Raw genomic sequence first — 60,948 nt, 5'->3', positions numbered from 1 at the left:
AGTGAGCTATTAAACGCTAGCGTTTGTGCATAAACTAACCCCCTAAAGCTTAGTCTGGTTGGAACAGGACCATAGATCAATCATGGCGTCATTCACATACTTTAAAAAAAATCATGTATTTTCGGGTTAAAATTTGGGGTGTTACAAAGAAGATATGGCTCCACTTGAAAGAACATAGAATAATTTCTCTTATGTTATCCACCACTTGCAACCAATGAGAGAGTCTTTCCATAATGATAATAAATAAGGGGATGAAAGGTTACCTTGTCTTATACCCCAACTATACTATAAAATTTGTTCATCTCATGTCCATTAATGAGAATAGCAAAGCTGATCGATGTCCCATGTTAAAATGAGCATATCCCATCTAGGATGAAAACCAAAAAAAGATAAGAGATCTTTCCAAAAAAAACCCAATCCACCCAATCATAAGCTTTAATAAAATCGATTTTGAAAACAAAACTAGGACTTTTACTAGAACTCAATGAATCAATCATCTCATGGATGATTCTCCCCTTAAAAACTGTGAAAAATGATCGTACTATACGGTAAATTTAATGCATTTCTCAAAATGCCCTATAATTTTTAAAATTCACCAAATGTCCAATTTCTCAAGTTCCTACTTTTTTAGGACTGTTTTATCCTTGGAACGTGCGGATCTCTTGAGTTTCATGAGCTATGTCACAACTTTCTTCAGATCTCGCTAAATATCACTGAAAATGAATTTTGCTTGATATTTATGCAAAAATCATGAATTTCGCACACTACACTTGTGAAATTCGCTCCTCCTCACTTTCGTAAAATCCCCACGATTTTTGCAACTTTTACGATAATCGCTATAACTCTTGTGAAAACCCCTTACGTGCGAAAATTGTCAAGATTTTTGCATGTGATAGTTGCAAAGTCAACTTTTGATGCGAAATTCATGAAATGTTGTAGAATTCATGAAATTTCACATGATATCTACTTTAAGATATGCAAGATTTTGTTTTTACCATGTGAATTTTGTTGTATAAATAGGCAATTAGGGTGCAAACTTCATCAAGAGTTTCATGTTGGTAGTTGTGAAAGTCGACTATATGCGAATTTCTTCATTACGCATGTATACAAAACAATTTACAAGTATACATGTGAATTTTTTTATTACGTACAAAATTTCACATAAGATTACAGGTTGTACATTTTCCTAAAACATGGTACAAAACTACATATTGCAACACTTGTTGTCCAAATCAAAAGTTATTATTCCTTTTATTGTTGTCCAAATCATTTGCATGTATTCCAAATCAAAAGAACAAATTTTAAGAGAAAAAACAGACATGGTATATTGGCTGTAAACTTATGTATATCCTGAACACTTGTTTTACTGAAGAAAAGGTCCCCATGAAAGCTACATAAGCCATTACTAATACTTTATGCAAACATACAAATGCGTCATTTTTCCTTGTCTCTGTTTTTTCATTTGTGAAAGTTACCACAAAATCTTCAGGAGAGATCCATGAATCTTCAAGTGCAATTCCTAGTAAGCAAAACAATCATAAACATAATATATTCATATCACCAAGCTCCAACAAAATGATTGCATTATTGTATATGATGGTAAGCATGTATAAGCCAAATTATAATACTAAAACTCCTATGAAAGTTGGCATTGTAAACATGCAATTCAACCAAGAGAATGAAGAGCACTAAAAAGATCATAACATGAACAATAATCAAAACAATGTAACCATCAACGTATGCAACCAAAAGAACAAGAGCAAATTTTTACAACCATGATTGAACAAAATTACAACAAAAGGTCTCTCTTTACAACCAAATTACAATGCTTTATACAACCATTACTCAACAAAATAAGCCCATTTTCTGGAATCTCATCGTCCATCTATATAACCCTTAATGTTTACTCCCCAGGATTGTCCACAACTCAACTAACTTGTCCTCACCATCCGGCACTTTATCATCTGATGCCCTATCTTCATCCCCCTCAGCCCTCTTTTCCTATCCTCAACCCAAAGTTCTTTTATCTAAGCCCTCCTTTCCTTTCTCTCAACCATCTCTTTGGTCCACTGCAAATGAACCTTCTTCTTCTCATATTTATAGAATTTCATCAAATGCTTTATGTAAACAAATACATCTTCCTGAAAAAGGGTTATTAGTAAAACAACTAACAATAGCTTATATAAAAAAAACAACACAATTCATGCAACAACCTGCATGAAATTTATTTCTTAGCCTAAGCCCAAGTATCACATGTACATTAGGACAAATATCTCACAATCATAACTATAACAAGCATATACCAAGTCAAGAATATGTACATATACAAATTAAAAAAAATAATAAAAATAAAATAATTACCTATTTGTTTGCTTAGGAATATCTTGCATAATAGTGATCTTTCAGTCACGTTATAACCAAACTACCCTACAAAAAATGAGCTTGTAATACAATATTTAAACTAACAAATACTTGAGAAAAATGAACACTCTAAATGAATAAGTAATGTTATCATACAATATTTATGTTTTGAACAGAAAGCTCTATAGACCACAAGGAATTGTACAACATAAACACCTTTGCATTCATATCCATTACCTAAAGAACCCAATGATAATTGCCCTAGTTGACAGAAATCAAGACCTACAACATAAATGAAAGTTTATGGTTGTTGTGCAGTTGAAAATTTATGTTATATAAATGTAAACGTTAAGCATACTTTATCACATTCACATAATGGATATGACAACTGGTGGGTCTCCAAGCAATTGCGAGCTCCTTCGCGTTGTTTTAGCAATTGGAGCATTTGTTGAGAATTTTAATGTTTATTGATTGGTTTCTATTAGATGGTAGAAAAACAAAAAAAAAAACATTACTTTCGACTCAAAGAAATATGGGGTATAATAAATGGTCTTTGGCACTTTGTGTCCTGCTTGCTCTTGCTATATGTGGTACTTTTGGTCTCTCTATGAATCTTTCTAAGTATTGTTATCAAAATAAGTGATACATTAATGTTAGATTTAAATGAGTTTGTATACAAACATAACAACCAAACAACCAAACAACATATGATATACTCACTTCACTGACCAACAATGTTTATTTTCCAAACATAAAAACTTCACAATATTTTAGTTGTTGCATACCTACTTCATTCACATCACATTGGTTTCGTCACCAATTAAAATCGAATGTCAGCACATACATGCAAGTACCATTGGTTGTATATACACATAACTCGAGACGTTAATAATTATACCTCAGTTGCCTCAATTGTGTTCTTGCTTGGGGGTGGCGTTGGGGCCAGTGAACTGTGATTGTTGGACTTTTTTATGCTACGTCTATACATAACAGACATCACGAGATACCTAAGATATATTCAATAGATATAAGACATTAAAACAATTCATGAAAAAATAATATATAGCTAACAAAGAATCTATTCATTAAAAACCAATAGTTAAATGCTTTCTCAATGCATAAAACACTCATACATACTTTTATTAGTGCTTTTGCTAGTTGTGGTCAACCTCACCATATACACTGCACTTGTAAGGTACATCATCCTTATGTTTCATTTTCTTTCTCTTAACTTAAGTCGCGCTGCTTTACGTCCCACTTTTGGTGGATACACATGAACAATGGTCAGAGAAGCAACATGTGAGATGTTATCCGTAGTCGAAAAGAATGGATATGTACTATATGTAGCTCAATATGATTCAACTGTAAAGAACTTATCGTAGTAATCATCTAGTAGATTGCCCTCGTACAAAATGCATGAGATTGCATGTGAGCATGAAATCCCGCTAATCAGCTACTCTTCATAATAGTATGTCTGCTTCTTAAGATCAACACAGTAGCCATGAGATCGACAATGGGCTTCATATCGACATTAGAGGTAATGCACTACTTACACACGTAGTAGTTGTGCCTTTCTCTCGAACATCTAGCTTCTCTTTTACCTCAAGCACAACAATTCTCGACATCTTGTCCTTGCTAATCTTTTTTTCTCATAAAGTTTCATTAGCATAAGATGAAGCCTCTCAATAAGAGATACTAGGGGCTTGTCACGTATAAGGAGAATCCAAAGTTGTAGCTTTCTACTATATTAGAGGTTAAACACTCATACTTTCTTGCTGGAAAGTAACTGTTAGCCCAATGTTTCTCGACCACATAATTAGTCATACACTTGTATGTAACTTCATCTTAATCCTAGATCTTAGAGATAAAATAATTGTATTTTTCTCTCATGGCTGCTCAGGTTGCGCTCCACTAGAGTGCACTAAGTGATGAACAACATTTTTTAGAAAAGTTCTCCATCATGTGCTTTATACAAAATCCAATATAACATTTAAGCCATGTGTGACAACCAACATACTTTAGACTTTTATGTTTATGTGAGACAATTATCAACTCTACTTTTTTTTTGTATTTATCATCACCATAGAGTGATAATTCTTTCTTCAAAACCATAAAAATCATGCCCAAGAGTCCTTTGACTCCTTATCTACAACTACAAATGCTACATGAAACATGTCACCTCTAGGATCAATACTATGAGCTGACAACGATATACCCATGTATTTTTTTTTTTAAGAATATGTCATTTGACAAAAGAACTAGAAGGCATCTTTTCAAAAACCCATCGATGCCTAGACGGACGGATAAGAATAGGTACTTAAATCGATCTATCCGATTGGTCTTGATGAAGCATGGCGATCTTTGGTTAGCCATAATCAAATAATCGTAATAGGCTTGAAGCATCCTAATGAACTCTTCGAATGAACCATATATTACCTTCCTCGTCAATTCTCGTCTATGACATGCATATTTGTAACTAACCTTAATATCTTGTTTACGACTTATATAATTCATGATTTCTCTTAGAGTCATCTTCGGGTTATTGTACAAGCGTCTGTGAATAACACATGAAATCCACTTGGAAGACACTTTTTCTACTATTAGGTTGCCTACCGCTCCACCACATATATACTTCCTTTGATACATTTTCACTACAAAGAACAACACTCCGCATATCTTTGTGCAGTGGATCTTCTAGGGGCAATTAACTATAGCCTGCAGGTTCTTTCTCATGCATACGATAGTGACTCTATTACTACAACTCTTCATGAATTTCACTTTATAGTTATTCCTGATCACATGATCTCTCAAATACTCACGACAATGCTCAAGATCATTAAACCTTTTTACCGCAAGCAATTTTTCTATTGTTTGAGTCTATTGTTAGCCACTCATAATGTTTACAATCATTGAGTTTTTCGTTGCGCAACTGATTATATAACTTAGATGCCTCATCTTCAATAATTTTCAATTGCTCTTCATTAAATGAGAAACCATTGAATGAGAACTGAGGGTTTGGCTTCCCAAATACCATGCGTGCATCATTCTTAACTGCTATCATTTGTCCCAATGTTTCATCATTATCTTGGGCCTTGCCTATCATTTTTTATTCTTGTTTAGCCGACATGGTATATTCATCATTAGTATTATTATATGATTCTCCATTGTGGTTATCATCACTACTACCCCAAATGAACTGATGAGGTGCATAAATTAAATTAAAATTTATCATATCTATCGCTCCCTTTGCTTTTATGCATGTAACATTCCCACATTTTCAACTTTCAATATTAACAAAAGATATAACACCTTAAGCTCAAGTATAAATTAGAAAGTTCAACCACTTTTACCTAGATTTGCCATATGCATTGGAAGGCTAGGTGTCATCCAACTTACTGCGATGAAGATCACCAATACTGGTTTGCCTACGTGGTTCTACATCCTCTGCAGTAATCCTCCCATCGTTAACTATTTGAGACAATGATATGTTCTCCAAAGGAGTGAGCTCAATACATAAATGTGCTTGAAATATTTGCACATTATCCACAAGATTCTCATTATTCCATTTATCAACTGCTTCATGTACATCACTTAAGCATGTTTCTTGTACATAACTTCCGACGGATTCTTATGTAACTTTATAACCAACTTGTTTAACTTTGCAGGCAACCCTTTCTCGATTACCTTTACTAGCACCTATAGTTTTATAAGCAATTGCCATTGTCTAAAACATGTATCCATATATATTGGTCATCTACCTTTAGGGAACACTTATACCGAAAGATCATTGACTCTTCCTCACATCCGATTTTATGAGATATCAATGATACAAATTCCTTATAATTGCTGTTTTTAGAGATTAATATAAATCTCCAAAGATCTTGATCAGTGCTATAGTAGCATAACCCCACCCTTTCAGAAGCCATCAAAACTATCTACACCAGCGACATAAGTATTGGATCAATGAACAGATAGGGGTTTGCCTAACCCCAACTTGACTATAAGAAATAAATATATATTAACAGATATATATTTATGCAAAAAAAGCATAAACATAAGAACTTTCAAACGGTAAATCAGGTGCCAAATACTAAATAAAATATAGGGTTACATAAATAAAACATCCACAACAGGGAAAGATACATAATACATTTACAACAACAACCGAAAAAAGAAAAAGAAATATATCCACAACAACAAACAAAAATACAAGGATATTAATTGCTCATGTCTATAGAAAAATAAAATATCTTGCCAACGATGGTAATCAGCGAAATAAAGCGACAAAACTAATCGAAAAAGTCAATGAGCATCATATTGGAGCGAAAAAGCTTTTATAGGAAATACTGCAAAGATACAGGACAAAAGGGTTAGTGTTCTAGAGAGAAAAGGGTTATCGCTCTTTTCACAGTTTCTATATATATACAAAGAAATTCGCAAGGTAAAACAAAATATGACATCTCTTAGTGCATCTCTTAAAGTGGCTATCATGCAAAATTCCTTGAGTTTTGCAAACTTTTCATGAATTTTGCTTAGAAAGTAGACTTTTGCAACTACCAATGCAAAACTCTGGATGAAATTTATACCCTAATCGCTTATATATACAACAATTTGCACGATAAAATAAAATCTCACATCTCTTAAAGTTGATATTGTGCAAAATTTCATGAATTCCGTAACTTTTCATAAATTTTGCATCAAAAGTTGACTTTCACAACTATTATATGCAAAAATCTTGACAAATTTTGCACGTAAGGGATTTCGCAAGAGTTGTAGCTTCGTAACATGGCTACAAAAATAGTTAGGATTTTGCGAAATAGTGGAGGAGCGAATTTCACAGGTGTAGTGTGTGAAATTCTTGATTTTTGAATAAATATTATACGAAATTCATTTTTAGTGATATTTAACGAGATCGACATAGTGTCGTGATATAATGCGCAAAACTCAGAAGATCCACACTTTTTAAGGGTAAAATGGTCCTAAAAAAATCAAGAACTTGTAAAATTGGACATTTGGCAGATTTTGAAATTTATAAGGCATTTCAGGAAACACATCAAATTTATCATACAATAGTTATTTTTCTGTAAAAAAAAAAATGCCCTTTGGTTACGAGAAATTGACAGTTGGAGAACACCTCTCGTACACTTAACCAGTAATAGCTTCGTAAATAAAATTACAAGGACTAATAGGCCTAAAATCCTTCAATTTAGCCCCTTTCTTTTTGAGACAGTACATGAAATATGGGTTTTACTGGGGCACACTAAAGTTGCTTTTACTGGTACAGAAATGGACTGTGCCAGTGGAAAAGTAAATGGAGAGCCATTGAAAAGAGATTTTGCCGCTAGAAAAAATTTGGTTTCGCTGGCGCATCTGCAACTTGCGCCAGCAAAAATATCCCTTTCTGACCTGAGCCAGTAAATACCGCAATCTTTTAAAGCGTGGGAGTTTTTCCCTCTCAGTTTTTTTTTCATTTCCTTCTTTTTTCCAAACCCTAACCCAGCGTGTCTTCTCCCGGCCTCCCCTCTCGCGTCAGGCGTCTGCTCCTTCTGGGCACCCATTGCCTTCAGCCTGCCACCTCCCCGTTTCTGCCTCCTCGTCATCGAGCCCCCTCCTCATTTGTTGAAGAGCCTCTCTCGGGTTTTACTCCGCCCAAACTCTCCTTCTCGCCCCTACGATCCGGAGGGCTTCTTCATACAGGTAATGCTCCTCCTCCTCTTCCTGTGTTATGCTCCTCCCCCCAAATTAGAATCAATGTTTTACTTGCCCCATTTTTTACATGCAAGCGTACATGAGAAAATGAGCAGTGACACATTCGAGGTCCATTTAACTCATTTCTCATGTCATCACAAATCACATTGTTTACTTCGTGATTTGAAATCACATGATTTTTTGTTTTTTGAGAGAGAGAGGAGTCATATGATTTTGAATCACATGAGATGAAATGGTGTGATTTTGAATAAAATGAAATGCAAGCAGGGGCGTAGCTAGGGGGGGGGCAGGACTGGGCTGGCCCAGTCCTGCCTCCCCAAACAGTTAAATTTTTTTTTTTTTTTTTAAAAGCCCAGTCCTAGCCCTGCCCTGATTCCATATGAAATAGATTTTTATTCGTTTTTTAGCCCAGCCCAGTCCTACCCCAGCCCTACCCCAGCCCTGACTGCAGCAAATAGTTTGATTTGTCCATATGAAATAGATTTTTATTAATAATTGTAGCCATTTTTTATTTTATCTCAAAAATTTTTTTTTTCGGGGGCGCTGCCCCCGAACCCCCGACTATCACACAAATAAATTTTTTTTTCTACAACCCTGTTTGCCCCCCCCCCCCCCCCCCCCCTCACATGAATCCTAGCTACGCCCCTGAATGCAAGCAAACGTCCCCTCATTTCCTGGTTGATTGTCGATCGGTGGATCTTTTTTTTTCACAAACATGATTCATTACAGGGGTTGATTTTGTGTGTTCGAGCTGTATGTATTTATGCCTATTATTTAAATGTTCTATTGCTATCAAGTGTTGGTTTTGTAAGCTGCAAATTGCTTTTCCCGAATCTAATCAGCCTTTTCTTTGCCCTCTGGCAGCATAATTTTTTTGGAAATTGACCAGGGAAGTAGCCTTACTACATCAATCTGTTCAAAAGTGAAAGTGGAAATTTCTTTTCCACTGTAGCAAACTGTAATGTGTCATGTTTGGTTCAGCAGCTAGGAAAATTTTCACCAACTAGAGTTTTAGAGGATTTTCATGATTTGAACCACAACCTTCTTTTTTGGAAGACGTAGAATCTTTTTGTTAATTGCTAAAGGATTTTTTCTATTATTTTTCAGGTTTTACTGGTATAGATGACCCACAGGAGCCACCCTTGAATTGTGAAGTACGTACTACGTGGAGATAAATGCATATGCATATTGACGTGCATTTGATTAAGAAGGAATTGGGTACCTGGTGGCATGCACCCTTGGCAAAAGACTTGTGAGATGCCTCTTTGCATAGTGTTTTTTATGTTGCTTGAAGCCAAACATTGGGGATTTTGACATTTTATCTTAATCACTAATTGCAAAGTGGGTAGAGTCCATGTCTTCCCGGTGCTTCACCAGTTCATATGTGTAACTATCTATCTTGCACTATTTGAATAGATTGATTAAGATGTTGTAGCCATTTCTAAGTCTAAATTTCCTTTCCAAACCTTTAATTATGACAATGTTTCCCAATAAATTTGTGGACCAGTATGCTGCTTCATTTGTTGTGGTCTCAGTTAGTTTGTCTTTTCAATTCTTTAGCCTAGGGGATCTACACCTTTTCCTAACGTTTCTAATGTTGGTTCAGGGTCTCAAGTTGGCGCATCTTTTGTAATGTTGTGAACTTTGCAGACAAGTACATACCCTAGACCTGATTTTTGTATAAAGAGATGTATAAAGAGTGTTGAGGCTGATTTTTGTCACTGTAGTAATCTGATTTACTATGCAAGAATCGATCTTAATAGATTAGCAACACCAAACTGGTTTTTCTAATTTTGCAGAAAATATGTGTTTAAAACAAGTACATACCCTATACATGTGAATTTTGGTGTTCTGTTGCTATAGATGCTTGTTTTTAATAAGTTAGTTCATTATAACTGTCGATTCTTTCAATCTCTTTTTTTTCCTTCGGTCTATATATTGTCTTTCTTTATTTTTATTTTTCTGCAATGAGTTTCCCTGTTTCTAATGTGTATGTGATTTCGGTTTTGACTGATTTTTTTCTGAGATGGAAAATAAGAAGCCTGCTGCAAGCTTAGATAAAAAACATTGTGAAATAGGTATATCTGTTCCTTTTTCTTTTTATGTCCAGTTTTGTATCAAGATATTTGCTAATATATGCATGTCTGTTCTTGGCTGGATTTTTAGTGTTCTATTGTTGTAGATTATTAGCTTTTATAACTTGTTTATTTTTTTAAAATGATTTTAGTTCATTGTGGGTGTCGATGTGTGTGTGTGTGTGTTGAAGGTTTTATTGATGAAAACTACTGATAGATTTTCATTTTGTGATTACTTTTAAGGGGGGCATTTTGGGAAGAAAGTTGGTTTGTGCTTCCCTTGGTGGCAAGTGCTTTTGGAAAGGAGGAAGGAGAAAGAAAAGAGGTGAGGCTTATGCTTATTAGGTATTATTTAATAATATTAGTATATATTTGCCTTTATAATTTTTTATTTCTGTTTAATTCTAGGCACTACCATTGGATCAAACTCTGCTGGGAGCAGTTCTAAATCTGTCCCTAAAGAATTAGAGACCAGTGATTATGTTTACTTATGGTTTTCCTATTGAGAGCTTATATGACTAATATATTTGCTTGAGCCTACATTTTCAGAAGATTCTCCTATAGTTGAAGAGGAGGAATCTTCTCATGAGCAAGGCTTTAGTGGTGAGTTCAGTTTGAAAGTCTAGGAAAGCGAGATTCAAAGTTGCCCATGCAACACGAAACATCCTCTGCAATTGATTGCTTTGAGTTATGGCGTTTGAATATTTTATATGAGATTCTTCTTCTTCTTGTTCAGGTGTGATGAAATCTCTCTCATTTTTAGAGCTCAACATATTTCCTCAATTTTTGAATTCCTTCATTTACTAAAAGGGTGTATTATGATTGAGTTTCTGATTTGTGAGGTGAAGTTGACTTTATATTTTCCGGCTTATGTTTTATACTGTTTACCATTGTAAAACTCAATATTGTTCTATCCTGTATAATGTCCATTCTCTATGTTAAACCATATATGGTTTACGTTGGTATTTGATATAATATCATGCAATATGCTTTCATGACAATTGGCATGCATCATGTTATTTCTAGAATCCATGGAGAGGGAGAGATGCTTGGGATGATTTCTCCACATCTTTTAAGATGTGGAGCAGTGCCTATTTTTCCAAATGAGTGATGATTTCTCCACATCTTCAAAGGCAAGGACTTGAGAGCCATGTCTTTTAGATTAATTTTCTTGAGTTCTTTATGTGGCCTTGTGCTCTTTTTTGGATTTTGTTGAATGCAACATGCATTTTGTGTAGTATACACTTCCATGGTAGTTGCAGTAATATGCAATGGAAAGGAGAATTTATTTATATCTGAACATTGAGTTTTTGATGTTCTAAATTAAATTGATTGTCTATGATATTGGCTTCAGTTTTCAATTGACAAAAGGAGTATTCTGGCGGTTGGAGATATTACTGAGCTTGTACCTGATGAAGAGGCAGATGTTGCAATCCTTGAGGAACCTGAACATCTTACTTGGTATCATCACGACAGAAGATGGAAAACCAAATTCCGGTGAGTGATAGGGGTCTTCCACACCAATTATCTTGAATATGTGAAGAGAGAGAAAAATGGACATGTCCAAGCCTTTCTTTTGAAGTACATTAACAACTGGGTTACTCATATCTAGTGTCAGAGGGTATGTCTCTCTTGTTAGTTATTTGGATTCGGATTGGATCCATTTGGGCCCAGTTTGGATCCGGATCCATTTACCATAACTAACAGTTATGGACGTCAAATGTGCGTGATTTGAAGTAGCGATAAGTCCCACTGAGTCGTGGGCTTATCTGTAACTGTTAGTCAGTTACGGAAAATCATATGAGTATCCCTGTGTGGTTGAGGGCAGGGGACGTGAGAAGTGATTTTCCTAAAAGGTTTCTTATCTACAAGAAAAAGGGTCCCTGCTCTATTCTTCTTATCTTGTGCTATGACTCATCTAAGGCAGAGAAGAAACTAGAGGAGAAGGCTCTTCTACTCTACTCCAGACGTCCGAGCTCCATCATCTATCCATGGCAGGGACACAAGGTACATGTTTCTGTCCTCTGTTTTAGCACAATATATATGTACCATATTGTTTTAGCCTCTGGGGTCATTTTGACTCCAACAATTGGTATCAGAGCCAGGTTTCAATCCTGGGACCTCTGCAGCATGCCCCTCTATCTCTGTATAAAGGATGAACAGAGATAGGGAAACAAGTTGTTTTGCTAGCCCAGACAGCTCGATTCTGTTCTTGAAACATAATCGGGTTCTTTGATTCAATCAAGCCAACCTGGCTCTACATGCACATATGGGGTTATCCTGCAGAGGCTAAACTTTATAACCCTCACATAAAGACTTTTGACCCTAGGACAACTAGTGGTTTCTTTATTGGTTATCCAGAAAGGTCAAAGAGTTATAGGTTTTATTGTCCATCCCATACACCACATATAGTAGAAACGAATAAGGCAAGATTTCTAGAAAATGATTCTGTTGAGAAAGATGCATTATAAGACCTCAATTTTGAGGAATTTTGGGATAAAGATAATACCTCTGAAATAGATGATAGATTGCCTATCATTTTTCAACCAAATGTTGAACCGACAAGTGATGCACCCACTACAAAAGAACCATTAGTGGATAATACTAGAGAGGACATAAAGGAGGATCAGGAATCTCCACCTGTATGGAGATCCACTAGAGTTAGAAGATCTGCTATTCATCCGAATTATGTGGTGTATTTACAGGAGCCCATAAATATCATAGATGATGATCCCACGACATTTATAGAAGCTATTGAAAGTAAGCAATCCTCACTTTGGATTGAGGCCATGAAAGAAGAGCTAGACTCTATGGCCAAAAACAAAGTGTGGAACCTTGTTACATTACCTAAGGGAGTCAAACCCGTTGGGTGTAAATGGGTCTTTAAGACCAAAAGGAGCTCCAAAAGTAATGTTAATAAGTATAAAACAAGGTTTGTTGCAAAAGGTTTTACCTAAATGGAGGGCATTGACTATAGTGAGACATATTCGCCTGTCTTAACTAAAGAGTCAATACGGATTGTACTTGCCCTAGTAGCTCATTTAGATTTAGAGCTACACCAAATAGATGTAAAAACAACTTTCCTAAATGGTGAACTTGATGAGAAATTTTATATGGATCAACCTCAAGGTTTCTCTAAAGATGAGTCTGAACGTTTGGTTTGCAAATTAAATAAGTCATTATATGGACTTAAACATGCCTTCCGTCAATGGTACATTAAATTTACCGAAGTCATTCTGACTTTTGGATTTACAGAAAACATCGTTGACCGATGTGTGTTCCTCAAGACAAGTGGGAGTAAGTTCATAATCATGGTATTATATGTTGATGACATATTACTTGCAACAAACGATAAGGTCATGTTCACAGAAACCAAGGATTTTCTTTCCCTTCATTTTGAGATGAAAGACATGGGAGAGGTTGCTTTTGTTCTCGGCATAGAGATCCGTCGAGACAGAGCAAAAGGTGTCTTAGGCCTCTCTCAAAGAACCTATATAAATAAAATTCTCATAAAGTATGGGATGAAGAATTGTTCTCCTACTACGGCACCCATACTTAAAGGGGATAAAATGAGCCTCAAAGATTGTCCTCAAACTGAAGAAGACAAGGCACTCATGAACCAAATACCATATGCTTCAGTTGTTGGTAGCTTGCAATATGCGCAGACCTGCACCCGACCTGACATATCCTATGCAGTTGGAGTTCTTGGCAAATTTCAGTCAAATCCATGACATGTCCACTGGACGGCTGCAAAGAAGGTCATGCAGTATTTGCAAGGGACAAAAGATTATATGTTGACCTACAGGAGATCGGAGCACCTTGAAGTGATTGGCTATTCGGATGCTGATCTAGGAGGATGTTCTGATAGTAGAAAATCTACAACAGGATATATCTTCATTCTTGCTGGTGGTGCCATTTCTTGGGGGAGTGCGAAGCAGTCTACTACTGCTGCGCATATCATGGAGTCTGAATTTATTGCACTTTTAGAGACGACATCATAGGCTATCTGGTTGCGGAACTTCATATCTGGACTCAAAGTGGTTGGATCCATTGGGAGACCACTTAGGGTATATTGTGACAATGAAGCCGTTGTGTCCTTCTCCAACAACAATAGGAGTACTACATCTTGCAAGCATATGGAATTGAAGTACTTTGTTGTCAAGGAAAGGACTGAGAATCAACATGTGTATTGATAACATTGGTACCAAAGAAATGGTTGCAGATCCTCTTACTAAGGGTTTGGCCGCAGGATTATATACTGAACATGTAAAGATGATGGGTTTGTCCATTTCATTGTAATCAGATACACAATTTTGTACATATGATCACATGCTGTTATAAAGGTTGATTCTTTTACTTATATTGCATAAAGTCATCTATGTGAATAGAATTTTGTTGAAGCAATATAAATTGGACCCGAATAGTATTGAGGCCAATCTATTCAAGTTTGTTATTTCAAATCATTTGGGTATAGCACATTTTTGTCCAAGTGGGAGATTGTTAGTTATTTGGATTCGGATTGGATCCATTTAAGTTCAGTTTGGATCCGAATCCATTTACCATAACTAACAGTTATGGACGTCAAATGTGCGTGATTTGAAGTAGCGATAAGTCCCACTGAGTCGTGGGCTTATCTGTAACTGTTAGTCAGTTACGGGAAATCATATGAGTATCCCTGCGTGGTTGAGGGCAGGGGATGTGAGAAGTGATTTTCCTAAAAGGTTTCTTATCTACAAGAAAAAGGGTCCCTGCTCTATTCTTCTTATCTTGTGCTGTGACTCACCTAAGGCAGAGAAGAAACTATAGGAGAAGGCTCTTCTACTCTACTCCAGACGTCCGAGCTCCATCATCTATCCATGGCAGGGACACAAGGTACATGTTTCTGTCCTCTTTTTTAGCACAATATGCATGTACCATATTGTTTTAGCCTTTGGGGTCGTTTTGACTCCAACATCTCTTTGAATTATTTATGTGATATCATTTTCATTACAACATGAATTGGATGTAGTTTTGTATCCACTATATATTGATAAGGAATACACAATTTTGAAAAAGAGAGAGTTTTTAATGGTGCAGTTCGAAATTGCACCAATAAACGGCTTTTACTGACAGTTTTGCACCAGAAAAAAATGTTTACTGGCGCAACTCTAAACCAGTAAAGCCTTCATTTTTGTGAAGGTTTGTTACTGGCGCAGTTCTGCACCAGTACTGAATTTTTTACTGGTGCAGAACTGTGCAAGTATTATATTTTTGCTGGTGCAGATCTGCGCCAGTACAAGATCTTTTCAATTTTGCAAAAGATCTTTACTGGCGCAGAACTGCACCAGTATCACATTTTTGCTGGCACAAATTTGCGCCAGCGAAAAAAAGTATTTTCTGATAGTGTAAAATTGAGCCAGGAAATGCATTAACGGTGATATGTTTTCACTGGCGCAATTAGTGCACCAGCAAAAGCTGGTTTTCTTGCTGGAAAAATTTGTATACATGCCAAATTCCGGCGATTCAAAAGCCAGTTCCCACTAAACAAAACCTGTAGATCAGGTTTGTGTTAGATGTGAGAAAACAAACTAAACAAGGGGGTTCTGCCCCATTTGCTAGTTTGTTTGCACATACAAACGTTTAACAAATCTTAACCCTTTATTTATTGCACATTTAACCCTTCAGATTTGTAATTTACATGAACTGGCCCTTGGATGATGTGTTTATGATCTGTATATCTGATTTTCTGGAGGTTGAAGAATCAACCTTACAATTACAATGTACGAATTTTCTATTATTAAAAAATTGTATTTTTATGTCAAAAAATGCGATCCAAGGGTCAGTGTTTACTCTTGTGATAATGCTGAACTCATCCATGGGGCCAGATTTGGTCAAAACAACCTCTCTTTATGAGTTCCAAGTAGGGGATGTTTTACTGGCGGTTCTGTGGAAGTATGAAAGGGATAGATGCCGTTATAGTGTATCTAATTACAATTAAATGAAATCTAATTTAGGTCTACCAAGAGTGGACATAGTTGGACCTGTTTAAAGGACATAAAGGTCCTTTCATACCATATACAAAAGCAGACACATCTTCAGCCATGACAAAAATCTGCCTTTGTAATTCTTTTTCAATATCTCAAAAGACATTTCAAGAAATTTAAATTTGTTTTGCCCTTAACATTGCTGTAAAAGAAATTTTACTCATCCGCCCTACCTAAATGGTGCCCATATGTGCCTTCTAGATTCTCTCATATATCAAAAACCATTTCCTCTTTTTTGTTTTTTAACCGAAAGTTGTTCAGTCCCTTCCCAAACATCAGAATTTCGTTTTCTAACCTTGCTAGTTACTCTCTCCCTCCATGGATTGAATAAAAAATTGTAGGTGAAGATCCTTCTGTTAATTTTACCATTTTCTTTAGCACTTTTGTTTGTTAATCTATTTTGAACAAGCATGATTCTGTCATTCCAATCTATCTTTGAAGATTGTAAGACTCATTGAAAAAATTGAAGACCTTCAACACACTTGCAAATACTTGTGGTTTGATGTAATCCTCCTTTAATAGGAAGGCATCAAATTACTGTTATTAGGGTAGATTTCGTTGTGCTTGAATTGGAGAGTTTTCTTCTGCAAGGTAACAAGTCCATGAACAACATTGAACATGAGTGGAGCACCAATTTAAGGTGAAGAAATCTAATGAACAACGGACACCACATAGCTTCCAAAACATGGACCTTACATGAGCTTTATTTTTTTAGCCTGGATTTGCTTAAGAACATCACTAGAGGCCACTTGTTTTTCTCCATTGCTTTTTCAACATGTTTTTGCCCAAAAATGTTCTAATGAGAGCTTGATAGAATTGAGAGTGCCTTGATAGTGGCTCCTTTTATTTTTCGAATGACGTCATTTGATCTGTGAAGCATATTCTCTAGACTAGATATTGCATTAAGCTTCCAATTCCCGTACTGGTGTAAAATTGTGACATTATTGGGATTTGACTCGAGTTAGAGAAACCAATTCTTTAAACCAAGCCTGTTCATCTTGTTCGAAAAAAAGAAAAAGAAAAAAAGATTTCCCAACCATAGGTATTCATGGGCAAGCTCTTGAGAGGGAAGATCTTGAAGGGTGGGAATTAGGAACCAACTAAGCCAATGGTGTGAATGTAATGAAACGAGGTCGAAGAAGAAAGTCTTCAAATGCCACTTATGGGCAAGAGCTTAAGTGCAACAAAGCACTCCACAAAGAGCACACAAGAGGGAGAACACACAAAATAATCATTTTATTAGTCACAATATGCATCAAGAAGAAGCGTACTCAATACAAGGGGAAGTTATTTAGCTTAGGCGGCAATCTGTCTCTCTTTCTCTCCTCTCTCTCATGATTTTTTTTTCATGTACCAGGCCAAGAAAGAAGAGGAGGAATTCAACACCAGTCCTCTATCTATGCTGATGATGGGCGTTGAGAACACAGGTAAGTTTCACATTGTATTATTTTATATATCTGGATTTTGTCTTTCAATCAATGAAGTGCGGTCATTAGTGAAGGAAAATTGTCTGACTTGACTGCTGTTAGGTACTTATTAACTGTCGGAACAACAAGAGACTTCTCGGACGTGTTCGTGTATTTGACCGGCACTGCAATATGGTGCTTAAGAATGTTAAGAGATGTGGACATAGGTTTGTGTGAGAAAACCTTTTGCTTTCCTTCCTGTTCTTTTCTTCTCCCTCTTATGAGCTTCGGTTGTGCAGATTCCAAAGACTAGAAAAGGCAAAAGGAAAGCCCCCCATCCTGTGAACAAGGATAGATTCATCAGCAAGATGTTCCTGCGCGGAGACTCTGTGATCATTGTCCTCAGAAACCCCAGTTAACCTGCTGTTCTTTGGTGGTGTACATGAATTCTTGATATATGCCATTGTGCAAGCTCCTTACTAACATCTTGCTGATTCGAACTGTTGCCTTGTTGACTATAGTTTCTTGAATTGTGATAACGAGGTATGCATTTTTATTTACAACCACGCTTAGCATGCCTGAATAGATTGGAAGTGAAAAAAGAAAAGGGTAGGTTTGCCACCCTTTGGGTAAGAACCCCCTAGTAGAAAATTGTAATTTATTGGGTTTATATCTGGTACAATCGATTGTACTTACAATCTAGTTCGAATCTATGATGCAAGTTTTGACATGATCTAACCTAATAGATTATGTCAAAACTTGCTCGATTTAGTAGGAATCAACTTTTGGATCATGTTTTTTTTTTTTTTTTGATGAAAAACATTGTTTTATTCATCGAGAAAAAGTGATGTCCGAGTGCACTTTAAGCTTTAGGATAAAAAATAGCTCTTCTAACCGAGTGCACTTTGGCCTCGTCTTGTAGATTGCACTTTAAACAGTGTTTTGTCTTTTGTGGTTTTAATTTTTCAATATATATATTGGGTTGATTGAGAAATGAAAACCTACAAAATGAGCACGATGCTGAATAAAATATGCTTTTAGATTTTTTGTACTTTTTAAATTTCTGACCCAATAAATGTGTTTTAATTGATTTACTGGAAATCAATATTTGGATCATGCATTCGGAGCTTTGAAAATCTGTAAAAATTGTAGGGCGCTGTTTTTTAATACCTTATAAAAACTTATCCATGTGGATCAACTAAAACCAAATCTAAAGAGACTCGCTCAAAATCTGGCATTTACATATAGTCCGGATTGTACTCGGATTCAGATGCAAAACTCCATAGATCCAACTTCGGCTAAATCAGGCTAAACGGATTCGGATATCCAGACCAAATCTTACAACCCTACCTCCTTGCCTCCTTTAGCGCACCTTCATCAGACCCTACGAGCAACTCTGGCCAGTTGCATATCTAGCGGTGACCATCCGACAAGTCCATCCCAGCAGCTCCATCCGGCCACTCCGTCCGGCGTCGTTTTACGGCAGTCACCTCATTTTCCGTCGACCAGGTATGATCTCTCTCTCTCTCTCACCCCCACTGCCCACGACGTTGAGAACTTCAACAGTCCACCGTCCGGTAGCACTAGTTGCGGTGACGGTGCGCATGCCTCTACCCTGAGGTCCTCTCTCACTCTCTCAACTTGCCAGATTTCGTCCTGCCGTCCGCCAACCAGCGGCCTCTCTAGCCCATGCCCCTGGCCCTGGTGGCTGGGTCTGCTTCTTCTTCTTTCCATTTTTTTAATGTTTGATAGGTCTTGATTTTGAGGGTTTTGGTTTTAGGGGTTTTATTTGTTTTTTTTTCAATTAGCATAACGTATTAGGTTTTTGATTTTGTGATCTTTTGAAATTTTTTTGTGTTTTCAATTACCATTATGCTGAATGGTTGATTTTGGTTAGAATATTAAGGATTTTATTTATTTTTCAATTAGCGTAAATTTATTATTACTTTTAGGATTTTGGGTATTGATTTAGATTTTTTCAAATGACATGAATATATAAATAAAGTTTTAGGGTTTTTTTATGTTCTATTTTTTAATTATCATTAAGCATGACTCCATTAATTAATGCTTGATTTTGGTTATCAAACTCCTAAATCTTTGATTTTTATTAGGATTTATGTCTTTTATTTTTTTCACATGTACATATTTTAATTGGATTTCTTTTTCAATTAGCATATATAGTGTCTGTTATGATTTAGGTTTTTTATTTGGTTTTTTTAGAATGACATAAATGGTTACTTTATGGTTTTAGGGTTTTTTTTGTGTTTTTTATTTTTTATTTAGGCATGAATTCATGAATATTATGTGATTTGGTTTTGGTTAGAATATTATGGATTTTTTTATTAATTAATGATCAATACATAATTTATGATGTTAGTAGGAATTAGGGTTTTGCTTTGATTTTTTAGAATGACATAAATGTTTAGTTATGGTTTTAGGGTTCTTTTTTTTCAATTATCATTAAGCATGAATCCATGAATATTGCATGATGAGATCTTGGCTAGAATATTAAGGTTTTTCTATCAATTAGCACAAATTCATAATTTATGATGTTTGTAGTAATTAGGGTTTTGATTTAATTTTTTAGAATGACATAAATGTTTTGTTTATGGTTTTAAGGTTTTGTGTTTTTTTTCCTAATCACCATTGGCATGAATCCGTGAATATTGTGTGATTTGATTTTGACTCGAATATTAGAGATTTTTTTTATCAATTAGCATAAATGCATAATTCATGATGTTTGTATAAATTGGGATTTTGATTTGGTTTTTTAAAATGGCATACCATCAACAATGGATTATGAATGTTTTTTAAAATTGAAAACTCAACAAGGTCAATTGTAAAAGGTTCGTTTTAGAACAACTATTTGACTTTTTTAACATATTGTTAGTATAGTTTGTAGTAATTATTTTTTTTTCTTTGTTACTTTGTGTTTGTGCCCACCCCAGTTTAGAATTCTGGCTCCGCCCCTGGTTCCCATAAATAGCAATTTGAGTGGTGATAGAACTCTGAAATTCTTTGCTTGAGCCTGCACTGCTTTGTCGAGTGCTTATCACAGTAGGCGTGCACCAAATTGGGCCATAAATTTGTTGGACAAGTACCAAATTTGGTGCTTATCAAAGGGTAGATTAATTTGTTTTAGTGTGTACGAGTGCATGTTGATGCCTAATAACAGAGATCTTAAGGACCGACCTCTGAATGGGTTCGGAGCAACTCAATCGTGGGGTCTCAGATCTTCAGTTTTTCAGGGATTTGAGATCCCCTTTTGGTTAAAAAACCGCAGAGTTCTTGATTCAAGGGGAGGATGTCTCTTTAAACTGAGGATCTGAAAAATTTGGTTGGTAACTGAACAAAGGTGCTCATAACTCGCTCAGTTCAGGTCAGTATTGAGCTTGTTTGGTCTCATCAAAGGGGCTTGCATTGAGCTCTATGTGAGCTTATTTTTTTGAATGAGTGGAGATTAAATAAGGGCTGTTCGGCTTGGCTCAACTCATATAGGCTTGGGTAGGCTTGTAAACATGACAAATAATCTCTCTGTTACGTGATGATGTGTGAAGAAATTGGTTGCTAGACATTACTCTAGATCTAAAGTTGGGTGTTATTTCTTTGCTTTGTCAATTGTCACTTTTTGGAAACAAAATATTTTGTAAACAAGTCTCAAAGATTTTCTTCGTGTGCCCCTTCTTTTTTCCAAATGAGCCAGCTTGGGTGCAGTTCATTCTCATATTGAGTCAGCTTGAACTTGTTCTGGGCTTGTGACACGTGAGTTCAGGTGTGAGCTCAAACATGAGTTCATATTGGGCAGAAGACGCCAATCTTGAACAAGGCAAAGTCAGATCATTCAGCTGTTATAATTCAGTTGTTTGCAGGTTGTTAACCATGGGACCAAGATGGAAAGGAAAATGTTCGGAACAAATTGCACTTGTTGATCCTATGTCCAAGATTGTTTCCAAGTTGCATTGCTGTTTGAAAGACTCCAAAAGTTGTGCATCACTGTGCAGTGAAGTTGTGCTCTTTGAAGCAGAAACAGAACAAGCAGACCTATTGAATCGTGCATGCTTTGGTCGTCCAGTTGTTACAGTAGCAAAAGACAAGCAATGGTTTCGGTTGGGTCTAGAGGAGGCTTTTTATCTGAGCAATGCACTCAATTGTCTTAAGGTTCTTGGAGAAGACAGCATTCCAAAAGATCCTGAAGAACTTGGAAAATGCATGAAAGATAAGCAGAGAACGTTCCCCATGCTGTACAAGGCTTATTCGCATCTCCGGTTCAAGAACTGGGTGGTGCGTCCGGGTTCACAGTATGGTGTTGATTTTGTTGTGTATCGCCACCATCCAGCTCTTGTTCATTCTGAGTATGCAGTGCTTGTTGTGTGGGATGGTGATGATGACTTGGGTAAAGCTCGCTTGAGAGTGTGGTCTGACTGGCAATGCATGCTTAGACTTTGTGGCAGTGTTGCCAAATCATTGTTGGTGCTTAGCATATCTGGTGTGAGTTGTTCCACTGACAACTTCCCCGCATGTTTGGATCAGTGGAATATCGAAGAGTACATAATACGGAGATGGGTAGCTGAGCAGCATCGAGAGGATGAAGTTCCCCATGAAGATGAACTTAAATGTAAGAAATCTTCTGATTCCAAGATTTTTTTTAATCCGATTGAAAGAACTGAATGAGTTTTAGCTGATAAGAGTCTCTCTCTCTCTCTCTTATGTTTCAAGGATGCCAGATGATCTTCCTGTTCACCACTTCATCAAATTTTCAACTTTAGAAACCTGTGTGACAAATATCTCCATTTTTTTAGATTCATTATGATAAGTTTGATTTACCAACATTGTTTTTGATATAGTGGTTTTCTTGGAAATGTTTATTGTTAAAATTTTCCTGTTCTCCAAAAAGAAAAGTAAATTTTCTTAATATCTTGAGATTTTTCTTGCCAGAAAAACTGGAGAACAAAATTTGTCATTCTAGTTGAAGCAGGATGTTCACCGCCTGTTCATTTTTTGCACGTGACATGATTTTGAGTACAATCAGCTGTATAGAATTAATGTGAGCATGCCTGCACTTGCCTATGTGTCCTTTGACACCAGGCCCGCACAATGAGTCAGGTAAGCATGGGTTCAGCCAAGAGCATAAATGAACCATGCCTGAGCAACAAGCCCAAGTTCATCTACATAAACGAGCAACTTGATCAAGTGAGCTCAGATAAGCCCGATTAAGCTTGCTAGAGATGTATTAGATGTCTTTTGCTGCATAAAAGGCACAGGAAATATCTGTTCAACCATTAAGCAAGAAGTTGGTTTGAAACCCACCCCCTCAAAAATGTATAACAGGTTTTGTTTTTAATAAATTCCATTGGCTCATCTTGACCGAGCCTTACTCGAGCTCGCTCCACACTGACCCAAGCCAAGCTTGAACAGCCTGCAGCACTGTTTGTCACTCAAGTGAGGGCTAGGCCCTGCTTGTTTGTTACAGCTAGGCAATCGGTTCCTATCATTCTGGGGGCCCTAGCAATCAGATACAGAACTAAGCATGAGTTCACCAAGTAACTTCACATACCAATTTTGTTTTTTATCTCTGGTTAAAGATCTTGAATGCAAGACCCAAGGGGTTTTGTTGTAGTGGGATGGGGCCTAGGCCGTTTGACAGGCAGCCTAGGTTCCATGGGTGTCACCCCCTGCATAAGCCGAAGCTTGGCAACTCCCTGGGGTTGAGGGGTAAGCCCTCGGAGTTTTATGCTGACAGGACAGCAACCATAAGTACGGCAGGCTGAGCCAGTGCGGCTAGGTTTCTGTGCCTGAGGCGCTTTCTCCAAGTAAAAAAAACATCTTGAATGCATCCACCTTCAGATAACAACATAAACAAACTCCATCATGAAAAGATTCAGAAAACCACAGCTAAACTTGTGTTTCAAATAGGCTTCTGTATGACAAAGTTCAAAAGATCCGATCAACTTAGCAGAAGGCCAGCTGGATTAATTCCAACTGTCCCAGTAACTCGGGCCAATTAGCACCTCAGTCTGTAAACCAGATGCAATCTACTAGACGAGGCCAAATCAACCCAGAGAAAGTATCAACAAACTTATATGCTTCAATCAACCAATACCCGAGTCTGAGTTCAGTAGCCTGACTTCCCCAAGTTAATGTGGTCATTCAATATAAGAATTAAGCCTTTGATTTTTTACAAACTAATTTTTAACATAGATTCTCCTCTACATATGGTCTTACAAACTCACATATTATAATCACATTAATTCACACACGGTTCTTAATCATCAGCTGTTTTCAACAAGTGAAATAAATAAATGTAATTATACCAAAGAAAAGCTCAGTGAAAATGAAAAGAGATCTTACGTGCGTGACTGCAGTACCCCAAGTTCCCAATATGCTTCAAAAAATGATCTGTCTAGAGCAGACTAGGCTTACCTGCTGATACATGTGTAGGTCCACATTTAGCAAGGACCATTGAAATTGTGAAATGGATCTTCAGTTTCTGAGTAATAACAGTTGAATGATTAGCAGGCAATCATCACACATGGAAGTCTGGACAATGTATGCAAGCTTTCCCACATATAAAAGGAGAGAATAAAAGAACCAGCTCAAAATATTTTACTTCACAATTCAAATCTCAGCAACATTAGATTCATGGTTTCATCATTTCTCATTGCACTATCCACTGTTGTCGCCGATTTGTTGGGCGAACAATGGAAGCATGCTGAGATGGGCTCTCTCTAGTTGTTGATGGACCACTTAGAACAGCAGGTTTAGAATCTGCTCTGTTGCTATCTGACATTGCAGTCTTGGATGCAAGCAAGACTTCCTTTGAGTTTGGAAGTGTTTCAGGAAGCTGACTTCGCAAGACTTTGGAGTCTGGCACCTCCAAATTGCCCCTAATAATTGAACCACCCTTGTTTGTTGGCTGAGATGGAGGATGATCCCGAGGGGGAGTCCTGTATGGAGGTGCACCAATCTTCCTCTGCCTACTGACCATATCTTGGCGGACAGATTTACTGGTACTGATAGGTTCATCACTGTTTGAATCAACATACTTGTAAGATGACCTTGATTTGGGAGGCTGGCGTCCCACACTGACACTAGAGTCTGAGGAAGATGATGCATCCAATTGACCATTAGGTCTTGAACGGCTCCTGATTGTTGCCAGCGATAAAGGAACAGCCCGGCTTGTCCCATTAGAAGTGCCAACATTACTGTGCCTACTGCCCATACTTTTGTGTACAGAGGTACTAATGTCAACAAGTTCATCACTATCTGGAACAAAATAGCGGGGAGATGCTCCTGAGATGTTGGGTTCTCTCTTTTGTACCTCAAGAAAAGATTTCTGCTTAGATGCCTTTTGGCCTTCTATATAAGTTCTGGAATTGGACGGGTTTATATCTATGTTGTCTGAGATTACATCCTTGGTTAGTGACTTAGATTGTTCCCCAGCTTGTGAAACAAGAGGCTGTTCAGAAGGCCTGCTTTGCATGCTAACACCGGAGCTGACAGAAAGTGGCATGTCAAGCTCACAAACACTGTTTTCAGACTTCCGTGGACGATTGCCTGAATGAGTAGTCTTGTAAGAAGGCTCACCATCCTTCTTTTGTCTGATTCCAATATTTTGGTGGGAAGCCTCATGTTCCTTCCCAAGCTTTCTTACAAAATTTTGGTAGTTGGGGACCTCAGAATCTACATATTCTTCAGCATCTGGAACAGCATGAATGTAAGAGATATTAGTTTCCCTCTTTTTAATCTCAGGAGATTCCTTCTGTTCAGATGTTCCCTGTTCGTCTTTCACGCTGCTCGAAAACATATCTGTGCTAAAAGTTTCTCCTCCTGAGTCTTCCGATTCTACACCAATAGAAGATCCAGTAAAAGGCTGAATGGAATTGTCAGGTACTTGGATATTTGGCTGAGTCTTGGCATCACTGGAAGCACTGTCACTAGAGTTGGAGACCTGCGGTCCCCCGCTTGGATCATGGTCCAGAACTTCTGAACCAGGAGCACTTGTTACACCAGATGCTCTTAATTCGGTTTGTGATAAAGCCTCATCTTTTGAAGCACCAATACTGGGAGTAATCATTGGCAAGTTTAAGTCCTGCGAGCCTCCACTTGGATCATGATCCAGAACCTTTGAACGAGGAGAATCCTTGGGAACACTGGGAAGCTCAGTGCATACCTTGGTGGCGATCATAAATTCAGTTGGACCATCCTGCACAATCAAGTAAATACATTAAACCAGCAACCATCAAGCTATTAATTCAAATTTTACCATATCAAGTGATCTTACATCATATCTTACAATATTTTCTTTGAAAGGATCTAAAACTTGTTTTTCAACTGCATTCAGATCCCAATCAACATTATGCTCTTTTGCAATTGCAGCCAAGATCTTCAATTTTGTCTCAGCATTTGGATCTCTAGCAGACAACTTGTCAATGACCTGGATGTTGTACAATTTTTCATGAACATGGTGCTGAATCAACTCTAACAAGATTGTCAGCTTGCACTATTGTTAGCATGCTTTCCTAGGTGACAATACCTTCTTTTTCTACATTACAACTAACAGGAACTTGTCTTGGTGTAGCATGTCAAATGCTTAACTTCTAAAAGAACTTACTGTGCGATTCACACAACATCCAGCACGAAGTTCCATAGCAGCAGCAATGAAGTCCTTCCCATATTTTGCTGTAAAATGTTTACAGATATCTGCAAGTTCTTGTACATCAGCACATTTTGTTGTTGCAAATGCTATGCTGGATATTGCTTCTGCCACGTCATTGGAGCAGTCTCTGGAGAGGAAGGAATAATTAGCATGAGAAATTACAGTCCACTTAACTGATAAATTAACACAATAATTTTCATTTCTTTGAAATTATCTACCATTGAATCTAACATTTCTATAAACAGGACCAGATGGAACAAACTAGACAGACTAACCCACACAATAAGAAAATTCAGCACATGGACCATTAGAGAATGACCACCACAATAAGAAAAGGAATGCGTAGAAAGATTTTAGCAATGATGCCATGTACATGTCAACAGAGAAACATCACCACACTAAAAGTTCCTTCCAAAAAATGGACCTATCAAACATAAGACACTGTCAATTTTACAGAATGATACTTTTCAAATTTATCTGAAGTTGTTGACCAGACTCTGTTTCGCACCGGGAGATGGGGATTAACTGAATCCCCTAGAATCCACAGTTTGGGGTCCTGGATTTGGAAAATGGTATGGGATTTGGACTCCCATCTCCTAATTTGAACCATATCCTAATAAGGATGTAGTTGCCAAATCCCCTCCCATGACCCCTCTCATCTCCCTTCCAAAACTAGCTAAGCTGATACAAATACCACAGAAGACAAACTGTTCCAAAATTTCCTGAAGCATAATGCATTTGTAATCAAATATTTACAACCAGAAACTATGGTCAATTTGAGTCATACTATACTGCTGAATGCAAGCTTAACAGGAAAACTGTATGCAGGCACTCAAACTTTCCACAGTTGGACCTAGGTGATGCTATTGTGAAGAAGCTGATTTTGAAATCTGATTAGAAGGGTGGTAATACACATACTTGTCATACATGTGCCACAGCTTGATAACTTTCCAACCTTTTGCTGAAGCCTCTGCCAATGTGATCAAATACTTACTACCAGAAACTACTTCAGTCAATAATTTCAGATTTTCTTTTTTAGAAGAGTTCACAATATCAAACATGACATCTTTGTTCATCAAAGAAAGGCTAAATGTAAAAAATTGACATATATTAGTGATCATCATTCAAGCAAGGAAAGCATGAAGACTAACGAAGAAGAAGAGTAGCCCTCACCTTCTGTTCTTTCCTTAGTGAGAATTGGAGGCTCTTTTGTCTCTCTATTCATTATATAAGATACCACTAATAGGACAGGTTTCACATTCTTCATCAATTGTTTGAACAAGAATTTCCGCCATCTTAAAGTAGATTTGGAGAATCTGAAGAGAGGTACCTCTAATGTTCTGAAGCTCTTCAATCAAGTTAAATCCATCACAAATCAGTTGTCATCTATTGGACGTCTCATTGCAGATGATGAAATATGCATGTAGACTGTGAGGACAGTTGGTTTAGAGTATAACATGTTTGTGACAATGTATGTTCGGTAGGCCTTTTGACCTACCTTTTGATGTGCACATGATCGTCTTAGATTAAGAAGCTATGTTAAATATCTCTAGGTCCACATGTAAGATCAAATGTTAGCCTCAGCATGATGTCCCAGTTAGTTCCATTTCACTCAATATAGATGCAGGGCCTCAAAGGGTGCACCGAGAGAAAGAGGTTGTGGTAGTTTTGGTGGGTGAGGTGCAGGTATACTTCCTTCCCGCCAAGTGAGGCCTCAAAACATGGTGTCTCAGAAGTGTTGTAGGCAAGGGTGTGTTAGTTCTAATTGCTTTCAAAGATATGATTTGACTATCATCCAACGATAGTGCAGTCAGTATACCTTTAGACCTCCTACACAGTTCGCACAGAAGTATAGGCACCTTAGGATTCTGAAGTTATGAATTGCTCCTTTAGTAAGCTTGGGATACGGTAGCCACCCACAATGACCTCATGGACAATAAGTGATTAGGGCTATATCTAGCAGCCTACACATTTGTCTTCATCATTAAGCATATGGTATGTGGATGCCGGGGTCACACAACATGTGACAGGTGATTCGGGTAGGATGATTTGTGTTATTGCTTCTCATGGAGAAACATAGTCACTAGAGATGCCAAGAGTCATAGTATTACTCGGGTGCAATCTCATTTTTTGTTTTCCAGCTTATTGATAAAACTGACCTGATGTCTTTTTTGTTAAATATTGTTGTATATACATCTATATATGTATAATACTACATAGTATGTACATACTATTTATGTATATACATATAGTATATATAATATATAATATGTAAAATAATATTGTATTTTTTAATTTTTCTTTTTTATTATTTAATGTAATATGGCTGTTGAACTAGCCGTTGGGAGTGTCTAACGGCTAGTTCTAGCCTCTTGTGTCTATTTAAATGGAATTCAATCCCCATCGTAAAATATGCTTTTTGTGAGCATTATTATTAATAAAATATATTTTTTAAGTGTGTGTGCTCTCTCTTTTGCACCTTATTTGCCTTAGTGCATTTGTGCTGCCCTTAGTGGCATGTGTTATTGGCTTATTGCCTCTTTGTGTTACTTCATTGGCATTCGATTACCACATGCTTTTGAAGCTTGGAGATAGTCTTGCTCGTTGGTTCCTGAAATTTTGAGGATCCTGCGGTTGTGTTCTTGCACTCTTCGATACTACTTCGTTCCAAGTTTTTTCTCTCGTGTTGGTGGTTGTGGATTCAAACTTCCTCTCCTTCGTTACTCATGAACATGGCCGAAAAATATACTATTGCGATCTCCTTTCAAACTTAATGAATCCAACTATTCGATGTGGGCAACCGCTATGGAAAACCATATGAAAGAAAAGACCGCTATGGAAAACCATATGAAAGAAAAGAAATTATGGGGATACGTTAGTGGAACCACTACGGAACCACAACTAAAGCTCACTCAAAGAGAAGGAGATGAAGTGAAGGTTCTCATTGAAGAAGAAAAAAAAGGCCTCACAAGAAGATCAAAATAAAATGGAGGATTGAGAGGCGACTAATACTCAAATCTTCTCGTGGTTTATGAATAGCATGGACTTCAATATCGCCACCAACATCATCAAATTAAAAAAAACATATTATGCATGGGTCTTTCTTAAGAACATATTCATTCAAAAGGATATGGATCAACAATATTATCTTCAAGACAATGTGCATTATGAGGCAAGGAGATAAAATTATAAGAGACTAGTATGGTCTTTTGCCCCCACAGTGGGATGAATTGTTTATGCAACCCAAATGGGAAGGCCCGACAATAAAAGAGTCAAAAACAAATTGAAAAGGAGAATCTTTTATCTTTCTTGTTTGGGCTTAGACCGGAGTTCGAGCAAGTAAGGCTCTCTCTTCTTCATAAGACCATCATGCCTCTTATTAGTGAGGAACTTGCTGAAACATGCCATGAAGAAACAAGATTTGGCATGAACAAAATGAGTGAGGAGGTTCTTGCTATGTTAACACAACAATAATTTGAGGACATATATACCTCCTCATTTTGAGAAATAGTTCAATGGAGTGTTGGAACATGATATGGTTTGGATCCTGATCTTGATCCACATTAAGATTTGTTGTGAAATATATTTCTTTTATATATTTTTATTTGACTAGTTTACCCCTTATCATTTAGTAGCTGTATTTTATAGTATGAGGGTAATATTATATTTTTTGCTGTAACAACTATGAAAAGGTTATCGATATAATAAGGAAACCACACGTCCAAGCTGTTGACATTTATGGGTATTCACAATGGTCTCCTCTCTCTATTTCTCCTTCTTCCTCTCGGTTTTGGTGGACGATCTTTGTTTATCATGATATTAGAGCTATTGATCCTGGATTGACTATCAAGGTGAGTGCAAGATCTTGGTTGCTCTTTTTCTTGTTCTTTGATCCTCCTTTTCTTTTTTCCTCTTTCTTGGTTTCTATATATTCTTGAAACTTATAATATCTTACCTTGATCCTAAAACCTTTTTCTTGTTTTGGGTTCCTTATTTAACCCAAAATTAACCCGTTAATCTTGTTCTCAATATATCTAAACCATGAAATATTCTTTATTTTTTTTCTTTCCAGCGTTTGAAATATTCTCTTTTTGCTGTGTATTTCACGTGATTTCTGGTTCTCACGTGAAATATATTTTATTTTCTCAAATCATGTGAAAAATTCCTATTCTTTTCAAGTATTGATATATCAACCCCAGAAGTTCCATCGGATTTTGATATATGATTTTCTAGTCTAAAAAAATAAAAAACTATGCAAACCTATTTGCTATTGGGAGTTGATAATTTTTGTATATTTTATTTTGCAAACCATTGTCACTATTTCAACTTTTCATTAATCTTGAAATGGATTCCTCCACATCATCTTCTCTTTATGCTAGTTTCTTGAATCAACTTGTTTATGGAAAACTTACCAATACCAACTTTCTTACCTAGAAGAGACAAATCGTTCCCTTTATCTGCAACCAAGATCTTTTAGGTCATCTGGATGGGTCAATCCCAATTCCACTAGAATTTATTGTGCAGGAAAAGAATGATGAAAAGGGGTTGTTGAGATTACTCATGTGAAAATCCTAATTTTGTTTCTTGGATGAAGCAGGACCAGGCACTTGTGGCACACATCACAACCACTATGTCCTAGGAAGTTCTAATCAACATTCTCGATGATTGCATGACTATGAAGCTCTAGAGTAAATTGGTTCAAACATTTTCTCAAGTTCCCAAAGCAAAAGTTATATTTTTAAATAAAGAATTTCAGAATCTCAAAAAGGGTTCCATGATCATAATGGAATACCTAAATACGATAAAGCAAATCACCGATCAACTTGCTATGGTCACTATGAAGTTCCAGAAAAGGATAAAGTGCAACAAACATTTAATGGATTAGGACCTGAATATAGTGTGGTATATACCACATTATCTTGTTTTCTTGACTTGCCTAGTTTTAAAACACTAAGATCTAAATTGCTCATGTTTGGAATGAATATGCCCGAAGCATCAGGAACAAACTCAGTTACTGCGGATAAGCATAGTGTTTTCTTGTTTGAGTCATAATATGGAAGAGGGCATGGTGGAATGCGAGGTGGAAGAGGTCATGGACGTGCAGGGAAGGTTGAGGTCTCCTTCACTTCCAAATACCCCACCATTGGTAAATCAAAACAAAAGAATTGCAACATGTTATGTTTGCAAAAAACCAGGTTATGTGAAGAAGGATTGTTAGTTTAAAGATGATCCCAAATATAATCCAAAGGCTAAGGTTCAAGGAAAGATAACAGATAGACCAGTAGGATCAAGATTGAATTCGGAGGTTCAGGCACATGTAGGAAAACTTTTATTGGCAGCTCTTGTAAGACTTAATTTGAAACAAAATGACCAAGAAGTCTGGTATGTGGATTCAAGGGCAACCAATCTCATTATTGAGGATAAAGGTAAATTCTAAAACTTTGTCCTTATTTAGGTAAAGATAAAGTCATTACCGGAGATGGCACTCAACACCCCATCACTGGCACTGGAAAAGTCTCTATTCATATGTCTAATTATAGTCTTCAATTGTCAATGTATTCATAGTTCCTAACATTAAAAAAAGTTTTTTTCTGTTTTTAAGTTAGTTGATCATACCAATTCATGCATTATTTTTACTCCTTTTCTTTATGTGAAGGATCTTCACATGAAGAGGATGTGCGTTGAAGGTCAAAGAGAAGAAATTCTGTACCTTTTCAAAGAAGACCCATCGATTGAAGTCAAGAATAAGTCCATCAAGAGGTCCAAGAGTCATTCATTAACTTCATGTTTTGTTAATGAATCTGAGTTGAATAAGTCTAGTCTTTGGCATAGCCATCTTGCACATTGTAATAAAGCTTTCATTGGAAAGCTCATTTTTAGCAATTTAATTTCTGTTTCTAGTGTTAATCAAGAGTTAGAGAGTCATATTTATCATAGTTGTCAAATGTTCAAGAGTTATGTTCTACCCTTCATTTCCAGCAATAAAAGAACTTCTAAACTTTTTGAAATTGTTTATTCTTATGTGTGGGGACCAACTCCGAATTATTCTTCTTTTGGAAGCCGATTCCATGTGATCTTTGTTGATAACTTTTTTTGGTATTCTTGGATATATTTTATGAAACATAAACATGAAGTTTTTAACATTTTTAAAAATTTTTATGCTATAATTTGAAATCATTTTTTCATGTTTATCATGAATTTCTAGTGTGATGGTATGGAAGAATATTCTTCAAATGACTTTATTGAGTGCCTCAAATAAATAGGATCAATCAAAGAGTGTCCTATCCTGGACACCTCAACAAAATGGGATTGCTGAGAGAAAACATAGGCACATTGTCAAGAGTGCATTAGCCATAATGCATAAAGGGTGTGTTCCCACTCATTTATGGACAAAGGCCTTCCATATTGTTGCTCATGTTATCAATATGCTGCCAATGAAAATAATTCAATCACTTTATTATAAGTTATTTGGAAAACATCCTGATTACAAATTTTTGAAAGCTTATGGATGTGTTTGTTATGTACATATTGATGCATCATTGAGGAATAAATTTGATAATAAGGTATATCTTTGTAAATTTATTGGTTATGTTGATGATTATGAAGGTTATTGATGTTATGATATTGAGAACAAGTGTATTCGAATATCAAGGAATGCGGTTTTTGACGAAAAAAAATGATCACAAAGATAACACACATGGAGAAGTGTGGACAACTAACTTTTATTAGTCTTGGTTGAGCGAGAATTTATTTTCAACAGAAAATGATGAATAAGCTCAAGAATAGAGAAATAAAAATACATGTGAAGGTGAAACCTATGAGGAGCAACAACATAATGGTTCAGATGATTGGTAGCACACTGCACTGAATGCAAATTCGATGTCACATGATGGGATATTTAAGGGTAAGGTATACAACCACAAAAATAGAGATGAACCTATCATGAATTCATTGCAGGGAAGTGTAGTAAATCAGATTGATTAAATGCAACAAAATGCAGCCAGCACTCATGCTGATCATATGCTTCCAGGTATAAAGAGATCTAGACATATTAGAGTGAAAAGATGGGTAAACTATGAAAATTTCAGCATAGATCATCAAATATTTTTAACTGATGAAATGAAGGAACTATATGAGTGTCAAACATGAGAAATTATTTCAAGTCCTCTTAACAAAAATGTTGTGGGGTCAAAGTGGGTGTATAAGATTAAATATAAGCCATATAAGAGCATAAAGAGATATAAGGCCCGACTTGTAGCAAAGAGATTCACACATGAACACAAGCTAGATTATAATGAAACCTTTAGCCTAATGGTAATAAAGGAAACAATATGTGTTATTTTGTCCCTTATAGTTGATTATGGTTGGATGCTAAGCCAATTGAATGTCAAGAATGTGTTTTTAGATGAGGACTTAAAGGACGAAGTTTACATAGAGTTGCCTTAGAGATATAATGAAAAAGATCCCAACCAATATGTGTGCAAACTAAACAAGGCTATATATGGACTCAAACAAGCATCCAGATCATGGTTCAAAAGCTTCTCTCTTGAAATTCAAAAACATGGATTTCTCATATCACATCTTGACCATTCACTTTTTATATATAAAGGTAAAGGGTGGATAACTGTATTGCTCATTTATGTGGATGATATAGTAGTTGAAAGAAATTTCAAAGATCATATTATAGAGATCAAAGAAGTTCTGAGTAAAAAGTTCAAAATGAAAGATCTAGGAATGACTAAATATTTCTTGGGAGTGAAGGTTGATAAAGAAAAAGATACACAGATGCTGACACAACACAAATACACTATTGATTTATTGAACAAAGTTGGTATGAAAGATTGTAAGCCTCTTATGACTCCTAGTCCTTTAAATCAAAATCTCAATTGTGATGAAGGAGAAGTGTATAAAGATCCCACCAAATACAGGAGCATTGTAGGTGTGCTTCAATACCTTACATTTACTCAACCATATGTTGTTTATATAGTAAATTAGGTATCACAGTATATACAATGCCTAAGAACCAATCAAGAGAATTCTTTAGTATCTTAAAGGCACACTTGGGGATGTTCTTTGTTACAAGAAAAGAGATGAAAAAGAGAACATCATGACAATAATGGCTTAGTCCGATGCAGATTGGGCAGGTGATTCAAATGAACAAAGATCGATTTTAGGATATAGTATTTTTGTTGGGACAAATCTTGTTTTATGGAGCTGTAAGAAACAAAAGGTCGTTGCTCGTTCTAGTATAGAGGCTGAATATAGGCTATGGCTACAACATTCTTAGAAGTGACATGGATTAGATATCTACTAAGTGAATTGTATAAAAAAATGTCATATTTGTTGTTTTATGATAATCAAAGAGCAATTAAAATTTTAATCAATCCTATTCAGCATGGAAGAACAAAGCACATTAAAATATATCAATATTTCATCCGAAACAAGATAGAGAATGGTGAGATCAAAGCAAAATTCATTTGAATAGAAGAACAAGTGGCTAATCTATTCACAAAGGGCCTAAGCAAGCATCAAATTTGGTTTCTAAAAAGCAAGTTGTCTATGATTTTAACCATGTACAACTTGAGGGAGGTTGTTGGAATGTGATATGGTTTGGATCCAGATCTGGATTCACATTAAGATTTATTGTGAAATACGTTTCTTTTGTGTTATTTTATGTGACTAGTTTGCCCCTTATGATTTAGTAGCTATATTTTATAGTCTGGGGATAAAATTGTATTTTTTGCTATATCAGTTATAGAAAAGTTATCAATATAATGAGGAAACCCCACACATCCAAGTTATTGACATTTCTGGGTATTCACAACAGTCTCCTCTCTCTCTCTCTCGCTCTTTCTCCATCCTCTCGATTTTGGTGGACGATCTTTGTTCATCATAGAGGAGGAAGAAAGATTGTTTGCCACTATTATAATGAATCGGGGCACATAAAATCAAAATATCCCAAACTCAAATAAAATGTGGTCTCGATGAGTGGAGACACTTCCAAGAGAGAAGAGACAAGAAAAAGATGGGGTGACCTCAAGGACTTGTTAATCGCTCAATTGGTAGAGGCACTTCAATAATATTTAAAGTTCACTCCATCTACTTTTGATGCCACCGCGTCATCCTCTTCCCTTCTCGGTACGTCCTCTTGGATCTTGGATTTGAGAACTTTATTGCATATGACCCCAAACAAGTCTCTTCTTTTCGACACCAATTCATATTTCTCACATGTTTCTACTGCTGATAGAACCTCTTTAAATGTCAAAAATATTGAAAATTTAAAGAATTTCACAAAACATTTAAAATATTTTTTGTTCCAAATGTTAGAGTTATTCCAAAACTAAACTTAAATATTTTCTCGATTTTCCAAATATCAGATTATGGATGTTAAGTTCCCATCACATCTAAAGCTTGTTGGGTGCAAAATCTCCAGGTAGAAAAACTGATTGGGCAAGGTCATAGAAGATGAGATCTCTACTATATGGACTTTCTTTGTCTACCAAAAGAATCTTTTTGTAATTATGCCCAAGAAATAGACTTAGTTCTTTAGTATAAAAGATTAGGACACCCAAGTATATCCAATTTTTTTACTTTTTCTTTTTTAGGAAAACTATTGTAATGAAAGTTTTTTTTTTTTTAATGATTGTATAGTTGAAAAAATGAAGATGCTTCATTTTAGAACTACAACTTTTGTGCCAAATGAACCTTTTGAATTGGTCCACTCGGATGTCTTGGGACCAACTCTTGTTATATCGAAAAGGGGGTTTTCTTATTATCCTACTTTTATAGATGATTATTGTAGATATACCTGGTCATAGAAGATGAGATCTCTACTATATGAACTTTCTTTGTCTACCAAAAGATTCTTTTTGTAATTATACCCAAGAAATAGACTTAAATCTTTGGTATACAAGATTAGGACACCAAGTATATCCAAATTTTTACTTTTTTCTTTTTAGGAAAACTATTGTAATGAAAGATTTTGTTTGTAATGATTGTATACTTAAAAAAATGAAGATGCTTCCTTTTAGAACTATAACTTTTGTTCCAAATGAACCTTTTGAATTGGTGCACTACCAACTCCTGTTATGTCGAAAGAAGGGTCTTCTTATTATCTTACTTCTATAGATGATTATTGTTGATATACCTAGATTTACTTAGATTCAAATATGATATTTTCTCATGTTTTAAAGAATTTCACAATCTAGTTAAAAATCAATTTAAGACCAACATCAAAATCTTTTGCTCCGATTTAGGGGGAGAATTTCTATCTAATGGATTTTAAATTTGTTTAAAGACCCGAGATTTTACATAAAATATATTGTCCTATAACACCTCAACAAAATAGAATTGTTGGAAGAAAACACTGACATATTGTTGAAACTGCTAGAACTTTGCTTATTTCAAAATAAGTTCCATTTTTTTTAGGTCGAAGCTGCTCTCACAGAGGTATACTTAAAAAATATAATGCCTTCATCAAATTTGAAAAACAAACCTCCAATAAATCTTTTTAAATTAGTCTGGATTTGAAAAGATTGAGAGTATTATGCTGCAAGTGTTTTGTGCTTATTAAAAAACATGAAAAACTCTCTCTCAAAGCCATAGAATTTGTATTTGTTGGATATGCCGATAACAAAAAATGCTACAGATGTTAGGATTTAAAAAATGATAAGCTCTATGTTTCTACAAGTGTTACATTAAGGATTTGATGTTAAATAATCTAAGCAGAATCTTGAGTATGCCTTCTTGTTTGATTTATTGCCCAAAAATAATGATAAAATTGTTGATTGTGATTCTAGTGAGAATGATAATCATAATATTTTCAATGATATTGATGTTAATATGGAATCTATTCATGAAGTAAACCTAACTGTGAACTTCAATGTTATGTTCGATGTGATGGTAGGAATCATCCATGTGCTCTTGATAAATATAGTCAATCCCATGAGATAGAAGAACCTAGTCTTAGGACATCCGAGCGTGCTTCTAGACCTCTGAATAGGTTTGTCTCTTATGAGTCATTTTCACCTAATTATAGAGTTTGTCTCGTATCTATTCATTCATATCATGAACCCTCAACTTATAGGAAGATCAAAGACATAAAAGAATGGGTTGAAGCCATGAACTTAAAATTAGAAGCCCTATATAAGGCTAAAACTTAGGAAATTCAACCTCTACCTAAGGGGTAAAAAACTATAGGATATAGGTGAATATTTAAAATAAAGACCAAAAATAATGGATCATTGAAAAGATATAAAACTAGGTTAGTTGCCAAAAGATATTGCCAAGAATATAATATAATCTATGAAGAAACCTTTGCCCCTATTGCTTGTATGATTAATGTTAGATTATGACTCTCATTGCAGTAGCATCCATTAAGAAACTGCCCATATACCAATTAGATGTTAAAAATACTTTCTTAAATGAAAATTTGAATGAAGAAGTATATATAGATCCCTTCTCTAGTTAGTACGTCAAGAAGGGTACGGTTCTTTGTCTTCATAAGGCCGTGTATGAGCTTAAACAATCCCCAAAGGTATGATATGATAAGTTCAATAGAACTATGCTGGATCTTGGCTTTAAATCATATTATATTGACATTTTTTTTGTAAGATATATAGATTCTACTTTTGTTATACTCCTATATGTCGATGATATGATCATCATTGGAAGTGATAAGAAAGGAGTTGAACAAATTAAATATATGCTTAAAGAAACTTTTGATATGTTTGACCTTGGTTTTTCAGATATATTTTAGGCATTGAAGTTTCCTACTCACCAAGATGATGTATTTTGTTTCAAATGAAATTTGCAATTGATATTGCTACCCACTCAAAAATCATGAATGATAAAAGTGTTGACACACCAAATGTAGTTAATGTCAATATGAAAGCTGAAGATGAAATTCTACTAGATGATCCAACACCATACTGACAATTTATTAAATCCTTAACCTACTTGTCTATCACTCAATCAGACATTGCGTATGCAGTGCATATTGCAAGTCAATTTCAACATGCATCAACTTCAGTTCACATGAGTGCCCTATTGTGAATAGTTAGATATATAAAGAATACTATTTTTAAGGGGATTTTATTATCTTCCTCCTTGTCTTTAAATCTTATTACTTATACTGATTTAGATTAGAGAGAAAATTTCAAGAATCAACACTCAACCACTGATTTCTATATGTTGCTAGGTGATTCTCTTATATTTTGGTGTTGTAAAAAGCAACATAATGTATCGTTGTTTTCTATGAAAGCTGAATATAGGGAAATGACTACAATAATAACTAAGGTTGTTTGTCGTTTGGTTGCACCCTTCTTATTGATTTTAGAGTTGATATTTCAAAACCATTGAAGTTGTGTTGTGATATCAAAAGTGCCATATATTTTGCTAGCAATCATATATTCTATGAATGAACTAACCCTATTAAAATAGATTGTCATTACGTTCGAGAAGAGCACTTGAAAAAAAACTATTGATTTGCCTTATGTACCATCAAAATATCAAATCACTGGTTTCTTTCACCTAAGCTCTACCTTTACAGTGATTTTTTTTTCTTAGCAGACTTTCAATGTTCTCACCATAAGTTTGAGGGGGAGTGTTAAATATTATTGTATATATATACTACATAGTATACTATTTGTGTATATATATATATATAATATAATATAATATGTAAAATAATAATATAAATTTTGTTTCTTTATTTTTCTTATGTTTTTTTTTTATTTAAATGTAATATGGCTGTTGAACTAGCCATTAGGAGTGTCTAAAGGTTAGTCCAACAGCTAGTTAGTTGGACTAGTCGTTAGACACTTCTAAGGGCTAGTTCTATCTTCTTGTGTCTATTTAAATGGGATTCAATACCCATTGTAAAATATGTTTTTTTTGAGCATTATTGTTAATAAATATGTTTTTTATGTGTGCGCGCTTTCACACCTTATTTGCCTTAGTACATTTGTGTTGCCTTTAGTGGCATGTGTTATTGGCTTATTGCCGCTTTGTGTTACTTCATTAGCATTCGATTATTTCTTTTTCTTCGTCTTTTGTTTCTAAAAGTATCTTCACATGAAATAGACGTGTATTGAAGGAGAGAGATACAACGAACCCAGTTCCTAATTAGTGATACACCTTTGTTTGGAGAGAGTTCACTGGCGCAGTCAGCTACACACACTCAGAAATAGGAAATGAAAGAATTCTAGGTCTCTTAATGCTTACAATAGGAGTGAAAGGCCCGATCAGAAACAAGCGATACTGTTTTAGCTGAAGAGCATAGGAGCCTCATAATGTGAGTTGGTAGGTTTGGATGACATAGTTAAAGGTATGGCTAATGAGGTCTCGAGCCAAGGGCTACTAAGTCCAATAAAGGTCTAACTTGACTAGCAGGCAGATCTAGTCATAGGGATGCAAATGGGTTGGATTCAGGATGGAGATTCAACAAATTTTGTTGTTCTGGATACAACTCTCCCATGTATTTAGCTGTTCTGGATCCGAACCGTTTGCATCCCTGTCTAGTTGTCTCACACTCTTTACCACACAACAAGCTAACAAATTCCACGCATAGCCTACGTACACCTGACAGTTATTGTGACACCCATAAACCTGGAATCCAGTTGACAACACACTCTCTTGCACTCATTCACACTTGCTTACACAAACATAATGTGGGGTTTGATTTATAGAGGAGTGAACCTCCTTAGTCAAACCAATTCCAAGATGGGACTACAAGGGGATGCATAAGATTATATATAGGACCAGGTTATCTCATTTTCAGGCAGCAGTTAGTGCTCATCCCCCTAGAACCAACCTTGCTAACCTCCTCTGTAGCAGGCCTACTAGGCAAACCTATTTGGTTCAGTCTGGGGCCAAGATCCATTCTATAATGATATTGATTGACCCAACCCAACCTGTTTACTTAAAACCAGGTTAAGTTTTCCCCCTATTTTATTACAAAATCAGGCTCTAGAACTGTATTTCCAATCCAATTCAAATAGTAGTGCCCAACTTAAACCAAATGAACTTTTGGGGATTCCCTTCCTTCAAAAATGCCTTGCCCTCAAGGCATGCATTCCATCATTGACGACATCACCTATCGGCTTCCAAAGACTTTAAATATTTGTCCAGAGCATAAAACTCACTTTAATACTGTATCAACACCTTTAGGCCTATATCTTGATGCCAATGGTGTTCAAATCCAATGAAAAATGAAGATGGAAAAGAAGAATTACGATGAAAATGAGGAGATGACTGTTGAATAGAGACATGTTAAGGGCTTGATACACTTCTCATTTTAGAAACTGTATGTTACATGAGAGAAAAAAAATCTTTTAAGAAAAAGTAGCCCTACAAAATACACAAAAAGGGCTATATATACACTCTCATTCACTGTCTGACCTGGGTTGAAGCTTCAAAATCCAGCCCAGATGATTAGCTTTGAAGTGAAGGATGATACCAAACTTTCCATAATGCAGCATTATAGGTATTGAGCAGCTGTAATATGATCACTTCTAAAATATGTTTTTTTCTTACTATAGACTATGAGCCCATGAACTGTTGTTAAAAGCACTACCCTTCAAACTAGTTGTCAAGTTCAACAAAGTGAGAGAAGTACCCCACCAGGATATGGGAGTGAACTATTAGGTGCTGCTCCCAGACTGCAAGAATATGAAGAAGCAAATTTCTCGGAACGTAGTTGGCTTCTCAACAATCGTAGATCTGATTTAGTTTTGAACATGCTAACTGCATCTAATTTTTCCTTGATAGATAAATGCAGCTGCTTTGCTCTTTATTAGGACCATGGATGTTCCAAGGGAAGAGGCACAAAACCCTTATATATACATAATCCTAATCCATGATCTTTTAAATCTCTTACTGGATAAGTTTTGATCCTTACCGTCCTTAAGATTCTCCAAGATTCGGTGAGGAGTTTGTTATGGGCCTATAGCCTATGTTAAGGAGGCAAAAGGAACCATTGAGGGATAAACCCAAGCATTATATATAATAAAGGTTGTTACAGAGGGATTAGCAAGATCAGGCTGAACTGATCACAAAGACTTTTAAAGTGCCAACTTCTCAAGGAATCAAAACAACTTTTAGAAGAGTAGGTATGATAAAACAAACAGCCAGGGCATATGAGCAACTAGATGGAATAACAGAACTATCAGCATAAACAGATTATGCAGTTTTCAAAGCAAGAAATAAATATAGGCATCATATAAGCTAATGATGTGGTGATACTTTTCTGATTCAATAGTTGGCAAGCAAGTTAAGATTTGTTCACAGAATGATTCAATCAAGTTGTATGCAGCCATCTTGTTCTCCTCCCTAAAAACATGCCCAACCTGAAAGACATACAAATTTGGCATGAATGGTCAACAAGCAAATGCCAAACAAAAACAAAACAAACAATAAAAGTTCAAATAAATTATAGACAAACTTGTGTGCTCAAAGAGAGAGAGAGAGAGAGAGAGAGAGAGAGAGAGAGAGAGAGAGAGAGAGAGTTCTTGTTCAGAAAAAAGTACAGGGTACCTATAAAGATAAACTACATGCACATAGGGATTTGAGAGACAGCTAATAAAAGAAAATATAAGAGGAAAAGACTATAGAAACGACCCTTATTTTACACGATTTTCAATCACAAAACCCTATCAATCTTAATAATACATAACTAAAACAATAAAATACAAACTAATTCCACAATAAAACCAATCAAATCACATTTCAATAATTTCTACAGGTTTGTCCAAATTAGACTAGCATTACCTATGGTCCAAATAAGAGGGTGTATAAAAGGGGTGAGGCCTTACCTCTTGTAACATGCATGAATTTGTGGAATAGAAGTATGGGGCTTGACTACAACCCTCGAGTTTCCTGCTCTCTCTCTCTCTCTCTCTCTCTCTCTCTCTCTCTCCCATACGTACATACATACACACACATACATACATACATACATGCATACATAACCCATGCAATGCACGGGAAAGAAAGCAAGGAAATATATCAATTGACCCTTAAATCACAAAGAAATGCAATTGCAGATTAAAAAAACAAAAAGGGTTTATAGCGTACCAGCAAAAAGGTTGGGTTGATAGAGGAAGGACTGGTCTAAATAGATGATATCTTTTATGGCATCATCACTATGCTTTCTTACCCTTTTTACGTTGGGGCTCCCCCATATAGATGATGCATGTGAATTTAGAAAGCAGAGAGAGACCTATTTAAATTGTAGTTTAGGAGCTTTTGTAGTTTAATTTGGTTAAATTATTTTAAAAAACAAAAAAAAAACATTTTAAGTGGTGGTTTAGGGGCTTTTCATCTTCTCAAGAGAAGAACAGCCAATAGAAATGATACATCCTTGCATGTATTCTTGAAAATCCAATGGTTTAGGAGCATTTCATCTTCTTCAAGAAAATAAGAGCCAAAGAAAATGATACATTCATTATGTTTTTAAAATGCCAGCCATTTCTCAAATAAAAAGTGGTTTTAGCATGCATGGCAAAACATGCGATATGTTTTTTAACTAAAACCTCCTCTCCTACGAAAGCTCGCTAAAGCTCAACTTTATCCTTTAGTTAACATATCCAATGGATTACATAACTGGGATGAATTTCCATCAGATGAACTTCAATTCCAATAATTTGGATACTCAAGTCGATGTGTTTGCACTTCAGGTGATAGGCTGAGTTTCGGTTAAATTTATAGCACTTTGATACTCACAATTGACTATAAATTCTTGAATGCCGCTACTACTTCAAACCACCATGACGGAGATTCCTGTATGCAAATCCTATGTTCCTTGCTTTTCACCTTGCAATCATCTGATTGTTCCATGTAGATCATCTTCTTTAAATCACCATGAAGGAATGCATTTTCACATCTGGTTATTCCAACTCGAAGCTTAAACTTGTAGCAAGATCTAGCACCACGTGCATTGGTGGCATCTTTACTACAGGTGAGAAAATTTCCTTAAACTCAACATCTTTATCTTGTTTGAATCCTTTCAGCACTAGTCTTGCCTTATAGCACTTTTGTCCATTTTTTGCCATTCTTTAACTCAAACCCATTTGATTTCAAGAGAGTTCTATCTTTTGATATTTTCACCATCTCTTCTTGTATAGAGTTCATCTATTCTTTCTTGAAGGCATTTACTTGAGCTTTCTCATAGCTTTTTGGTTCACTCACAGTCAATAAATATTATGTACCTAAGGTAGAATAGCTTGGGTATTCTGGAACTTCTTGGTTCCACTAAAACTGATTCTCTACAAGCCACATCTGGTTCGCTTTGAGAAGCTTGTCCTCTCTTAACTTGATGATTATTAAAAGCTTTGTTACCTTCAATCACAGTCACCAATATCGTTCTCAGCAACGTTTTTCTTTATTTTTTTTTTCAGAAAGTTGTTTTTCTCGGAAAAATCTCGAAAATAACTGAAGTTCTAAATTTTGAAAAATAAAAGGAATAAAAAAGATAATATGTAATAAGGTTTATAGTGTTTTTCTTGCAAAAACATAAATAAACAATTAAAACAGTTTTTAAAATATAAAAGAAACAAAAAAGATACTTAAAATATATAAAAAAGGTGTTTTTGAAAATCTTGGAAATTTCTCAAGAAAATATCATGATATTTTATGTTCTGGCGATATTTTGAAAATCTTGAGAAAATATCGGCTAACTTGAAATACAGATAATATCATGATATTTTCAAAATATCGGTAACCAAGGTTTTGAAAGGCATGAGGCGTAAAGAGACATTTTTTTTTAATATATTAATGAGGCATAAGCCTCAATATTTTTCAAAGATTAAGTTTAAAAAATTAATAAACACTACTAAAATAACCAGAATAAATTAAACAAAGAAAATATTGTATCTAATTACAAAAACAAAAACGAACTTAAAACATAAACTAATTTTTGGTGTCCCATTTGATCTTTTTAAGAAATTTTTTGATTCAAAACATAGCCAAAAAAAATTGGCAAATGAGCTTATTGGAGAAAAAAATAACAAATGACCACACAGGTGGTAAGTTGGGTCCTTTGTCAAGCTGAAGGCCCAGGATCGAATCCCTCTGATACATGGGGCGGCTGTTGTTCTGGTAGGGGTCCCCTTTCAAAAAAAAAAAAAACTTACCACCTAAAACGTATAAAAGCTACCATAGGCCTAAGGCAAGTACCCACCATAAAAAGTAAAAGAGGTACAAGAGGGTAAGACAAGTACTCATTTTAAAAGGTAAAATAGGCGTGAGCCTCTCTCTATGAAAAGCCCACACCTCATGTGAAATGGAAGGCCTCATTTTTAGCAAAGAGGCTCAAGCCTTGAGGCTAATGTTTAACCCCCTTTAAAACGCCTTTAAAAACACTGTCTGTGACTATATGATGGTCTCCATCTTCATATGCATGTTCAAGATCACCAATATCTTGATCGATTTCATGTAGTTCTATCATTTTTACTTTATTGCTATTATGGAATGGTAGAAAACAATTATTGTTTTTTATAATGATTGCTATGTAAATTATCATTTTTGATAATTATTGCCATGTTTATCCAAACGTGTAATCATCTGGAAAGTTTTCAGATCTATTGTAACCAGAACTTCTATATAATAAAATGCTCGATCATAGAGTGAGTTATCGAGATTATCTATCGTGTTTATAGCTTTTTCAAGACTGCCCTTTTTGTGTTCTCATGATGGTAATCTCTCTCCCTCTCTCTCACAAATGTAGAGGAGCGCACATCACTCTTTATCTCTCTACAAAAGGAATAGAGACTGGACTCTAATATCCACCACTAAAAATAGTCCGAAATAAGTCTTCATAAGTCAAACCTCATATTTGACTTTTCATATAAGAGGACTTAAAAGGTGGGCACACCCAAATGAGGATTAGAATAGAATAACCCAAAATCAAAACCACTACTGCTCACCAATTATGTTTGACAGTAATGAGAAGCATACGCTCTTCTTTTTAATGGTTAAAATAACTGCTATAGCCACAAGCATACAAGCCCAAAGTAGGCCAGCAAGTTGACGTCAGCTAATTACATACAAAACAGTGTAGTTTGCATTTAAAAAAGAAGATAAAACCAAAATCGTGGCGCCTTTTATCTGTTTATTTATCCTACTTGAGATCCAAAACTCCAGCCTTTGTATTGATCATGCACAATTCCCTCAATGGTTTGGCAACGCGTTATTCAGTTGTTTTTTTAGTAATTAGATATATACCTACTAAGTTAAAATTGCCCCAAGGAGGTTTGGCGTAGGGGGTGGGGCCTTGGCTACTAGATGGGCAGTCAAGGTGCATTGTCCCTCTGCGCAAGCCAACACGTATCTTAGGTCTTGAGGGCAGGGGTCTTAGTCTCGGAGTTTTACACTGCCGACGACCGTAGGTATGGCAGGTTGAGCCAGCATGACCAGGTCTGCTGGGTGCGGTTTCTTCGGGTTAAAAAAAAAAACCAAATTAAAATTCATGTGCTACTAAATAACAAAAAGCAATGCTATAAGAACCGAGTTTTTGAATTAAATCATTTTTCCCCCCCAAAAAAAGAAAAGGGAAATGGTCTGAATCGAATCAAATATAATCGGTCTGAACTGGTCTACTGAAAAACAACTTAAAAAATTAAATAAACAATAAAAAATAAATATTTTGTGTATATAGGCCAATTCGCCAGAACCGAGCCGGAATAGGTAGCATCAAATCGAAATTCGAATAGGCCAATTCGATTCGATTTTGATAACATTGACAAAGAGTCCACCAAGCGTCATATTTACTACATAATTAATTTAAATGCTGCTATCCACCACATATCTGAATATGAACATCCCCAGGAGTAAGGAATTTGGATCGACTCGTGTTGATCTATAGACCGTGGACTGATACAGCTACATCAAGCCAACAAATTAACAGAGTCTAGGAGGAACCAGAATAACTAAATGGCTGAAATTGAAGGGGCCTAATTCTATTTGAATCTGACTCATCTTGATCCATAGATCATGGCCAGACGCACCACATCAAGCCAGCTAATTAACAGAATCAAGCAGAAAACAGAATAACAAAATGGCTGAAATTTAAAGAGGCCAAAGTCCAATAACATAACCCAGTTCCTAAATTAGATAAAAGTACAGAGACACCCATAAGAAAAGGGAGAGAAAAACAGAATACCTTCATGACAGAAATCTGTACTTGCCCTGACTGAAGAAGCTGAGCTAAATCTCTCTTCAAGACTATCAACTGCGCCTCTCTCATAGTCCTCGACAGCCTTATTCTCGACGACGCAAGCATAAGAGAAGTCTTGCTACTCAATACCACCAAAAAGAAGAAACAGAACAATTCACAGCCATATTTACCGGAAGAAATCGCAATTCATAAGACCCTCAATGAACACAAAAACCAATTTAAACAACAACGCCGCAATTTTAACAAAACAAAGAACTCCCACATTCGACATACCAACATGATATTTGATCAGAACAAAGAACACCCACATCATAAAATCAATAAAAAAACAAAAAGCTACCATAATTTCACGAAATCCCCATCAGAAGAACACCAAAAAATAACAGCAAAAAGGATCGAAATCACACCATTTCTCGGTGTTGAAACGCTTTTTGGAAAACTTAGCCCACATCTCGGAATTATTCAACCACCAATCTGAGAAGAAGACGAGAAAAAGTAGCTACGGTCGAAGGAGAACTGGTATATTTTTTATTTGGTTGCTATGGAAGGGTATTCAATCCAGAGAGAGAGAGAGAGAGAGAGAGAGAGCTGCTCAAGCGGGAGCAGTAAAAAAGATAATGCGTGGGGATCCCTCATTCCAATTTGCTACATGTTCATACGTGGGTGCCACTTCGAGTTTTTTCCCGCCAGATAAGAAATCTATCGTTAGTATCTTGCCGCCTTTATGACTGAAAAATATTTACCAAGCCACTCTCTCTCTTGGTACGGTGTTAAATTGGACGTCCATGTTTGATGAGTTTTATCGTAACTCTAGACTGCCTTATCATTTTCATGTAGCCATTATTTCGCTTATTCTGAAAGATGATGAGGCCACTGATATTTCTCGGTTCTACCCAATCTAAGTTATGAGTGCTCTCTATTGAATGTTTGCCAAGGTTTTGGCGAATAGGCTGAAATCGGTGGCTCACCAGATTTTTTCAGACTCTCAGTTCGCCTTCATCTGTAATAAGAGGGTCCAACACTCGTTCATCATAACATCGAACGTTGTTCATTCCTTGCAGCATAACGGTCGACTTTATTTTATCCTTAAATTAGACTTTCATAAAGCTTTTTGATTCTGTACATTAGCCCTTCTTATTTCAAATGTTAACAAATTTTGGTATTGGTTGTCATTTTTCTGGTTGGGTGAAGGAGCTGGTCTCAAATGGCCAGGACATGTTAAATATCAATGGTGTTAGAGGAGACCGGTTCAAGCTGGGGCGGGGTCTGCGGCAAGGGTGCCCCCTCTCGTCTTTGTTGTTCAATGCAGTTTCTGAGGGTCTTGTGGTCTTGCTTAAGTGAGCTGCGGTATCGCGTTTCATTGAGCCTTTGCAGGTTTCAGACTTCCCTGATCATATTTTTACTTATGCTGATGATATGATCATTTTTTGTCGTACAAATGTTTAGCAGATGCTTAGGTTCAAGCTTATCTTTCAGTTCTTCCTTTCTCTATCTGGGCTTTCTCTAAATGAGACCAAATGCTCTCTTACCATATTTAATGTTTAGTCCAATATGCATGCAGCTGGGAGGAGGATTTTTAATTGCACTATTTCTGACATGCCTATAATGTACCTGGGGTTGCTGTTACAAGTGAAGCACCTCTCTTCTGCTGCATGGGCTCTGTCGCTTCAAAAAGTGAAATCCAAATTACTTTTGTGGCAGTCGTCTTATCTCTCTATCGCTGGCCGTTTGACTTTAGTCAGACATGTTCTTTCCACTATTCCAGAATTTTTCATGTTTATGTTTGTGATGCCTATGGGAGTAGAGAAGCAACTAACATGCTTGCTGGCAGGTTTTTTATGGTCTGGGTGCTAACTCAAGGGTAAGCATCACTTGATTGGTTGACGTTTGATGGTCTTACCTTAGCGTATGTCTGGTTGCGCTCAGACTGCGGAGCATTGTTCTTGTCGCCAAGCAATGTTGATTGGCCCACCAACCGGATAACTCTTGTGCTCTTTTGCTTCTTGCTAAATATGGGGCTCCTGCTCTTATCTTGGTTCCTCTGGGAACTCAGGGTTTGGCATTCTCGCACTTGCGTAAATCATGGTTGAGGGCTTTAGCCTTCTTCAGAGACCATTTTGAGGACTCCAAAAATTTTGGTCAGTGGTTGTAGTGGGTGCTAGCACCAAGCTGAGAGTTCCTCACCTTAAAAGTCTATAGATCGTTGCTCCCCTCAGGGGCTGATTGGTTGCCCAAGAATGTGCTTTGGGCGAAGGGACCTTCTCCCCGTTCTTGAGTCCTGGCTTGGTTAATTTTGCACGATAGGATCCACACCCACAATAATTTGAAGAAGTGGGGCATGGTGCGTGCTTTGTCAAGCTGTGAAAGAATCTATGTTTCACTTGTTCTGGTCTTGCCCAATATTTGTAAAACTCTTCAGCAGGACCTGGAGGCATTCAAAAGTGTTTGTTAAGGAGTCCTTTGTGCTAGATTTGATCTTGAGCCCGGTTTGTATTAGGCGTAGCATGAGGTGGAGGTTGATCTGGCAGATGTGGTTGCTTACTTCTTGGTGGTTTGTTTGGATGGTGCGAAACGATGCTCATTTTCGTCAAATTCCGGTTAACATTCATAACCCGGTGTATAAAATCTTGGTAGATGTTTATGCTATTCTGCGTATGCATCTTAGTGATCTTCCGCTCCCTCCTACTGACGCTCTCTCTCTTTTGCCGCCCTCTGGGCCAATGGCTCCTGTGTGAGCCCGTTTTGTCGGTCTGATGTTCTTTTTCTCTTTTGTTTTCTTTTATTTGTTTTGGCTTTTGCTCTTGTTCAGTTCATGGGTTCAACATTTTGTTGATCTTCATAAGTGGTGGTAATGTTGAATTTCTCTCTCTCTCTCTCTCTCTCTCATATATATATATATATATATATATATATATATATATATATATATATATATATATATATATATATATTGCTTCTGTTTTCCAAGAGAAACAAACTTGTTTCTTTTTTTCAAAACAAAATTTGATAAAGTTTCTTTCCCTCTGTAATTTGAAAATGCTTTACCTTTTTTATTTTATCACCGACTACACATTGGCTAGCCTTCAGTTTGTAAAACCCTTGAGGTCTCCCTTGCCTAGTGCGAAGTACACCCAGCTTCCACCTTGTGATAAGAGACGCCACTCACATTTCAAACTTGTGACATCCTGTCATTGCATTCACAAGTCGGATGAGCCGAACCCTTGTGGGAAAAATGCTTCATCTTCATACTTCAATGGTATAAGATTTTGTAAATGCATGCATACAGTGTATCTATGACATCGTAAAAGTCGACCATTAACAATAACGTCGAGAAATGTGGCTCTTCACCGGATCCAATTTGGACAAGTTGGAAAAGTTTGTAAAAGTAAATGTAGCAAAATTTCCAGCTTGACTATCGATTCCACATGGCTCATTTTTTCAATTGTTGCAGGATGAACCTACCTTACGGTATTCCTTCGCCTGCAATGCATACTTGTTAGACCGGAATGCTGCGGATAAAAAAAATGATATTGACTTATGACCTTCACATCTGATAAGATCCCCGCCTGTTTGTATTCAACGGAAGTGACATGCCAATCATGAAGTTGGAGGGCATGATCAAGCACGTTCTGTAAGTGCGGTCCAACATGACAGAATTGAAAGAATTTGAAAAATGAAGAAAACTCACACACAATCAAACACCAAACACGACTTTATGTGGTTCGGCAAATGATGCCTACATCCACGATAGAAGGATTCTTCCTCTCTTATTTTTTTTTCTTAACCTCACTTTACTCACACATCTTTTGGTGAGTTGGCTACATACATCATATATACAAGAGTCTTTACAATTTGATGAGACTTTCTTAAGGTAGATGAGACCAAGTTGCCAGCTTTTACAAGATTGAGAGGCACATGAATAGAATTTTCTCACAAGTTAACCTGACTACATTTTCTATCATTCTTATGACTTGCCATCTTCAACGTGCCACCTTGGAGAGATTGCCTTTGGGCATTGTTGTCTTCTACCATGTTGCCTTGATGACATTTCCTTTCCATCATCTCATATACCTCCTCAAGTCCAGTTATAGCTCCACCATGTTGCCTTTTTGAGCACAATCATTGACAACACCTTCCTTATCACACCCCCTTAAGTCCAGTTCCATTTTTTGGAGATTGACCTTGTCCATGGTTTCTTTTTGCTTGTCCATGTTTTCAACACTTAATACGCCCCCTCAAGCCAATCACTAGCTCTTGGAGATTGAACTTGTCTCTCAATTTATAGAACCTGGTCCTACAAGTGCTTTAGAGCTCCAAGATATAACATTGGGCAGGTCAAATATCTACCAGTGGACTTCTGATCATCGGGACAACATGCCCAATTTGCATAAGAAAAGGCTGACAGATCCAACGAATTAGATTTGACAATTTTAAGGCTAAAGTCAATTGTCCTTTTCAGGTATCACAAAATTCTCTTTACATGGTTATGGGGGTCATGAGTCAGTTCATGCATGAATTGACATGCCTTATTAATAGAGAATGAAACATTAGGCCTAGTTAGAGTAACATATTGAAGTGCCCCAACTACACTACGATTTGAGTAACATCAAGCATAGTTTCTCCACTGAATTTAGACAAAGTCACACTGGGAGCAGCAGGGGTGACAATAGGTTTGGACTCTATCATTTGCATTTTAGTCAAAAGATCATAAATATATTTCCTTTGGGACAACATCAGACAGTTTGCAACCTCATAAACTTCAATTCTCAAGAAGAAATGCAACTCCCCAATATCTTTTATGAAAAACTCACATCCAAAATTATCTATAAAAATTTGGACTTGCCTTTGAGAGCTCTCGATAACAATTATGTCATCCACATGCACAAGAACATACATGACAAGTTCTTTAGATCCTTTGATAAATAAGTATGAATCAACTTTAAATTCAACAAAACAAAAACCAATTAGATGATTATGAAACCTTTTGAACCAAGCCCGAAGAACTTGCTTTAGTCTACAAAGAGCTTTAGTAAGTTTACATATATGATTTGAAAACTCTTTATTTTAAACCCAAGATGTTTAGTCACGTAGACTTTCTCTTTCAAAAACCATGCAGAAAGGCATTATCGACATCCAGTTGGCAATTGTTCACCTCTGTCTTAAAGCAATAGACAAAACAATTATAATAGTGGTAGGTTTGATCATAGGGCTAAAGGTTTCAAAGTAGTCTACACCCTCTTGTTGACTGTATCCTTTAGCCACAAGTCTGACCTTGTAATGAGCAACGCTACCATCATCATGTCGTTTCATACGATATATCCATTTGCATCCAACAATGTTATGATGATTAATTGGGGGAACCAAACCCTGGTAAGATTTTTATGAAGTGCCTCCATTTCATATCTTATGGCTTAAACCCATTTGGGATCTTGAAGAGCATGTTTAAGGTTACAAGGTTCTTTATCTTCTTGGGTTAATTCACTAATGAGGGTTTCAAAAATAGGATAAAGACTAACAACAAAGGTTTTAGGTTTGTGCGTGCTATCCTATGATCGAGTGATCATATGATGAGTTCGAACAAAAAATTGGGAGGTGAGGTTGACCATAATGTTCATACCATCATTGTAGTTTTGAACATTCAATTCAAGATTAGAAGGAGCTTCATGTGAATATGTTGGACTAACGGTTTCAACAGACTCAGATTCAACATTTAACTCGAGTTCAATAGGATGATCATGGGATTCAGTTTCAACGCAACGTTTAACCTGATTGGGAAAATTTTGGATATGATTTTTATATTTATACACTTGATGATAGACAAAAAAGGTTGGAATTGATGGGTCTTAGATGAGTTCATAGCATGAGAGACACTATTTTTGAGGTTTTGATTACAAAGCCACTCATTCACCTCTATGGAAATAGTGGGTTCTTTGGTTCCAACATAAAAAAAAAATTGTGTTCATCAAAGATAACATGCCTGGATATAAAAACTCTTTTTGATATGGGACCATAGAAAATAAATCCTTTATGATAGGACCCATATCCAATAAAAATGCAAGGCCTGGACTTAAGAGACAACTTTGTCTGATTGAAAGAATGAGATGAGGGTAGCACGCACACCCAAAAACTTTAAAATAATCATAACGAAGAGGCCTTTTGAAAATCAACTCAAATAGAGATTTGCTATTTAAATTGACACTTGGCAATCTATTGACAATATGGACAGACAAAAAATATCAACCCATAATCTGTTGGCAATATGTTTGGTATAAAACACTGGGTTGGCCGCTAGATAAGAAGCTCCAATATTGTCAAACCAAAGAGTTGGAGTAGTAGAAATGAAAATATATAGATCTTTCAATAAGTATATGTCATAGTACCTCATCAACAACATTTGACAGGGATCAATATTCAGCCTCTGCACTCGAGCAAAAAATGTGTTCCATCTGCAAGCAGACCATGAAATCAAAGATTGACCCAAAATAATAGTGAATCCATTAGTCAACTTTTTTTCATCAACATTGTCGAACCAATCGATATCTGAATATGCAAAAACATGAAAGTTGTTAGATTTGGAGATATAAAGGCCACAATTGAGAGTTTGCTTGATACACCATAGAATTTGCTTTACCATTGTCTAGTGGACGGTGGTGGGCCTGTGCATGAACTAACAAACTTTATTGGCCACATAGTCTAAGTCTAGTCTGGTCAATGTGAAGTACCGCAATGCTTCGACAACCTAATGATATTAAGTATGATCTGACAAAAGATGTCCATCATTAACAAATAGTTTAGTAGATGTGGTTGTTGGCTTGGCACCAACCATACTTATACAATCTAGTAAATTTAACATGTATTTTTGTTGAGACAAGTCAAGCTTATCAGATGTAGCTATAGCTTTAATACCCAAGAAGTAATGTAGATCACATAAGTCTTTATAAAGAGATTCAACACCCAATAGGTAAATAATGTGATCTAAATATCCAGTGGAACTTCGTGTGATGATGATGCCATATACATATACGAGAATGTACACAATGATGTGCTCCTTATAAAACACAAACAAAGGAGTGTCCACACAAGATCACAAAGCCAATGGTGAGAAGGAAACAAAACTATTGGCACCAAGCTCTAGGGACATGTTTAAGACCATAAAGAGCTTTCTATAGTTTGCAAATATAGTGGGGATACCGAGAATCAAGAAATATTTGTGACTGTGTCATGTACACCTCTTTGAAAAAAAAGCCAATGCAAAAATGCATTATGAACATCTAGTTGGCGAATAAACCACCTCAAAGAAATGTCAATAGTAAGCACAATTCAGACTGTTGGACATGAAGAAGTTAGGTCTATAGAACCACCATTGTAGTCTAATCGAACCCATCACATGGTGATAAGATCCCAAGTTGGCACCTTGAAACCAAGAACCTTTGTAGTGTTAGATATGTGTTTGGAGCGTGATAGAACCTGACTCCTAGATGGATCGGTTCTATCAATCTGGCCTAGAGGAGTGCGTATCCAAGCTTGAAAAGGAGCAAGGCCTATGCGGCTATGACAAGGCTAGTTCCGAAGCTAACTCGGGGGGGGCTACAATAGCAATAAGGGTACAATGATGAAGGAGAGGGTGCAACAATAGCGCTACAACATAAAAGGCTGCAAAGTGTCTATGTTAGAGTCGGATACGCTCCAACAGGCATGCCACCAGGTAGGACACGAGCATGGGGAAACTGCGAGGGGGGGGGGGGGGGGAGAGGCCTGGGCATGTCTCAGGGCAAGGATACAACCTGGGGAGAAAACACAGGAAAAGATGGGGAACTCACCTGACAGGCGGGAGGAGGCTCTTGTGGCGAGGTCCAAGCGATAAGTCATTGTTCAGGTCTTTTCTAATATATGAAAAGGACTGTAAAAATAGAGTGCCAACTTGTGTTGTTGTACTCATCGTATTGTTCTTTGTCAGTGGGGCAACAACTACAGGAGCACATGGTCACCTAACTAGAACTGTCACGATCGATGTCTATGATCATATGTCTGCTTTATTCTCTCCTACACGACAACCATATTCTTATGCAACAAGTGTAAGAGGTAGTCTCTCTCTAGCAAAGCTGACTCAACTATGTTTACTCTCGATGTTCCTACAAAATAATCAGCTATAGTCAGTGGGGGTCATCCATAATTAAATCCATTATCAAGTCCTTAAATTTTCACCGGACAGAACTCAAAGACTGAAGTCACTGCATTCCCAAGACTACATCTGCACCCTTAATTAGCAGTACAAACATGTATGTGGTTAGGATGGCCCCCTAGATCTCCAGCTGAACTTGGTGCATTTGAGTTTGCTCCCATTCCCAACCATTACCTCAAAAGGTTATTAAGGGGTGGTCATGCACTTGGCCCTCTTAACCATTTGCACACACACAAAGTTGTACATCGAACCAGTATCAATCAACACTAAAATCACCAACTGATCGATTCTACTTGGTATCATCATCATCTAGGGCACCTCCACATTGGCTAATATGTGGTAAGATATCTCTGGAGTGTCCGCTATAGAGTCTGTCAATTCGGTATCACAGATCTCTTCCTCAGCCTCGCTATCACATAAGTATATGTTCAAGACCTTGCACTTGTGGCCTAGTTCCCATACCTCATCATAGTTATAACAAAAATCCTTTCTTTCAACGCTTTGCCATCTATTCGTGGGAGAGCTGCTTAACCTAAACCTTGGGGCGTGCTTCTAGCGACTGTATCAACTATGTAGAAAGTTCTGTGGTCTTTCCAAAAGACCTAGGAGGTGCAGGGTGGGACACAGTCCTGCTAGAGGTTAGGCTCCTTGGGGACATGTTCTTCTGACTAGATGTCCCACCTGGTTGGGAACAACTCAAGTTTATCCATGACAGTTTCTCCTCGGTTACTCATGCTAATTCATAAGCTTGCATCACAGATAAAGGTCTCGTAGCCTGAACCTCAATATGTAGGTTTGGTCTGAGGCCCGCGATAAGAGTCCCAATCAATGATTCTTTAGACCATTTGGGGATGAAGTTACTTAACATCTCAAACTTTGCCTGGTAGTTTATACCGCTGCCTTGTTGGTAAATCTTGGACAATGTGATATGCTGATTAGCATAGGTAGAAGGGCCAAATTGCATCACTAGGGCTCTCAAAAAGCCCTCTCAAGTTAGTGTCCCCAGCAAGGACTTCAACCAATGGATGATATCTTCCTCAAGGTAAATCGAGGCGAAGGTCACCCGGTCCTCATTGGGCATCATGACAATCCGAAAGTATTGCTCATCTCGAAATAGCCAACTCGAGGGATCATCTCTGGCAAACTTAGAAAACTCCAACCTAGGTTGCTGAGCCTGATAGGGTCCATTTGAGGAACCTGAGGAGTGGCCACCTAAGTTGGATTCTTCATGACGACCATGTCATCTCCCCAACTGGTCGCGGATATCCGCTATGATATTGAGAAACTGCTGGTAATGCTCGTCCACTTTTCCATTGATTGCTATCACAGTCTTTCTGAGAGCATTCATGTTTGGACTCAAGTCAGTCATTTGGCCATCCACCTTGATGATCTGGGCATCAATCACGGTACAAATTTCCCAAACCAACTCATGGGACCTCATCATGTCACAGATTTCCATATTATGGAATCAAGAAGGGTGTGGGACCTTACTACGTGGGATATGGATAGAGTCACAGAGTAGTTTTGATTGCACTGAGTGCGCACACAATCGAGTAGTCATAAAGCTCCCACATAAGACAAAAATGTCCTTAGCATAATGGTCGATCGTCTGGGTTGGTCAGATCCTCTCAAAAGTGTTTACGATGAACCAAAATATGTATTTGGCTTAGTACAAAGTCATAAGAACTGTTGTCCAACTCTATAAAAACCCAAAGACATTTTGGGATATAGGGAGCTTAATTGAATCTTCTAGATATGGGCTAGATTCGCGTAGGGATGACCTAACACTCTAGCGATAAAATTTGACAAAATAGATTTGAAAAATATAACTAAAAATTTAATATGTGCATCAAATTATACCTGAACGGGAGGGAGAATGATGTGAGCCCTTGCTGCATCGATCAGGGCAGTCTGCTGGTCGACATGGCATGCAGAAAGAACAACTCTGATACCAAATGATAGAACTCAACTCCTAGATGTATCAGTTCTATTGGTCCAGCCTAACATAGCATGAACTCAAGCTTAGGAAGGAGCAAGGCCTATGCAGCTAACACAAGATTGATTCCAAAGCTGACTCAAGGTGGTTGCAACAACAATAAGGGTGCAATAGCTACAATATAGAAGGTTGTGGCATGTTCAGGTTAGAGTTGGACACACTGCAATAGGCATCTTGCTGGGTAGGACACGACCATAGGAAAGCTGTAGAGGAAAAAAAGGCCTAGGCATGTCATAAGGTAGGGACATGGCCAGGGGAGAAAATACAAGGAGAGATAGGGACCTCACCTAATAGGTGCGGGGATCGAGGCACAAGTGAGGGCGCAACTGAAAGGGAGAAATATATTTTTGATTGTTGATGATGGATGGAGATGGATGAGTGATTGATGGAGTAGAATCTTTTCCTCAGGGAGCACTCACGCACAAGAACCAGAATGAAATTTAGAGGTTGAACTCAATAAATCTCATTAAGAAAAAAAGAAAGTTATACACCTATTTATATAACAAAAATGGAGAATGAAAGAGTTAATCTATACATTTACAATCCCACCCTAGATAGGACTCCAGGGGGCGTCCCACTCTGAGAGAGTCCTGGGATAACTAGAAGTCTACCATAGATGGGACTCCGGGGGAAACTCCCACTCTGAGGAGAGTCCTTAAGGAAGTGGGACTCTCTCTCTCTCTTCTGTGCAATCCCAGCTGGACAGGACTCTAGTTGAGTGGGTCTGGTGGTTTAGACCTGAGGTGTGCATGCAGATCCATAATAGAGTGAGTCTCCTAAGTGAAGTTGTCCAGGAAAACAAATTTAGTTCCTTTGAACAAGCAACAGGTCCCATAAAATGGCAAGAAGCTATAAAATGTGATTATGATGCTTTGATTAAAAATAATATATGAACTTTTCTTCTTCCTAATAGTGATCATAATATTGTTGATTGCAAATGGATCTATCGTATATAATGACATGCTGATGGTTTTATAATCAAGTACAAGGCTTGGTTGATAGCCAAATGTTATAGTCAACAAGAGGGTGTTGATTATTTTGAGATATGCAATCATGTCGTAAAACCCACTACTATTCAGATTGTAATATTAGTCAAGGCTGGGTGATGCACCAACTAGATGTTAACAATGCTTTTCTACATGATTTTCTTAAGGAAGAAGTATATATGAGTCAACATGTTGGATTTGAAGGAAATATGTTTTCACATTATGTGTGCAAGCTCAATCAATCTCTTTATGGTCTAAAATAAGCCTTGAGAGCATGGTTTGATATGTTGAGACAATACATGCTTCATTTGGGTTTGTTTTTCTGATGTTGACACATCTCTATTTATCAAAATCATAGAGGAAATAACTTTACATGTATTAGTCTATGTAGATGATATAATTGTTACTAAGTAACTCAAGTAGTAAAGTTCAACAACTCATTAAAGGCTTTACAAAAGAAATCTCTATAAAAGATCTTGGGAGAATGCATTATTTTTTGGGTATAGAGGTCATACCCAATGACCATGGAATTGTCACGTCTCAACATAAATACATTTACAATCTCATGGTCAAAATCAGGATGGAAAATGCACCTCTTACTACATCGGTTGCAACAAGTATTCAGTTATCAATGTTTGAAGGAAAGCTCCTAGATGATCCATCAAAATATCAAAGCATTGTAGGTGTGTTACAAAGCTTGTCATCAACCCATAGACGTGCATTGTGCTCAATCTAAAAGAATTCTAAGGTACCTCATGCATGGGTACCATAAATATGGGAGTACACATGTCGATCGTGTTCTAAGTCACTTAAACTTGAAGCTTATACGGATGCTAACTGAGTAGAGTGCCCATATTGTTGTCTTGGAAGCATTCGGTAGCAAAATCCGACACAAGCTGAATACAAGGCTTTGTCTAGATGGGCTTCCAAACTACTATGGCTAAAACAACTTGTCAAGGAACTTGAAATCAATTCTCATAGTCTGTGGTAAGATAATCTGGGATCCACCTATTTGATAGAAAATCCCGAGTTTCATGTCAGAACAAAACACATGGAAATCGGTTTTTACTTGGTACAAAAAAAGGTGGCCAAGTAGAAAATTGAGATTAAATTGATCTCGTCACAACATTTGGCAGATATATATATTGACCAAGCCGCTTGCAGGGCTACTGTTTAGTCAATTGAGAGACAAGCTCAATCTCAAGGAGATTGGCTTGAGGGGGCATGTTAAAGGTGTAGGACTCTCGACCAGCTAGCTTAGAGTCCACGTCCAAATATGGAAGGTCTTACAAGTCTAATTAAAGAACTCTAACATGAAGAAGGTTTCAAGAAGTCTCAAAACATGGAGTCCAAAGTTAGAAAGTGTCTTAATGTAATATGGAGTCTTAATGTATTCAAACTCCTTGCAATCAAGAGAGTCTCAATGGAAGTAGGAAGGTGAAGTTGGTTAGAGACTTATCCACATGTACCATCCATTATAAACACATGCTCCTCGCTCATAAAGGAGCATGAGAGCGAAAGAGGAGTTAACTTGGTCATGGACGTAGGCTTTAGTTCAGCCGATCGAACCACGTTAACATCTTTGCAAGTGATTCATTCTCGTGTTGGTCGATCCCCTGGTATCTTCACAAAATCTCTCTCAAGTCGTAAGTTGAGAGAGAGAGAGAGAGAGAGAGAGAGAGAGAGAGAGAGAGAGAGAACGTGGACGTAGACTTCAGCCAAACCACGTTAAAAGTTTTTTTTCTTTTCGTTTATATTCATGCAGTGCATTGTATTCTATCAAAACAGAAATGCTGGAAGAAAGGTTTAAAATATAATTGAGTGGCTACAATATACTCTTAACCGGAAATGGGCATGCTTCTTTCGGCTTATTTAATTAGTTGACATGGTGCTATTCCTCAAAAAAAGAAAAAAAAAACTTCATGAGAGGCTATAAAATTTGCATGTGTTTCTTCAAAATGATCATGGGAGTCATAAAATCAGATTTCAATTGATCAATTGCCTAAAGAACTGCTGGATCTGACAATCTACAGCTGCCATAGAGAAGCAGCTATAGAGATTCTTTTCCCAATTTGAAAGACCGTTTTGGTAATTAACACACGTCATAATAGTGGATACTCATATTCACTGTTAAAGCAAAGTAAAAGCATAACTTGCAATCTTTTAGTCGTCATACTTTAATTAGAGATATATCAGGTCCACCATCAATGATTATGGCTGTAAGAAATTCATATAAAAATGGTGTTAACAAAAGGTTGTTCTTTGTAATGGCTACTGTTGGAGACTTGTTTTTATCCTAATTTTAAATCCAAAGTCCTAGATATTATAAAAGTAGTAGCAAGGGTATCAGGTGAAAAACATTGGATACTTTATAACTCTATTTTGTTTGACATTCCTTTCATGCAAATTGAGAATGTAATTGAAAAATTGTAAGGGTATTTGCATAAAGTTTTCATAAATTTTTTTTTTTTTTAAAGGCAAGTTGGGGTTAGTCAGACCCCTACCAGCTTGGCACAGGACCCGATTACCCCATGGGATACCAGCTCGGTGGTATTTCTTACTTATAAGGCACATTGTAATTTTTTTAAAAATTAATTACCATATATAATTGTTCTCGCTCTTTCCATTTCTTTCACTCTCTTTATTTACCATAACATGCCCCAGACTTCCTTTCTTTCTCACTCTTCAAAAGTCTCTCCCTCATTAAAATGAGGACTCTCCCACTCTCTCATTTGGCCATGACTCTCCATCTCTCTCTCTTTCTTTCTCTCTCATTGGTCATAAAAAGCAAAACATGGAGAGAGAGAGATAGTTAAGGTCTTTGCAGTGATTGAACCAAGGCTTAAAAATCACCTAGTTCTTACTTGGTTAAGGGGTAATGAAGGTAAAAACTTTTTCCTTTATAAGTTTTTCACATCTTTATCATGCGTTCTTAGAATGAAACTATAAATTCCTTGTCATTTGTAATTTTTTTCTAGAAATGGAGCATGTTGCTTACATGATACTTTTGTAATTTTACACAAATAAACTACAGATTTAAATAGCCAATTGCCCCCACCCCATTATAAATTTTCTCAATTGTCAATCATTTTCTTACTTGGTCATAAATTTATCTAAGTGTACTTTTTGTCATAAATTTACCTTAACCTTTGGAAAAAGTTACATGACCCTGTCACAGGTCACATCCCTCTCTCTCACACATATTTTTCTAGAGAACGTCTCTCTTGTATTGTTCCCGTAAGTGTTGTTTCTTGTCTAAGCAGATGTTTGAAAAAAGAAGGCACCATGTAATTATTGTCACCTGAAAAAATCTGATACTATGTAAATCATGGCAATATGGGCGGGCTGCTGAACAGTTTCTTCATGTCTTGACTCTGATTG

General features: G+C 36.6%; 1 protein-coding gene across 3 annotated transcripts; it reads left to right on the top strand.

Moving 5' to 3' along the window:
- Nucleotides 1-18,983: 18,983 nt before the first annotated feature.
- Nucleotides 18,984-32,174, top strand: SEN1 (splicing endonuclease 1). 3 transcript variants are annotated; one of them, XM_089983214.1, is made up of 3 exons: nucleotides 18,984-19,083; nucleotides 21,444-22,189; nucleotides 31,887-32,174. In XM_089983214.1, coding segments are annotated over exons 2-3 (738 nt in total). In that variant the 5' UTR covers nucleotides 18,984-19,083; nucleotides 21,444-21,453; the 3' UTR covers nucleotides 31,889-32,174. The 3 variants fall into 3 exon arrangements, with proteins under 3 accessions (XP_089839340.1, XP_089839339.1, XP_089839338.1); XM_089983213.1 differs by lacking the exon at nucleotides 31,887-32,174 and adding an exon at nucleotides 22,291-22,429; XM_089983212.1 differs by lacking the exon at nucleotides 31,887-32,174 and having other exon boundaries at nucleotides 21,444-22,282.
- The last annotated feature ends 28,774 nt before the right edge of the window (nucleotides 32,175-60,948 follow it).

The sequence above is a fragment of the Nuphar pumila genome, chromosome 12, assembly GCF_984573655.1.
Source record: "Nuphar pumila chromosome 12, dmNupPumi1.hap1.1, whole genome shotgun sequence".
NCBI classification, from domain to species: Eukaryota; Viridiplantae; Streptophyta; class Magnoliopsida; order Nymphaeales; family Nymphaeaceae; genus Nuphar; species Nuphar pumila.
This window is presented reverse-complemented; position numbering and strand designations above follow the sequence as displayed.

Coding starts and splice junctions, on each gene's coding strand:
- SEN1 (XM_089983212.1), top strand. CDS start 21,454: ATGGGACCAAGATGGAAAGGAAAATGTTCGGAACAAATTGCACTTGTT.